Genomic DNA, 72,089 nt, shown 5'->3' with positions numbered 1-72,089 from the left:
TTCCTTGCTAACCCGTGTCACTAAATGTCTTTCTCACATCTCTAACTGGATGTCCTCTCACTACCTCAAGCTAAATCTCTCCAAAACTGAACTCCTTATTTTTCCCCCTTCTTCTAAACTCTCCACCCCCAATTTCTCAATAACTGTCGACAACTCCATCATTACCCCTACCCCGCATACCCGATGTCTCGGGGTCACATTTGACTCAGATCTTTCTTTCACTCCTCACATTCAGTCATTGGCTAAAGCCTGCACCTTCCACCTTAAAAACATCTCTAAAATTAGATACTTCCTTACACAAGACACAACTAAGATTTTAATCCACTTTCTCATTCTTTCCTGCCTTGATTACTGCAACTCTGTCCTCTCTGGTCTCCCCACCTGCTGCCTAGCTCCTTTACAATCCATAATGAATGCCTCTGCCAGACTCATCTTCCTTACACGTCGCTCTTCATCTGCTGCACTTCTCTGCCAATCCCTTCACTGGCTTCCTCTTGCCTCTAGGATCAAACACAACATTCTCATTCTGACATACAAAGCCCTCAACTGCACTGCTCCCCCCTATATCTCAGACTCCCGTCCCCTTCACTCTGCTCACGACCTCCTACTCTCCTCCTCTCTTGTCACTTCATCACACTCCCGTTTACAGGACTTCTCCAGACTGGCTCCCATCTTGTGGAACTCTCTGCCTCGCTCCACAAGACTCTCTTCTTGTTTTAAAAAGCTTCAAGTGCTGTCTAAAGACTCTACTGTTCAGGGATGCATACAACCTATGCTGAACCCCCTTAGCATGTAACCCCCTTAGCATGTAAGCCTAAGAGTCCAGCTGTTTGTAGATCATCTTCTTAAGAGCTGACTACAACAGTGCAACTCTTGGCAGGGCCCTCTACCCATTTGATCCCTAAAATTGTTTTGTTGTACTCCACATTTGTTTAAAGCACAGCAGAATTTGTTGGCGCTCTACAAATAACCGATAATAATAATAATAATATTATGTCAGAATTCGGTTATTTCGACATATGGAGGTCGCTACATACGACAGACAGAGACTACACTCATTACTCCCACCCGCACAAAACTTACTCCAGGTTAGACCACATATTCTGTCTGGCAGAAACCCTAGACTCAATATCCCATTCTAACATCTCTCTTTGTTCGTGGTCAGACCATGACTTAGTCCTTACTGACTTACGGCCTACTGACCATCACCCGACTAAAAATTCATGGTGCTCACCCCGACACATTCTATCAGATATTCCCTTCAGGGAAGAATTACGCAGAGATATAATGGAACTTATCCAACAAAATGACAATGGACAAACCACAGACGACATCCACTGGGGTGCTATTAAAGCGGTGATTAGAGGATACATCATCCGTAAGCAAGCCCGCCTCAGGAAGCTAGCGGGACTTACTCTTGCCCAGGCACACAGTAAACTTAGATCTTTGGAGACTGTTAATCGGGCCGCTATCACAGATGAAACGTTAACACAGATTTCTGCTATTTGGGCACACATTAATCAACTAGAATTGCGTCGCACCCAGCAAAATCTTACAAGACTTAAGCAATTATTTTATCATAAGGGAAACAAAGCAGACACTACAGGGGCGTATTCATGCAGAGGCCAACAAGGCCGGTGCCTAGAACGACAGATTTGAGGGGGCGGCACTGGCACTATGTTGGCAAGGTTCGCACGGTTAATGGTTATTTATTATTTTATTAAAAAAGATTAAAACAATAATAATTCGCAGTTCTGCGGTCACGTGACCTGGCTTTTGCCGACATCATGTGACTTTTACTAATTCCGCCAGCCTCACACACCGCACTGGAGGGACTGGGAGCAACACACACATGCACACACGTGATCACTGAGCAGCAGGCATGCAGGCATTGGACTCCCCATGACCCCAGCAGCAGCGGTACCCGGGCCGTAAGTAACAGTGAGTGATAGATCAGATGAAATCATGTGACTGACTGTGAGACTAGACACGCAGCAGACAGAGTCGCCTTGGATTACTAGAGATGTGACACGAACACCGGACATAGCTGAGAGGAGAACCTGTGAGTTTGCAGACACAGACAGACGCCAACGGTAACGACTCACGACGCACTGCCTGCATTTTAAAAATTGAATAAAGGTACTATTTTTGTTTCCATGGTGGAGGTGGGGTGAGTGTGACAGCCAGGTGGGTCATTGCGCCGCTTTTGTGGACTATCATCATGGCTAATATGTACTACAGTCGTCTTACTACTAGTTACTTTACTTACATTACAGTACACTTAGTTACTTACTACTTTATCTTCTACTTTGAATGTTTCAAAAATGTGAGCCTGGGGTGGGCAGTGGGCTCACTGCCTGTTGGTGAGTGAGAGTGTGGTGGTGAGATTTTCATTTTGACCATGGAAGGGGGGCAGGCCAGGGCAGAATCCGGGCACACATCCACGTGACATGAGGCATCAATCATATCATAAATAATGTATAATGGTAATGGATAAATGGAATAATATGGGTTGTGGGGCCTGGGGCCTGGCTATTACAGTACAGTACTTAGTATTGTATACTACTTCTACTTTGATTTTTTTTTTAAATTTAGCCTGGGGCGGGCAGTGGGCACTGCCTGGTGGTGACAGTGAGAGTGTGGTGGTGAGATTTTCATTTTGACCATGGAAGGGGGGCGTGGCAGAATCCAGGCACACATCGACATGAGGCATCATAAATAATGAATAAGGGAATAATATGGGCTGTGGGGCCTGGGACCTGGGCAGTCAGTCATAGCATAGAGTGGAAGGGAAAGTTAAATAATTTTATTTTTTTCTTACTTGCCTGCTTAAATATTATATATTAATAATTGCATAATCAAATCTTCAATTCTCTGCTAGTGGCTCCTTCTTTAGAGCCTGTCCTGCTTTATGTAAAGATTCCCAGAATACCATTGCTATCCCTGATGATCTGATTCTGATCCCATCCCTCATTACTTTTTTCCAAACAGCCCTGTATGAGTGTATTTATGTGTATGGATGGTACTTTCAAGGATTGGTTGATGATCTAGAATATGCTCCAGCTCCCTGCTTAAATATTATCTATTAATAATTGCAACTATCAAATCTGCAATTATGTGCTAGTGGCTGCTTCTTTAGAGCCTGCTTTATTTAAAGATTCCCAGAATCCCATGCCAATACCATTGCTATCCCTGATGATCTGATCCCATCATCCCATCCCTCCTTACTTTGTTCCAAACAGTGTGTGTGTACACATGTGCTAATTCAACCTACCTGAGACTGTATGCAAGATTTTATACAATCACTGGCTGGGGAAAATGTAATTTTAAAACGCAGCAGCAAAAAAAAAAAAGGCACAACTCCCTAACCAAAAAAAAGATATGGCCAAAAATGACCTAAATCGGGGGGGATCCTGTGTGCCTAGGGCAGCAGGATTCTATGTGCCTAGGGCAGCACACAACCTAAAGACGCCCCTTTTGACACTATGTTAGCTAACAAATTGCGTCATCGTAATAATATATCCTGAATCCATCAAATCCAATATAACAATAACATACTTAGATTACCCTCATTGATAGGGGAATGCTTTGCAGATTATTACTCAAAACTATACAACATTGAAAGAAATGAAATTAAACACCCTACCTCAACACAGCATATCATACAATTCCTTAGCTCCCTAAACCTCCCGACACTTACACCAGAAAAACAGGACTCACTTACTAGTCCGTTCACTTTGCTGGAACTCAAACATGTAATTAAACACCTGAAACCCTTTAAGACCCCTGGGCCAGATGGATTCCCCGCAATTAATCCGGCTGCTTCTGTCATATAATGTCATACTCCTCATGTATCAGTTCAGGTGATGGGAGCTGATGTGCAGAGGTGTGATGTTCTGGGGCTAAAATTGTGTGCTGTTTGCGTGAGTCTTTCCTTTTTGGCATAATGAAACTGGTACAAGGATTTTAGGAATAAAGGTAAAGGGTTTATTGATCAGATTCATTAGCAATGCAGATAGATGCAGACTAGATGAAAGGCAAAGTCTCTGTGCAGACAAGTATACAAGGTAACTTAGTTCAGACAGTCACAAAGCAGGTAAAAATGTAAACAGGCTGTAGTCAGGTAACTGTAATAGCAGGCAGGATATATAGATATATATAGATATGCTGTAGACAGGAAACTCTGCAGTAGCAGGCAGGATACATAGATATGCTGTAGATAGGAAACTCTGTAGTAGCAGGCAGGATACATAGATATGCTGTAGATAGGAAACTCTGCAGTAGCAGGCAGGATACGTATATATTATGTTGGCAAGTAATTCTGTAATAAGAGGCTGGATACATAGAGATGCTGTAGACAGGAAACTCTGCAGTAGCAGGCAGGATACATAGAGATGCTGTAGACAGGTAACTCTGTAATAACAGGCAGGATACGTAGATAAGCTGTAGGCAGGTAACTCTGTAATAACAGGCAGTAAATGCAGATATGCTGTAGACAGGTAACTCTGTAGTAACAGGCAGTAAATGCAGATATGCTGTAGACAAGTAATTATGTAACAGCAGACAGGATGTATGGATAAGCTGTAGACTGGTAATTCTGTAGTAACACGTACAAGTAAGCAAAAGTATCTGGGACAGTCCACAGGAAATATCAGTGAACCAGCCAAAGTCAGATGCCAGGGAATCAGTCCTGAAACAAAACACAGTGCCAAGGGAAAATCCAGAAGAGTAGTCTCAAAATGAAGCAGTAGTCAGGCACTGGGAAGTCCATCAAATCTGCATGCAAACAGGAAACTGGAACAGAAACAGAGAACAACACTCATGTGTCAAGGCCCAGAACTAAGAGTAAACCTGGCTAATACAGAAGACTGCTGATTAGATGATTTACTACAGCTGGTAGGCAGGTGGAGCCAGAGAGAAAAGGTTGCAACTAACAGTCGGCTAGATTACAAGTGTTGCGGTATGACTATTACGCTGGAATAGCCAGTAACGCATATTACGAGTTGCAGGGATATAGCTATACTGCAAGCATTTTAGCCTGTAATGCAACGTCCATTCCGCACTCAAAGAAATGATGTTTGAGTGCTGGATTTTCATAGTGCCTGTATTACAGGTTGTGTGGTCCGGCTAAAATGCTTGTGTTATAGCCTATACCGACACGATTTATCTAAGCAGTAGTTATGAATTTTGTGTAACAAAAATGTTTCACAAAACTCAGAACTAAAATGTTACAAAGTACACACCCATAAACTACCTATTAACCCCTAAACCACCGCAATCCTGCATCACAAACACTATATTCAATTTATAAACCCCTAATCTGCCGCCCACCCACATTGCAACTATTAAATAAACCTATTAACCCCTAATCCACCACTTTCCGACATCACTGACACTAATGACAGTTATTAACCCCTATTCCGCCGCCCCCGACATCGTGACACCTAAATAAACCTATTAACCCCTAAACCGTCGGCCCCCCACATCCCCAACACTACAATAAAGTATTAACCCTTAAACCTCCAGGCTCCCACATCGTAACTACTAAACTAAACCTATTAACCCCTAAACTGCTGGCCCCCCACATAGCAAAACACTAAATTAAACTATTAACCCCTTACCTAACACCCCCCTAACATTAAATTAAAATTACAATATAACTATCTTTAAAAAAAAAAAACTTACCTGTGAAATAAAAAGAACTAAGTTTAAACTATAAATTAACCTAATATACCTATTCTAATAAAATTAAAAAAAAAACTTCTAATTAAAAACCTAAATTTAAAATGAAAAAAAAAAAAAAAACTAACACTACGAAATTTTAAAAAAAAAAATCTAACATTACAAAAAAGATAAACACTAAATTACGAAAAACAAAAAACTGTAAGATTACAGAAAATAATAAATGAAATTATCAAAAATAAAAACAATTACACCTAATCTAATAGCCCTAGAAAAATAAAAAATCCCCCCAAAATAAAAACACCCCTTAACCAACAATAAACTACCAATAGTCCTCAAAATGACCTTCGGTAGGGCATTGCCCTAAGTTAAACAGCTCTTTTACCTTAAAAAAATTACTAAGTCCCCACTAAAAGTAAGCCCCCCACCCAACCAACACCCCAAAATAAAAAAACCTAACTCTAAAAAATCCTAAGCTACCTAAATGGGTATTTGTAGGGGCATTGCCCTTAAAAGGGCATTCAGCTCTTTTACAAGTGCCCATGCCTAATCCAAAAAAACAACACCCAAACATTTAAAAAAAAAATTAACACTAACCCAATAAAATCTACTCACAGTTGTGAGCAGAGCTATCCTGGAGGGCGATGACATCCTGTGCGGAGCGGTCTCTCGATTACCGCCGTACACTGACATTGAATGCAAGGTACCCATTTCAAAATGGCGTATCTTGCATTCCTATTGGCTGATTTGATTCTTCAAATTCAAATCAGCCAATAGGATGAGAGCTTCTTTAATCCTATTAACTGTTCAACTAGGCCAATAGGATGACAGCAACTTATTGGCTGATTTGAACAGCCAATAGGATTTAAGAAGCTCTCATCCTATTGGCTGAATTGAGTTTGAAGAATCAAATCAGCCAATAGGAATGCAAGGTACGCCATTTTGAAAAGGCTACCTTGCATTCAACGTCAGTGTACGGAGGTGACCGTATGTCCCCTCCAGGATAGCTCTGCGCCACCGGCATGAAGATAGAAGGCTTCCCCGAGATGGATGAAGGTGTCGCCGCCTAGATGAAGACTTCTCACCGTCTGGGTGAAGATGGATGTCCGGACTTCAGCAACTGTGGGTAGATTTTATGGGGTTAGTGTTAGGTTTTTTTTGGGGGGGTTTAGATTAGGGATGTAAAAGAGCTAAATGCTCTTTTAAGGGCAATGCCCATACAAAAGCCCATCAGGGGCAATGGGTAGTTTAGGATTTTTTAGAGTTAGGTTTTTTTTTATTTGGGGGGGTTGGTTGGGTGAGGGGGTTTACTTTTAGGGGGAACTTAGTCATTTTTTAAGGTAAAAGAGCTGTTTAACTTAGGGTAATGCCCTACAAAAGGCCCTTGTAAGGGCTATTGGTAGTTTATTGTAGGTTAGGGGTTGTTTTTATTTTGGGGGGGCTTTTTTATAGGGCTATTAGATTAGGTGTAATTGTTTTTATTTTTGATAATTTCGTTTATTATTTTCAGAGTTTTTTATTTTTCGAAATTTAGTGTTTATTATTTTTTTTCATAGTGTTAGGTTTTTTTACATTTTTAATTTAGGTTTTTAATTGGTATTTTTTATTTTATTAGAATAGTTATGTTAGGTTAATTTATAGTTTAAACTTTTTATTTTTTTAAAGATAGTTATACTGTAATTTTAATTTAAAGTTAGGGGGGGTGTTAGGTTTAGGGGTTAATAGTTTAATTTAGTGTTTTGCAATGTGGGGGCCGGCAGTTTAGGGGTTAATAGGTTTAGTTTAGTAGTTATGATGTGGGGGCTGGAGGTTTAAGGGTTAATACTTTATTATAGTGTTGGCGATGTGGGGGACCGGCAGTTTAAGGGTTAATAGGTTTATTTAGGTGTCGGCGATATCGGGGAGGGCGGAATAGTGGTTAATAACTTGTATTAGTGTATGCAATGTCGGGGAGCAGCGGAAATGGGGTTAATAACTTTTATTAGTGTCAGCGATGCCAGGGGCGGTGGATTAGGGGTGTTTAGACTTGAGGTTTTTGTTAGGGTGTTAGGCTTAAACTTAACTTTCTTTTCCCCATACACATTAATAGGGTTGCATTACGGCTATCTCCATTCTGCAGATGTTAGTTTTTTTTCTAACACTCTCTCCACATTGATGTCTATGGGGGAAAGCGTGCACGAGCACGTCAAGCCAGCCCTTGGCTTTTGTGCTTAATGCACCATATCGCACAGCACAAGGAGGTTCTTAAGTAACTTGCAATGGCAGTGCTATGGCGAGTGCAATAACGCTATTTTTTTGGCGTTATTTTTGCACCCTGTTTAGCGCAAAACTCGGAATCTAGGTGAGTGTCCCTAAATCCTCAGCCTGGGAACAAGCGTGGTGAACAAATAGGGAGCAGGCTGGGAAACAATTGTAGCAGACATAGAACCAGGTCACAGGCTCAAGTTTAGGCTGGATCATGACAGTACCCCCTCCTCAAGGACAACCTCTGGGCGGACTTATCATTCTCGTTTACCTCCAGAACTTTGATGCGTACCAGATTGCCATCAGAGCCATAGGTACAATCAGGGGGTATTCTATTTTTTGTAATACTGGGCATAAGAAACACTCCATGAGTTAGATTGATAGATGCTTGAGTGTTTGCCTTGGCATCTTGTTGTAAAAACAAGATCATGTTTGAAATTCATTGCTTCACCTGTCTTTGTCAACTTTGTTTTACTATGTGTTTATGCAATTAACATCTACAATTGCATTAAAGGGAAACTAATGGCAAAATTAAACTTAATGATAGCATGCAGTTTTAAGAGAATTTTCAGTTTACTTCCATTATCAAATTGTGCACACTTTATTTTTATATGCACACTTTTTGAGGCACCAGCTACTACTGAATATGTGCGAAAATTCACAGTATATATGTATATGGGTCTGTGATTGGCTGATGGTCATACTCTAGAGCTTAAATCCAGCTCAGAGATTTATTGACGTTGTTATTAACCCAATGGCATCACAGGATCAGTTTCTTAAACAATTTATTTTAAAAAGTATGCACTGAAACAATGTATTCACTTAAAAGTAAATTAAAAAGAAAGTAACAGCTTTATAGTCATTCGGGTTTTAGCACAGGTAAATGAGATCAAGGGAACAAAAACAGACAACCAGTGTCCTTTATGTATACAGTTCTGTTCTCCGTTTTTCCTTGTCCTGGTATTTTACCTCACCCTTCTCTGTGACAAGCCGCAATCCTCTTGTCATGGAGAAGGGTGAGGTAAAATACCAGGACAAGGAAAAACGGAGAACAGAACTGTATACATAAAGGACACTGGTTGTCTGTTTTTGTTCCCTTGATCTCATTTACCTGTGCTAAAACCCGGAGTGACAATAAAGCCTTGTTACTTTCTTTTTAATTTGCTTTAAAGTGAATACATTGTTTCAGTGTATACTTTTTATAATAAATTGTTTAAGAAACTGATGTTGTAATGCTATTGGGTTAATAACAACGTCAGTAAATCTCTGAGCTGGATTTAAGCTCTAGAGTATGACAACAATTTGAAGACTGCTTTTTGAACTCTCTTGCTCTTGAACCCCATATTGGATTTGTTGTCTTTTTGGAGTTTGCTTCCTTTGCTATAAGTATTTTAATGTAGAACTTCTGAAACAATATTAAGCATGATTTCATGTAAATATTTGTAATTGTAAAAAAAGGTGCATATTTGTTTAGTCATAGAAAAATAGTCTCTTTGGATAGAATGAGAGGTGTCTCAGAAACCTCATAGATACAAGCAAGGAGCTGGTTATCGATGGGTTAGGGGGCATTACATGTGGTTAAGATTTTTTTATCTATATTAAACACAAAAAATGCAAAATTCATTAAGACTCTATTGGTCAGGAGAAAAGCTAGTTAAAGTATTATCTTATCTTGCCAACATGCCTCTTCCATTTACTTTACCTCAGCCTTCTCTTATAATAGCTTTCCCATGCTTTGAAATCCTTTCTAATCTACTGCTGATCATGTGAACCTATATTTACTAATGAAAGAACCTCTATATGTATACAACTTGTGTAACTTATTCACTAAAGCTTAAAAGGATCTAGTACACCTTAGCTAACGAATACTGGAAATAAAACCGGAGTTTTAAAAGTTTGACTCTCTGGAAAACCTTTTCCTTTAGAGAATAGGGGTTATTATTTTTCATCATCTTTAAAAGCACTCTCATTCTCTATCAACCACTCCAGGAAAGTGTTGTACTATTCTTAAGAACATTGAAAAAGAACTTCTTAAAAAAAGTGCTCAAGTGCTTGAAGAATACCTATCTTATACTTACTTATTTCTTTTCAAGTTTGGGTAATATCCTTATTAGATTGTAAATTGCATGTGTATTATACAATATACAACTGAAGTTGGGTCTATGACATATATTAAGCATTAATTGATGTAGTTGTTAAGTTACATAAAATCAGCATGCAATTAGCACTTGCATTAATTGAAAGCACTTGCATGGTACTTAGACATGAAACACCAAGAGACACCATCTCAGTACAGATAAAAGTGTATCTATGAAAAGCTATTAAGGCAAATTGAAAGCTCACTGACCTATCACAATCAGCAGAAACATAGAGGTAACTATAGTCTTCATCTGAAACACAGGAGGACAGTACATGTTAAATGTTAACAAACTTCACTGTCTGCAAAATATTAGTGGTAAGAACATAGAAAAGTCTAGCTAAGCAACAGGACATGCTGTTGGATAATCTAATCTGTCGAGTCTGTCTGAAATACGGAACACACATTTTGTCATTTCTTTCAAGCACCTACTTGTTTCAGTTGTTTGCATTATTTTTGCAATACAAGTATTTGGAAAGGTTTTATATAGTACATCATGGATATCCTGTAAGGTGCTAAATTAAAAGTTTACAGTGTCTTATTACAAGTTTAACATTATATAGAGTATATATTACATTTATCAGTCAAAAAAGTTATCTTTTATATCTCATTGTTCATTTCATTTAATCTATAACACTAAAATCATTATTTTTCTCAAAAGACAAATCAAATGAAACAGATGCTGTGTACTAGCAAACTTTGTGACAATATGTTTCAGCTAAATTTTATCTAAATGAGAGCAAAACATTCCCTAATGCAAAATGAGCCTCAAAAAGATCCAATAAAAATGTAAATATTTAAAAACTCTTTGGTCAATTAATGTTAAAGAGCTACTGTAATGGATGCAATTCTAAATAATGCCTTAAGTTAATGAATAACTGTAGCAACATGTGCAAAAGGAAAAATGGCAACTCATCGGCATCAAAAGATTAAACCCTTAATGACAAGCAACATACCCTGTATGTCTCTGGTCTTTTAATGGCTTGTTTTTTGATAGTGTGGTCTAGGCGCCAGCAGAGAGACTGGGTTTTTTCAGTAGGCCTGCAGGAGGGAGATTATAATAGTGAGTTCTTGCCGGGGAGACCCGTGCTATTATGGGCAAAAAAACTGTAACAACCAGTGATGTACAGAGTACGTTGTGGTCATTAAAGGGTTAAAGTAGGTGCTTACATGAAAGTTCCAAAATTTGTCCTCTCCTTACCCCCCACAATTACCCATAATACTGATTATCACAAGCTTTTCAAATGCATTCACGGCACAACTATGCCCTTTTTACTTTGTGTTGGACAGTTCAACAACAGTTTTCCAATTTATTAGAAAACAATTCTCCAATCTTTTTTCACAGAGGTGTTTAGACTCAACAGCTTTGACCTCTTTAAAATCTTAGCTGGTTCTCAGTAATATTCCCTGTTTAACAAACAATATCCTTAAATTGACCATCTGCTCGGAACTATGTAAGTGCACGTGAAGACTGCGGAATCTGCCTATTTCACCAACGTATAGCCAAGTAAGTAAATGTCCACAGCACAACTTTTATGTGTAACTCACAACTTTATTCCATGATAAGAAATAGCGATGTTTCGGGAATTACACCCTTATTCATGCATGAATAAGGGAGTAATTCCTGAAACGTCGCAATTTTTTCTCATGGAATACAGTTGTGAGTTACACATAAAAGTTGTGCGGTGGACATTTACTTACTTGTTTAACAAACAGCAAACCAATTTCCTGGTCTGGCACGCATTTTCACCAACATTAGGCAGAATACTGTTGTCCCAATATGTAACAAGCTGGAATCAATGGCTGACAGGCCTCATTTACCAAAATACTATTACAACGCACTACAATATTAAGCACACAGTAACTAAGTAGGAGACTGGGGTAAGAGAGTGAAAACCAAACATGATAACTAAACTCTTCTTCAAATGGTTTAATCCATTACCTACAATGCAAAGAAACTATTTAATATAAAAAAACAAACTAAGGTGAAGTGTGTAAAATCTAAGTATAATGAGCATACCTTAAAATACGTTTGATTAGATATTCCAGACAAATGCAAAAATGCACAGAGTACTGAAGTGCAGCTCACACAAAATGGAGGACATTTGTAGCAGGGAAGCACAGCAAGCATTCTGAACTCCGATGCAGCAATCACAGGGCAATGACATCAGGAACAGAGCAGGCAGAAAGAACATAGTCAAACAGTCTAGAGTTAAAACCAGCTGAAATAAATACAGCACCGAATCAGTAACAAAAGCTTATTCCGAAACAGGCCAAAATCAGTAAAAATAACAAAAATACAATCACTAGGAAGCACAAAACAGGTCAGGGAGGCCAAAGTCAAAATCAGTAGGTAACGGAAGTTAAGGACTGCTTAGCTCCTTCTAGGCCTCCATAAAGGATATGTACACCTTAATCCAGAAGGTACAGCAAAAACCTTTTCACCAAAGACCTGTCAGGACATCATGGTTTTGCTTGAAGATCTGTGAAAACCCTCTTGAAACACCTAGCATACATCCATTTCTTATAGTTTGTCATGCACTTACAGAGAAATAAATCTGCACAAAGTAAATGTTCTAATAGGTAATCATGTGTAATTATTGCATTTTTTGCTTATAACTATGTGCTAAACCCCTGCAGAGTGCAGCAATGCAATACTTGGATGTTGCTGAGCACATCTGGCAAACCAATGACAAGAGACATATGTGTGTAGCCACACATCACCAGCAAGCTCTCAGTAGCTGTTGAGTAACTCACTGCTTCTCCTGAGGTATGCTTTTCAAAAAAGGATACCAAAAGAATAAATTGCTTTTATACTGTTTACTAATTTGAGCAATTTCATTAAGTTAAACAACAGCTCTTCAATAGGATTAAAATAGCTTAGAAAAAGAATAAAAATACATAGACTTTCACACAATAGCCCTGATTACAAGTGGAACGCTAATACTAGTGCAATATCAATACTGCTGCATTGTAAAATAGAAATACCAGAGGGATTTAGAGCAGCCGACATCTCTTTAGTGCACTCTATACTTTCAATAAAGATTGCAACATTGCACTAAAAGCCAAGATAGCGCTTGAAAAATAAATAAAAAAATAAAATATGCAATATGATTTTTACTAAATTTTAATATGCTTTTATGTTTTTGTAATAGAAATACTTGAAATTCCTATGTTCATTTAGAAGAAAATGTTCTTTTTATTTTAAAATATATATATATATATATATATATATATATATATATATACATTATATATTCATATAGATAGATAGCTATAGATATATATTTCACACAAAATATAAATATATACTGTATATATATATATATATATATATATATATGGCTGATTCGATCGGCCAATCAGATTGAGCTTGCATTCTATTGGCTGTTCCGATCAGCCAATAGAATGCGAGCTCAATCTGATTGGCTGATTGGATCAGCCAATCGGATTGATCTTGATTCTGATTGGCTGATTCCATCAGCCAATCAGAATATTCCTACCTTAATTCCGATTGGCTGATAGAATCCTATCAGCCAATCGGAATTCGAGGGACGCCATCTTGGATGATGTCCCTTAAAGGAACCGTCATTCGGCTAGTAGACGTCGGGAGAAGAGGATGTTCCGCGTCGGAGGTCTGCAAGATGGATCCGGAAGAAAGAAGATTGAAGATGCCGTTGATAGAAGACTTCATCCAGATCATGGACCTCTTCAGCTCCCGCTTGGATGAAGACTTCAGCCGGATCATGGACCTCTTCAGCTCCCGCTTGGATGAAGACTTCAGCCGGATCATGGACCTCTTCAGCCGCTTGGGCTTGGATCAGGACATCGGAGGAGCTCTTCAGGACGGATCGGTGAACCTGGTAGGGTGAAGACAAGGTAGGAAGATCTTCAGGGGCTTAGTGTTAGGTTTATTTAAGGGGGGTTTGGGTTAGATTAGGGGTATGTGGGTGGTGGGTTGTAATGTTGGGGGGGGTATTGTATGTTTTTTTTTACAGGCAAAAGAGCTGAATTTCTTGGGGCATGCCCCGCAAAGGGCCCTGTTCAGGGCTGGTAAGGTAAAAGAGCTTTTAAATGTAGTAATTTAGAATAGGGTAGGGCATTTTGTTATTTTGGGGGTCTTTGTTATTTTATTAGGGGGCTTAGAGTAGGTGTAATTAGTTTAAAATTGTTGTAATATTTTTCTTATGTTTGTAAATATTTTTTTATTTTTTGTAACTTAGTTCTTTTTTATTTTTTGTACTTTAGTTAGTTTATTTCATTGTAGTTATTTGTAGGAATTGTATTTAATTTATTTATTGATAGTGTAGTGTTAGGTTTAATTGTAGGTAATTGTAGGTATTTTATTTAATTAATTTAATGATAGTATAGTGTTAGGTTTAATTGTAACTTAGGTTAGGATTTATTTTACAGGTTAATTTTGTTATTATTTTAACTAGGTAACTATTAAATAGTTCTTAACTATTTAATAGCTATTGTACCTGGTTAAAATAATTACAAAGTTGCCTGTAAAATAAATATTAATCCTAAAATAGCTACAATGTAATTATAATTTATATTGTAGCTATATTAGGATTTATTTTACAAGTAAGTATTTAGCTTTAAATAGGAATAATTTATTTAATAAGAGTTAATTAATTTCGTTAGATAAAAATTATATTTAACTTAGGGGGGTGTTAGTGTTAGGGTTAGACTTAGCTTTAGGGGTTAATACATTTATTATAGTAGCGGTGAGCTCCGGTCGGCAGATTAGGGGTTAATGTTTGAAGTTAGGTGTCGGCGATGTTAGGGAGGGCAGATTAGGAGTTAATACTATTTATTATAGGGTTAGTGAGGCGGATTAGGGGTTAATAACTTTATAATAGTATATAGGATATTTTCACCCCCTGAGAGGACTCAAAGATTTCCATCGTGTATCTAACCTGTGAAAAAGCCTTTGGAGGACGCTCTGGACGAACACCTTTATTTGGGAGTCTATTTCAATAGTATCAGCTTCTGTATAAGAAGCATTTTTTTATACTTTATGTTTCATGTTATTTGATGTTTCAACTATATGTAATCTTTGTATTCATTTGCCTAAATTAATTTTAAAGTAGTTAGGACTGGTCATTAAATTTGGTATATATTAGTTTATGAGTGTATGAATTTATGTGCATTTATGTTTTTTTGAGAGCTTATTAATTAAATGAATTTATATATATATATATATATATATATATATATATATATAGTATAATTCTTTGAATCTCCTATTTTGTGGTTTTATTTCATGCTTATAATATTAATAAATTGATTAATTTATGAGCTTGGATGATTCTTGGGGTTGAGATATACACAATTTAAGGTTATATACAATTTAAGGATGTACATCCAATTCAATTTTTAATACCATTGGTAGCTAAGATAAATTACCTCTCATCTCACACTGCAAACTTTAGCATTCTTTTTTTTTGCGCACCTATAAGCTACTTAATTGTATTACACAAGATGGTCCAATACCAAAGTGGATATCTGGCTGCAATGACACAGTAATATTCCCCAGGGTTCACAGTCACTGTAACTCAAAGTGATAGCTATATAAATACTCCAAAACAAAAACCTGCCGTTAAAGTGTTATAATGAGTATTGTCCCCATGGAAAGCACAAGTCCATTTTCTCAGCGCAAGTGGAGGTAATTCACATTCAAACGATATGAGTAGAAAAGACAGAGGATATAAGCCTCTACACTCACCCCACTGATAGTCAGCTTCACTTGTAAGTTTCACTCTAGACGTGATGGCAGCTTCCAGGTAACAGGTTTCGTCATCCCGGTGAACCGCAGCTCCTGTGCGGAATTATACACTAGACGTGCCTTCCTCTAAACGCCACCCTAGTCTTCTGAGCGTCTGACGTCATCATCGGAACATGCCGAGAGGGGGTGTGTGAGGCTTATCCAATCAGATCGCTCCGGCGCCGGTCAAATCTTCAGCTATCACAAGGGGGAACACTAAACGGCAGGTAAAGAACCAATAGGAGTAGAGGCTCTGTGGGCTCTTGAGAGTGAACGGACTCCTTGTAGTCCGTAAATATAAGCAAAAGAAAGAGATTCAAGAGTTCCAATTTTAGAAGAATCAAATGGCTTTATTAAGGATAAAATCCAAAAGTATACCAGCACGGTAACAGAGAGACAGCTGGCCCTACTAGTTTCGGCGGTGTGCCGTAATCTAAGACCTGCTGTGTATTTACAAGTGGGTGTTTAAAAGTAACTCTCTACACAATCATTGGCTACAGAGGGTTTGGAAATACCACTCCCCCTTAACCCTTGCCTGGGTGAAAACAAATGGAGGAAATTATCAACATAGATGTAGACAAATGTAATCTAATACATAAGTTGAAATACATACATTAATAAGAGTCAAATTAATTAGAAGAGGGGGGGAGAGAAAGTTTTAACATTAATAATCTACAACTAGAGCTGCGTGTCATATTAGAAAATAACAACAGTTTTGTTACCAGAAATGGATTAAATATATACAAATATGTACAATAGTATGAATAAATCAATAGCAAGCAAAATAAACAAGTTGAAAATTGAGGAATACAATTGATGAATATACAATCCATTCAGCAAGACAAAAACACATTATGACATATGTGACTACAGAGCCTGGTTATGTTAGAAGACCAATACAAAAGATGCAATCTAATGAAGACAAATCCTCAAATGTAGTGGTACATAATGGGGTACTAGAGATAAACCATTGAAATTATAAGCATAAGAGAGTCAAAATTAGGACTTCTCAAATATGAATATCTAGGTACCCTCATATTTACCAATACAGGAACAATCAAAATACAATGCATAAACAATATATATTATTTTTATTTGTATTTAATCAAATCTAATAACCAGAAAGCCCTAACAGTAAAGATATGTACACATGAGATTGAACCTAAAACAACATAATATGGTGTTGTATTAATCTCGATTATAAAAAAGGTTTTTATTATTAGGAATTCGGTTTCTCCAAAAAAATTTTGAATAGCTTTAATATTCTGAATGTTGTTTACCAATGTAGATGATAATTATACAGTAAATGAAAATGCAACAGTACTATATTATATTCAGCACCAGTGATTGATCAGATCAAATTCCGAATTGAAGCCATTAGGGACCTGAGTGCGTAGTCTGAAAATCCAGAATGCTTCCTGGCGTGCTAAAATGGCATCTTTGTCCCCACCTCTTGGTGGTCTCCTAATGGCCTCAATTGCTCGCCACTTGAAAGATCTGACATCTCCATGATGAATTTCAATAAAATGTCTAGCTAATTCTGAACATGTCTTTTCGTTCCTAATATAGCCCAAATGTTCCCGTACTCTAGTACGGATATCTCGAGACGTCATGCCCACATACTGTAGTTTGTGACAAACACATTCAATAACATAGACTACATAATTAGTTGAGCATTTTATGCAACCCTTTGTTTCATATGTGTGGTTGGTAACACAAGAGTAGAAGTTTCTACCTTCTGTGATAAAATCACAGGCCTTACATCTTGAGACCCCACACTTATAGGTCCCATTTACAGAGAGCCAAGTAGTGGGCCTGGTTTTCTGTGTTATTTGACTTGGAGATAGGATGTTTCCTAATGTGACATTTCTGGAATAAACACATTTGAATCCTCTCTCCACTACCGTTTTTAGTTGTTTGTCCCCATATAACATGGGAAAGTATTTCTTGAGAATTCTACAAATCTCGTAGAATTCCGTTGAATACTTAGTGATGAAGAGTGTACAATTTTTGGTTTTATGATCAGACTTGGTAAGTATGCTTTTATGAAGGACATCACCTCTTTTAGTTTTGGTTACTTCATCCAAGACATTATCAACCAAAGATTGATTGTACCCTCTTTCAAGCAACCTATTTTTTATCTCCTGGCTCTCCTTTTTGTAATCAGATTCTCTATTGCAGATCCTTTTAGCCCTAAGTAGCTGCCCTTTTGTGATACCCTTAAAAACATGTTTAGGGTGGGCGCTTTTGTGATGTAAAAGGGGTTTCCTGCAATAGGTTTTCGATACAAATTGGATATAATGGTGCCAGTGTCAGTATCTCCCCTTAGGTTAACATCCAAGAAATGGATCTCTGATTTCTGCCTTTTACATCACAAAAGCGCCCACCCTAAACATGTTTTTAAGGGTATCACAAAAGGGCAGCTACTTAGGGCTAAAAGGATCTGCAATAGAGAATCTGATTACAAAAAGGAGAGCCAGGAGATAAAAAATAGGTTGCTTGAAAGAGGGTACAATCAATCTTTGGTTGATAATGTCTTGGATGAAGTAACCAAAACTAAAAGAGGTGATGTCCTTCATAAAAGCATACTTACCAAGTCTGATCATAAAACCAAAAATTGTACACTCTTCATCACTAAGTATTCAACGGAATTCTACGAGATTTGTAGAATTCTCAAGAAATACTTTCCCATGTTATATGGGGACAAACAACTAAAAACGGTAGTGGAGAGAGGATTCAAATGTGTTTATTCCAGAAATGTCACATTAGGAAACATCCTATCTCCAAGTCAAATAACACAGAAAACCAGGCCCACTACTTGGCTCTCTGTAAATGGGACCTATAAGTGTGGGGTCTCAAGATGTAAGGCCTGTGATTTTATCACAGAAGGTAGAAACTTCTACTCTTGTGTTACCAACCACACATATGAAACAAAGGGTTGCATAAAATGCTCAACTAATTATGTAGTCTATGTTATTGAATGTGTTTGTCACAAACTACAGTATGTGGGCATGACGTCTCGAGATATCCGTACTAGAGTACGGGAACATTTGGGCTATATTAGGAACGAAAAGACATGTTCAGAATTAGCTAGACATTTTATTGAAATTCATCATGGAGATGTCAGATCTTTCAAGTGGCAAGCAATTGAGGCCATTAGGAGACCACCAAGAGGTGGGGACAAAGATGCCATTTTAGCACGCCAGGAAGCATTCTGGATTTTCAGACTACGCACTCAGGTCCCTAATGGCTTCAATTCGGAATTTGATCTGATCAATCACTGGTGCTGAATATAATATAGCACTGTTGCTTTTTCATTTACTGTATAATTAACATCTACATTGGTAAACAACATTCAGAATATTTAAGCCATTCAAATTTTTTTTTTGGAGAAACCGAATTCCTAATAATAAAAACCTTTTTTATAATCGAGATTAATACAACATCATATTATGTTGTTTTAGGTTCAATCTCATGTGTACATATCTTTACTGTTAGGGCTTTCTGGTTATTAGATTTGATTAAATACAAATAAAAATAATATATATTGTTTATGCATTGTATTTTGATTGTTCCTGTATTGGTAAATATGAGGGTACCTAGATATTCATATTTGAGAAGTCCTAATTTTGACTCTCTTATGCTTATAATTTCAATGGTTTATCTCTAGTACCCCATTATGTACCACTACATTTGAGGATTTGTCTTCATTAGATTGCATCTTTTGTATTGGTCTTCTAACATAACCAGGCTCTGTAGTCACATATGTCATAATGTGTTTTTGTCTTGCTGAATGGATTGTATATTCATCAATTGTATTCCTCAATTTTCAACTTGTTTATTTTGCTTGCTATTGATTTATTCATACTATTGTACATATTTTTATATATTTAATCCATTTCTGGTAACAAAACTGTTGTTATTTTCTAATATGACACGCAGCTCTAGTTGTAGATTATTAATGTTAAAACTTTCTCTCCCCCCCTCTTCTAATTAATTTGACTCTTATTAATGTATGTATTTCAACTTATGTATTAGATTACATTTGTCTACATCTATGTTGATAATTTCCTCCATTTGTTTTCACCCAGGCAAGGGTTAAGGGGGAGTGGTATTTCCAAACCCTCTGTAGCCAATGATTGTGTAGAGAGTTACTTTTAAACACTCACTTGTAAATACACAGCAGGTCTTAGATTACGGCACACCGCCGAAACTAGTAGGGCCAGCTGTCTCTCTGTTACCGTGCTGGTATACTTTTGGATTTTATCCTTAATAAAGCCATTTGATTCTTCTAAAATTGGAACTCTTGAATCTCTTTCTTTTGGATATCTGGCTATAATTTAGAAATAATTAACATGGTATGGAAGTGCTAAAGACCAAATTAATGTACATGGGGGACTACAAAATCTATTCATAGGACTAATGCGATATGTAGATGCCTATGATATAAATAAAGATCTATTGGCAAAGATAGATAGCCAGAAAGATCTAGAGAGAGAGAGTTCATAAAGGAACAGGAGTGATGGATTATAGCAGAAACTAGAAACAAAAAGTCCAAGGAATAACCAAATATGGGGTACTTTAGTTAAAGGCTGCTAAATCTATATTAAGATTGAGCCCAGAGGGGTGTAAGCTCTTAAGAACATGGATCCAATAGGTCTCCTTCTGTCTTAACCTAAAGAATCGATTATAAAGATGTGAAGGGGGAATGAACTCTATCGGAGTGATAGAGTAACAGTTCTTCTTACCAGGATGTTTAAGATTACAATGTCTTGGGACACTGTGATTTTTATAGTTATTTTTGATGTTACGTTGATGTTCAGACCATTTGCTGCTTAGTCTTCTACATGTGCGTCAAATGTATTGTACCCCACAAAAACATGTGAGGAGATATACAACATATTTAGAAGAACACGATATGTGGCCTATGATAGAATAATGTCGGCCAGTCACATTAGATTTAAACGTTTTGTTCTTATGTGAGATATCAGTACATAATTTACATCTCCTATTGTAACATTTATAGCTACCAGAAGAACTTACTAATGGCATACTCTTCACATTAGAAGAAACAACATACCAGTTATTTTTACAATCTTGCTGGGGGCTAAGATTGTTTTTAGAGTAGGTGCTCTTTTATAAACAACCTTTGGTGCATTTCCTATTAAGTTGCCTAAAATCGGATCTTTAGTCAGGATACCCCAATGTTTAGTGATAGCAGTCTTTATCATTTGATGATTACTAGTAAATTGAGAGATAAAGAGAGGAGATTTCAGTATCAGTTCTAATTCAGTAATTGTTTCTTTGTTTTTTTTTTGTGATTACTAAAATATTTATTCCTATCATCAGATCTAGCTCTATAATAGCTCTTATTGATGGTGTTTAAAGGGTATTTCTTTTCTAAGAAATGATCTTTAAGAATAGAGCTTTGTATTTCAGAATCCGCAATGGTGCTGCAGTTGTGACATACCCGCTTAAACTGCCCATAGGGGTCATTGCGTTTCCAAGGCAGGTAGTGATTGCTGGTGAAATCAAGATAACTGTTACAGTCAACTGATTTAAAATGAGTCATGGTGATAACTTTACCATTCTTAAACTCAAGATTGAGATCAAGAAAGGTGATCTTTCTATGGTCAATAGTACTAGTAAAACATAAATCCCCATCATTTTTATTGAGATACTTTACAAAAAGATTGACAGAGGTGACATCACCTTTACAAATAAAAATCAAATCATCAATATACTGACCAGAGAGTAACAGGTTCGCCCCATATGCTGAATCATATATGTACCTTTCTTCAAAAAAGCCCATAAACAGATTCACATAACTAGGGGCGAACCTGGTACCCATCGCAGTCCCCTTAATCTGTAAATAAAATTCATCTTGAAATAAAAAATAATTGTGTTTTTAAATAAATCAGACTAAAGATAACAAGATATCGCATTGGTTAGGAGGAAGGTAGCGATCCTGTTCAAGATAGTGTGCTATTGCTATAAGACCTAAATGATGTTGAATATTAGAATAGAGAGCTTGGACATCACAAGTTATCAAAAGACAATCTGGTGTAATAAGATGTTGTTCAAGTTTCTCAATTAGATCAGATGAATCACTTATAGGATTCTAAACCAAGAACGTATTTTTGTAGGAAATGATCTACATATGTGGACACATTGTCTGTAAGGCTACCTATTCCAGCTATAATTGGTCAACCGGGGGGATAGGTTGGATTTTTATTAAGTTTGGGCAGATGATAGTAGAAGGCCACATTTGGTTCGATAGGGACTAGAAAATCTTTCTCTTTTTTAAGGATTATACCCTCTTTGAAAGCCTCATCAATAAGATCATTGAGCTTGATCTTATATGAGGCAGTGGGATCATGTTTAAGACGGGTGTAATAAGATACATCTTGGAGTATTTTTCTGCCTTCTAGAAGGTAGTCCTACAGATGTTGTAGGACAATCCCACCGCCCTTATCGGCTTGACTAATGACAAGAGATTTGTTATTCTTCAAATCGAATAAGGCTTTCCTCTCATTGGGAAAAAAAAATATTTTTGAAGGACCTATTGTTCTTAGGAATAAGTTCAAATTCATCAATAACCAACTGCTTAAAGATCTCAATATGAGCATTATTGGTTAATGGAGTAAAATTAGATTTATTTTTTAAATTGGTATGGATATAGCCTTCATGAAGTTGTTCAGCTAAGGAGTCTGATTCAAAGACTAGAACATCATGTCCATTAAGTTTATCATCCATATTATCAGTAAAGATGGGGCATCTAGTATCATCTTTTATACGTTTTTCTGCAAAATATTTTTGCATTGATAATTTCTGTGTAAAACTATTGAGATCTACGAATAGAGAAAACATATTGTGCCCTTTAGTAGGCCTAAAAGATAGTCCTTTGCCCAGGACTCAGACCTCATCATCTGTTAAAATGTGTGAGGACAGGTTAAGATGCCTTTGTTTAATGCCTGTAATCTTGCCTTTTTGACGGCTGTTCTTCGTCCTCTACATCCTTGTGACCGTAAGGTATTTTTCCTTTTTGGGGAGTTGTCATGGAGGTAACAGGTTCTAGATAGCTTGATATGGTTTTTGTTTCCAAGCTGGTGGACGTGGACCTGACTGAACAGAAATCTGATGGGCATTTGATGGCCCTGGATTAGAGTTTAGTGGTGGATTACTATCGTGATGTTGTGATCCAACATCATTAGATTGTACAGATCTATGGTTAGTATGATGATGATTACTAGAATCAAAGCGTTCACATTGTGAATGGTCTCTATTGCTATTCCCAGAACCCCTATAATGATGATAGTTGCCTGGAGACATATTGTATCCTAACCAGTTATTGCTTCTGGGAGGCAAATTATGTTGGTTATTCCTATTAAAGGAGACATGCCTCTGTTTGGCAGTGGTTTGGCCCTGATTCTGGGAACGGCCAGCGCCCTCCTCACCTCTGTTGTGATATAAAAAATCAATATTCGGGCCATCAAATCTTAGAGAATCAAAATCGTCTAAAATAAGGATTTGGTTGGTTCCTCTGATAAGGGGAATTAGAGGAATAATCAGAGTGAGGGTACTGTTTAGGATGGTGATTACAGTTGTTATTATTTTTATTTGTATTTCTATGTTTATTTTTATTATTATTATTTTTGTGATAGCTTACTGTAGACCATTCACCATTCTGTTCCTCAATTTCTACGGATTATTGAATTGCATTAGTATTCATTCTATGGTCATCAGTAGGTACGTAGCTATCTTTTTTATTACTGTTTTTATTGTTCTTATTTTTGTTATAGGTGTTTGCGTTTGCTGTCGGTCGGCGCTCCTGGATTGGCTACCGCAGGTCATCTGACCTGACGTTGGACGCTCCAGTCTTAGCTGGGAGTCGTATGTACAAATATTTTTAAAGAGCAATATTTGAAACTACTATTTTAATTATTTTTTTTCTACTAATTTAGTTATATAAACTATATCATATATAGGAAAAATATACACATATATATACAAATATTGAGGTTTTTAACAAGTTACATTGCAGAGAATAATTATAGTGAAACAAATATAGAGTGGTAATGATGTCGTATCAAGTGCACAACCCTGTATGGCAACAAGAGGTTAGAAACCATGGGAGCTCCAGTGAACAAAAGTTAAATGCTTCAATTCAAAAGGAGAAATAAGAAAAGATGGTAAATAGGGAGAAGGGAAGAAATTAAAGTGGTAAGTTAGGGTTTGATCTTCCAGGGGAGAAAAAATGGGGGAGGGGGGAGAGAAAGCATGGAAGTTTGTTCTCTCTTTCTATAATTCCTTGGTTATGAAGGGTTTATGAGTTGTGTCCCTGAGGTTTAGTTTGCTTAAGAAAATCATCCCAGTAAAATTAAACTGTGCAGCTCATTCGTTATTTAACTAATTTTCTTTTTATGTAAAACAGCACATTTTCTTATTTGTGGCCATGCTCACTCATGTGAGCAGTAACATTAGGACAGTACTTCAACTGTCTTATTGGCTGTTCATAACCCATCTATATATCCATTCATAACCCCTTCCACTTCTCCATTTACACAAGTATATTTTACAACCCTATTTGAACACCTTTAAGGTGAAGGTCAATTTTCATGTGAAAGTGCCCGGTTTTTAAAAAAACTATTAAAAACAGGGGCACTTTCATTCATGAAAATTGACATAGCACCGTATTTTAAAAATACTTACCTTGTTCTTCTGAAACGCCGGATCGCCGTTCTGAAACAATGCCCCGTCTGCTTCTTCCTGGTTTACTTACCCAGCAATGACGAAACCGGCTTCCTCCAATATGCCATAATCGTCATTGCTGACATATGAAGAGGCTTGCAACGGGCTGGTGAAGCACTGGAGCGGCTTCAAGAAGAAAAAGTAAGTATATTTAAAAAAAACGGCTGAAATGTCAATTTTCATGAATGAAAGTGCCCTTGTTTTTAATAGTTTTTTTAAAAACTGGGCACTTTAACATGAAAATTGACCTTCACTTTAACAATCCATACATAATCTTACAAAAATAAAGCCTTTTGTATTTTTCACAAACCCCTACATACACACTTTCAACACACTTTTATATCTTCATTCAAAAACTTTTCATACTGTATAAACATTCAAACACACATACCTTTCATATCAGCATTTATGCACCTCTCATATATGCATTCACACACAGACCCACACAGCACACATGCACCATTCTTTCTCACCATACACAAAGTTAAATAATTCCCTCTCTTATTTTTTTCATTAATACACATTCACACAATCACATATTGGATGGGTAGGAAAATAGATTTTAGGATTGAAGAGGCACTATAAGGAGGAAGAAGGATAGGATAGATTAGGGAAGGACAGGATCAAAAAGAATAAGAAGGAGTGAGTGAGTAGCAAAGCAACCACAGCATCAAGTGCAATAATGGCATGCCTTTTGTTACATGATGAAGCAATGTTAGGTGTTGGGAATCTGGTAGTAGAGGTCACTAGAAACTTGTATTTATTTTCACGTAAGGGGACAGAGGGAACACTCTCCTTAGTGTTATTTCCCTTAGGCATGACAGAAATCACAGTGTAGGCAAGTTTATTATACAGGAATAATAGTCAGCAACAAGTCATGAGACTTGAGAATATTGTACTCAACACAGGGCTTGGAAGCTGTAGAGTTCAATGCAGGACACAGGGCTTGGAATCTGTAGAGCTGAACACAGGACACATGGCTTGGATGCTGTAGAGCAGAACACATGACACAGGGCTTGAAGCTTTAGAGAAGAACACATGACACATGGCTCGGACTTGGAAGCTGTATAGCTAAGCACAAGACACAGGGCTTGAAACTTTAGAGCTGAACACAGGACACAGGGATTGGAAGCTGTGGAGCTTAACACAGGAATTGGAATCTGTGGAGTTGAACATAGGACTTGGAAGCTGTGGAGTTGGACACAGGACACAGGGCTTGGAAGCTGTAGGTATGAACACACAGTACACAGGGCTTGAAATCTGGGAATCTGAACACAGGGCTTGTAATCTGTGAAGCTGAACACAGGACATGGAATCTATGGAGCTTAACAAAGGACACAGGACTTGGAATCTGTGGAGATTAACTCAAAACTTGGAAACTGTAGAGTTGAACACAAGGCACAGGACTTGGAATCTGTAGAGCTGAACACAGGAGTTGGAATCTGTTGAGCTGAATCTGTATAGCTGAACACAAGACTTGAAATCTTCAGATTTTAATCAATCCTGGGCATGGGCCAGACATTTACATACAACAGACATGAAATGTTTTCAATAGACTATGTGATGAATATTGTCACAAAAAAGAATTGTCTTTTTTGCCTATTTGACACAGCATTGTGCTGTTCCCTGGACACAGTCCGGTGCAGCATCAGTAGCAAGATGACTGTACATCATGTGATAAATTCATAGGGTAATACCAGTGCCATTATTAAGGCATAGGCGCATGAACAAATGATGGGTATGTGACACCTAGTGTGTGAGTTCACAGTGTGGCCTTGGTTGGTAACAGGATGCACCATCTTCAGGCATGACTTCACAAAGCCCTAGAGTACACTTCCGGTCATACAAAACAGTATTGCTACTAGGTCAATATTTGCACTAACAGTACAGGGCAAGGATGGCCATATGTTGCCCTGGTTAGTTACAGCAAACACCAGCTTCAGGGATTACTTCATATAGCCCTAAAGTCAACTCCTGGTCATAGATACAAGTATCATTACTAGGTCACTATTTGCTATTTTTTATTTAAACTACAAAAAGCTTAAACTTTTGCAGAGTGTGTGAGCATGAAATGAAAATGTCTTGATCCATACAAAAACAGAAAAGTAATGTTTTGATATAAACTTTGCACAACAAATAGGTAATAAGTAAGGAAGGTAAATAATAATACTGTCTTATGTGAGTGTTGCAACTAACATCAGGATCTCAACCCTTGTCTTCAACCTTGGTCTTTCACACAAACTGGGTACACTCTTCTCAGAAGATGAACGGTCAGGGGTCACTTGGCATAGGAATCTGGCAGTAACATACTTTGTACCACTGAATAGCTCAAGGGAGTTTATGCCCAGTATCCCCTCAGAGGAAAAAAAGGCCAAATAGTGTAAACCTTATAACTTCAGGTATAATACTAAATGGAAAATACTCACAAGAGTAAAATATAATGAATAACTTTCATTCCAAGTAGCTCAGTACTATCATGTCTTTCTCAAAAGCAATAATTTATTTAATAGCTCTTTTACATGAATAATTGTTCTTGAAAAACATAGTTACATTAGGTCCTGGCAATTTGTAGCTCCTCTTAGCAATCAAAGAAGTTGTCAATTTTGTTGACTAGGTAAGTAAATAGGGGAATTACTCAACCCAGACTTGCAGTGACTTAGCTTAGGTTTTCAGTGACAGCTTTGAATGATTGAGGACTGTCACTACCTGACCAATTGTTATCCATTCCTCTCTACCGAAAGATCATGTTACGCCAATTTTCTGCTCAAACATGCCCTCTGCTGTTGAAGGGTCAGCTCCAGCATCTCCAAAGTAGTGTTCCATTGTGCTGCCACAGCTTGAAAAAGACAAACTATGGCAGACCTATCCTCTTTGTTCCTTTCTGTGTATCTGTCTAGCCTTTAACCTGCAAAAGTAATTGGTCAGCAATCTTAAAACACTGCTGATTGTTGTTAACTAGCCTGCCAAGAGTTTCATTTGTAAAGAGGTGCTTACCAGTGGATGGAACATATGTGGCACTCAATGCATGCCAACAAATTCCCCATCAATAAAGGCTTTGATTATATTGGCAGCTCCCTCGGTCATCACAAAGCTCATTCCAAAAACTGAGTGTTTTTATTATGCTTTGGATTCCAGTGAACATCTAGATTATTATTATATTTTCTAGTAAGCGTTTTACAGCTATGCTGCATAACTTTCAAGTGCTTCAACATTTGGGTATCATGTCCCTTTAAGCACTAGAACCACTTAGCTTAAATCAATAGTGTTCCTATTCTTGCACTTATTTTACACGTTAAAAGTAACAAGTTTTCACTTGAGTGAAAACCACAGGCTCAGTAAATACCTCCTCCCATTGACTTCTATGGGGAGTGTCACAAAAGCCTTTTGTGCACGAGGCCAAGAGTGCTAAAGCAGAAGGTATGTAATAAATACTTGAAATAGTGGTGTTCTTCACTTTCTATTAGAATTTCTAAGTATTTCTATTCTAAAAACAAAAAAATTAGTAGATGGATATGTTATATGAGAGGGTGTTTGATTTGGAAGGAATCAAATGTGCATTTACAGTATGTATACTGTGTGTATACAGGTATGTGCGTATATATATATATATATATATATATATATATATAGAGATAGATATATATACAGGGAGTGCAGAATTATTAGGCAAGTTGTATTTTTGAGGATTAATTTTATTATTGAACAACAACCATGTTCTCAATGAACCCAAAAAACTCATTAATATCAAAGCTGAATAGTTTTGGAAGTAGTTTTTAGTTTGTTTTTAGTTATAGCTATTTTAGGGGGATATCTGTGTGTGCAGGTGACTATTACCGTGCATAATTATTAGGCAACTTAACAAAAAACAAATATATACCCATTTCAATTATTTATTTTTACCAGTGAAACCAATATAACATCTCAACATTCACAAATATACATTTCTGACATTCAAAAACAAAACAAAAACAAATCAGTGACCAATATAGCCACCTTTCTTTGCAAGGACACTCAAAAGCCTGCCATCCATGGATTCTGTCAGTGTTTTGATCTGTTCACCATCAACATTGCGTGCAGCAGCAACCACAGCCTCCCAGACACTGTTCAGAGAGGTGTACTGTTTTCCCTCCTTGTAAATCTCACATTTGATGATGGACCACAGGTTCTCAATGGGGTTCAGATCAGGTGAACAAGGAGGCCATGTCATTATATTTTCTTCTTTTATACCCTTTCTTGCCAGCCACGCTGTGGAGTACTTGGACGCATGTGATGGAGCATTGTCCTGCATGAAAATCATGTTTTTCTTGAAGGATGCAGACTTCTTCCTGTACCACTGCTTGAAGAAGGTGTCTTCCAGAAACTGGCAGTAGGACTGGGAGTTGAGCTTGACTCCATCCTCAACCCAAAAAGGCCCCACAAGCTCATCTTTGATGATACCAGCCCAAACCTGTACTCCACCTCCACCTTGCTGGCGTCTGAGTCGGACTGGAGCTCTCTGCCCTTTACCAATCCAGCCACGAGCCCATCCATCTGGCCCATCAAGACTCACTCTCATTTCATCAGTCCATAAAACCTTAGAAAAATCAGTCTTGAGATATTTCTTGGCCCAGTCTTGACGTTTCAGCTTGTGTGTCTTGTTCAGTGGTGGTCGTCTTTCAGCCTTTCTTACCTTGGCCATGTCTCTGAGTATTGCACACCTTGTGCTTTTGGGCACTCCAGTGATGTTGCAGCTCTGAAATATGGCCAAACTGGTGGCAAGTGGCATCTTGGCAGCTGCACGCTTGACTTTTCTCAGTTCATGGGCAGTTATTTTGCGCCTTGGTTTTTCCACACGCTTCTTGCGACCCTGTTGACTATTTTGAATGAAACGCTTGATTGTTCGATGATCATGCTTCAGAAGCTTTGCAATTTTAAGAGTGCTGCATCCCTCTGCAAAATATCTCACTATTTTTGACTTTTCTGAGCCTGTCAAGTCCTTCTTTTGACCCATTTTGCCAAAGGAAAGGAAGTTGCCTAATAATTATGCACACCTGATATAGGGTGTTGATGTCATTAGACCACACCCCTTCTCATTACAGAGATGCACATCACCTAATATGCTTAATTGGTAGTAGGCTTTCGAGCCTATACAGCTTGGAGTAAGACAACATGCATAAAGAGGATGATGTGGTCAAAATACTAATTTGCCTAATAATTCTGCACTCCCTGTATATATATATATATATATATATATACGCTTTTATTGAAGTGTAGGGCCTGCTAAGCATTCTCTGGTATTTCTGCTTTGCCATGGACATCTATCAGCTTTTAACAACGTGGTCCAACGATATTGATAGTGTACCCTGTGCTATCAATAGCTCTTTACTTGGAATCTGGCCTAGATTATTAACAGGGGTCAAGTCCTACAAAAAAGTGTGGGAACTCACCAAGACTTTCACCCCACAAACAATATTTTTTATTAATAATTTGTGTTTATATGTACCAATGAAAGGTTGAATGGTTGCCTTTGGGACTGAGACTCCTCCTCCGTCACAGAGTCTCACCCACTTAAGGTGCAATAGTCATTTTTCTGCAGAGGGGAACTAAATTACCCAAAACAAGCCACACAGAAATGTAAGGACCATGTGTTCCACACAGTGCAGGTTGATAACACAGCAGGACCACTGACATGCTTGCATTTAGTGTATTGTAGGAAGTGTTACTGCTCATTACTAGAGGATCTCACTGTCCCTCTTACCAGGCTGTGATCCAGCTCCTCCCACCAGCAGTAGCAATGTTTACTGAAACGTTTCTGTTCTCTGTTCAGAGGGAACTTAGTTCCACCTGCAAAAATAGTGCAGGAACTCTGTTCCCATGCATTCCCGCTCGACTTGACCCCTGATTATTACCATTAGCTTTTAAAAAACTAATGGTAATAATAATACTAGTATATTAAAATAAATTATATAAATCTTTCTTTAAAATTATACTTTTGTGTGTGCAATGTGTTATGTCCCCACACAGAATATATTAGTCTCACCATACACAAAGTTAAATAATTCCCTCTCTTATTTTTTTCATTAATACACATTCACACAATCACATAGTGGATGGGTAGGAAAATAGATTTTAGGATTGAAGAGGCACTATAAGGAGGAAAAAGGATAGGATAGAATAGGGAAGGACAGGATCAAAAAGAATAAGAAGGAGTGAGTGAGTAGCAAAGCAACCACAGCATCAAGTGCAATAATGGCATGCCTTTTGTTACATGATGAAGCAATGTTAGGTGTTGGGAGCCTGGTAGTAGAGGTCACTAGAAACTTGTATTTATTTTCATGTAAGGGGACAGAGGGAACACTCTCCTTAGTGTTATTTCCCTTAGGCATGACAGAAATCACAGTGTAGGCAAGTTTATTATACAGGAACAATAGTCAGCAACAAGTCATGAGACTTGAGAATATTGTACTCAACACAGGGCTTGGGAGCTGTAGAGTTCAATGCAGGACACAGGGCTTGGAAGCTGTAGAGCTGAACACAGGACACATGGCTTGGATGCTGTAGAGCAGAACACATGACACAGGGCTTGAAGCTTTAGAGAAGAACACATGACACATGGCTTGGACTTGGAAGCTGTATAGCTAAACACAAGACACAGGGCTTGAAACTTTAGAGCTGAACACAGGACACAGGGATTGGAAGCTGTGGAGCTTAACACAGGAATTGGAATCTGTGGAGTTGAACATAGGACTTGGAAGCTGTGGAGTTGGACACAGGACACAGGGCTTGGAAGCTGTAATTATGAACACACAGTACACAGGGCTTGAAATCTGGGAATCTGAACACAGGGCTTGTAATCTGTGAAGCTGAACACAGGACATGGAATCTATGGAGCTTAACAAAGGACACAGGACTTGGAATCTGTGGAGATTAACTCAAAACTTGGAAACTGTAGAGTTGAACACAAGGCACAGGACTTGGAATCTGTAGAGCTGAACACAGGAGTTGGAATCTGTTGAGCTGAATCTGTATAGCTGAACACAAGACTTGAAATCTTCAGATTTTAATCAATCCTGGGCATGGGCCAGACATTTACATACAACAGACATGAAATGTTTTCAATAGACTATGTGATGAATATTGTCACAAAAAAGAATTGTCTTTTTTGCCTATTTGACACAGCATTGTGCTGTTCCCTGGACACAGTCCGGTGCAGCATCAGTAGCAAGATGACTGTACATCATGTGATAAATTCATAGGGTAATACCAGTGCCATTATTAAGGCATAGGCGCATGGACAAATGATGGGTATGTGACACCTAGTGTGTGAGTTCACAGTGTAGCCTTGGTTGGTAACAGGATGCACCATCTTCAGGCATGACTTCACAAAGCCCTAGAGTACACTTCCGGTCATACAAAACAGTATTGCTACTAGGTCAATATTTGCACTAACAGTACAGGGCAAGGATGGCCATATGTTGCCCTGGTTAGTTACAGCAAACACCAGCTTCAGGGATTACTTCATATAGCCCTAAAGTCAACTCCTGGTCATAGATACAAGTATCATTACTAGGTCACTATTTGCTATTTTTTATTTAAACTACAAAAAGCTTAAACTTTTGCAGAGTGTGTGAGCATGAAATGAAAATGTCTTGATCCATACAAAAACAGAAAAGTAATGTTTTGATATAAACTTTGCACAACAAATAGGTAATAAGTAAGGAAGGTAAACAATAATACTGTCTTATGTGAGTGTTGCAACTAACATCAGGATCTCAACCCTTGTCTTCAACCTTGGTCTTTCACACAAACTGGGTACACTCTTCTCAGAAGATGAACGGTCAGGGGTCACTTGGCATAGGAATCTGGCAGTAACATACTTTGTACCACTGAATAGCTCAAGGGAGTTTATGCCCAGTATCCCCTCAGAGGAAAAAAAGGCCAAATAGTGTAAACCTTATAACTTCAGGTATAATACTAAATGGAAAATACTCACAAGAGTAAAATATAATGAATAACTTTCATTCCAAGTAGCTCAGTACTATCATGTCTTTCTCAAAAGCAATAATTTCTTTAATAGCTCTTTTACATGAATAATTGTTCTTGAAAAAGATAGTTACATTAGGTCCTGGCAATTTGTAGCTCCTCTTAGCAATCAAAGAAGTTGTCAATTTTGTTGACTAGGTAAGTAAATAGGGGAATTACTCAACCCAGACTTGCAGTGACTTAGCTTAGGTTTTCAGTGACAGCTTTGAATGGTTGAGGACTGTCACTACCTGACCAATTGTCATCCATTCCTCTCTACCGAAAGATCATGTTATGCCAATTTTCTGCTCAAACATGCCCTCTGCTGTTGAAGGGTCAGCTCCAGCATCTCCAAAGTAGTGTTCCATTGTGCTGCCACAGCTTGAAAAAGACAAACTATGGCAGACCTATCCTCTTTGTTCCTTTCTGTGTATCTGTCTAGCCTTTAACCTGCAAAAGTAATTGGCCAGCAATCTTAAAACACTGCTGATTGTTGTTAACTAGCCTGCCAAGAGTTTCATTTGTAAAGAGGTGCTTACCAGTGGATGGAACATATGTGGCACTCAATGCATGCCAACAAATTCCCCATCAATAAAGGCTTTGATTATATTGGCAGCTCCCTCGGTCATCACAAAGCTCATTCCAAAAACTGAGTGTTTTTATTATGCTTTGGATTCCAGTGAACATCTAGATTATTATTATATTTTCTAGTAAGCGTTTTACAGCTATGCTGCATAACTTTCAAGTGCTTCAACATTTGGGTATCATGTCCCTTTAAGCACTAGCACCACTTAGCTTAAATCAATAGTGTTCCTATTCTTGCACTTATTTTACACGTTAAAAGTAACAAGTTTTCACTTGAGTGAAAACCACAGGCTCAGTAAATACCTCCTCCCATTGACTTCTATGGGAAGTGTCACAAAAGCCTTTTGTGCACGAGGCCAAGAGTGCTAAAGCAGAAGGTATGTAATAAATACTTGAAATAGTGGTGTTCTTCACTTTCTATTAGAATTTCTAAGTATTTCTATTCTAAAAACAAAAAAATTAGTAGATGGATATGTTATATGAGAGGGTGTTTGATTTGGAAGGAATCAAATGTGCATTTACAGTATGTATACTGTGTGTATACAGGTATGTGCGTATATATATATATATATATATATATATATATATATATATATATATATATATACAGGGAGTGCAGAATTATTAGGCATGTTGTATTTTTGAGGATTAATTTTATTATTGAACAACAACCATGTTCTCAATGAACCCAAAAAAACTCATTAATATCAAAGCTGAATAGTTTTGGAAGTAGTTTTTAGTTTGTTTTTAGTTATAGCTATTTTAGGGGGATATCTGTGTGTGCAGGTGACTATTACCGTGCATAATTATTAGGCAACTTAACAAAAAACAAATATATACCCATTTCAATTATTTATTTTTACCAGTGAAACCAATATAACATCTCAACATTCACAAATATACATTTCTGACATTCAAAAACAAAACAAAAACAAATCAGTGACCAATATAGCCACCTTTCTTTGCAAGGACACTCAAAAGCCTGCCATCCATGGATTCTGTCAGTGTTTTGATCTGTTCACCATCAACATTGCGTGCAGCAGCAACCACAGCCTCCCAGACACTGTTCAGAGAGGTGTACTGTTTTCCCTCCTTGTAAATCTCACATTTGATGATGGACCACAGGTTCTCAATGGGGTTCAGATCAGGTGAACAAGGAGGCCATGTCATTATATTTTCTTCTTTTATACCCTTTCTTGCCAGCCACGCTGTGGAGTACTTGGACGCATGTGATGGAGCATTGTCCTGCATGAAAATCATGTTTTTCTTGAAGGATGCAGACTTCTTCCTGTACCACTGCTTGAAGAAGGTGTCTTCCAGAAACTGGCAGTAGGACTGGGAGTTGAGCTTGACTCCATCCTCAACCCAAAAAGGCCCCACAAGCTCATCTTAGATGATACCAGCCCAAACCAGTACTCCACCTCCACCTTGCTGGCGGCTGAGTCGGACTGGAGCTCTCTGCCCTTTACCAATCCAGCCACGGGCCCATCCATCTGGCCCATCAAGACTCACTCTCATTTCATCAGTCCATAAAACCTTAGAAAAATCAGTCTTGAGATATTTCTTGGCCCAGTCTTGACGTTTCAGCTTGTGTGTCTTGTTCAGTGGTGGTCGTCTTTCAGCCTTTCTTACCTTGGCCATGTCTCTGAGTATTGCACACCTTGTGCTTTTGGGCACTCCAGTGATGTTGCAGCTCTGAAATATGGCCAAACTGGTGGCAAGTGGCATCTTGGCAGCTGCACGGTTTCATTTTTATCAGTTCATGGGCAGTTATTTTGCGCCTTGGTTTTTCCACACGCTTCTTGCGACCCTGTTGACTATTTTGAATGAAACGCTTGATTGTTCGATGATCATGCTTCAGAAGCTTTGCAATTTTAAGAGTGCTGCATCCCTCTGCAAAATATCTCACTATTTTTTACTTTTCTGAGCCTGTCAAGTCCTTCTTTTGACCCATTTTGCCAAAGGAAAGGAAGTTGCATAATAATTATGCACACCTGATATAGGGTGTTGATGTCATTAGACCACACCCCTTCTCATTACAGAGATGCACATCACCTAATATGCTTAATTGGTAGTAGGCTTTCGAGCCTATACAGCTTGGAGTAAGACAACATGCATAAAGAGGATGATGTGGTCAAAATACTCATTTGCCTAATAATTCTGCACTCCCTGTATATATATATATATATACGCTTTTATTGAAGTGTAGGGCCTGCTAAGCATTCTCTGGTATTTCTGCTTTGCCATGGACATCTATCAGCTTTTAACAACGTGGTCCAACGATATTGATAGTGTACCCTGTGCTATCAATAGCTCTTTACTTGGAATCTGGCCTAGATTATTAACAGGGGTCAAGTCCTACAAAAAAGTGTGGGAACTCACCAAGACTTTCACCCCACAAACAATATTTTTTATTAATAATTTGTGTTTATATGTACCAATGAAAGGTTGAATGGTTGCCTTTGGGACTGAGACTCCTCCTCCGTCACAGAGTCTCACCCACTTAAGGTGCAATAGTCATTTTTCTGCAGAGGGGAACTAAATTACCCCAACAAGCCACACAGAAATGTAAGGACCATGTGTTCCACACAGTGCAGGTTGATAACACAGCAGAACCACTGACATGTTTGCATTTAGTGTATTGTAGGAAGTGTTACTGCTCATTACTAGAGGATCTCACTGTCCCTCTTACCAGGCTGTGATCCAGCTCCTCCCACCAGCAGTAGCAATGTTTACTGAAACGTTTCTGTTCTCTGTCCAGCGGGAACTTAGTTCCACCTGCAAAAATAGTGCAGGAACTCTGTTCCCATGCATTCCCGCTCGACTTGACCCCTGATTATTACCATTAGCTTTTAAAAAACTAATGGTAATAATAATACTAGTATATTAAAATAAATTATATAAATCTTTCTTTAAAATTATACTTTTGTGTGTGCAATGTGTTATGTCCCCACACAGAATATATTAGTCTCACCATACACAAAGTTAAATAATTCCCTCTCTTATTTTTTTCATTAATAACACATTCACACAATCACATAGTGGATGGGTAGGAAAATAGATTTTAGGATTGAAGAGGCACTATAAGGAGGAAGAAGGATAGGATAGAATAGGGAAGGACAGGATCAAAAAGAATAAGAAGGAGTGAGTGAGTAGCAAAGCAACCACAGCATCAAGTGCAATAATGGCATGCCTTTTGTTACATGATGAAGCAATGTTAGGTGTTGGGAGCCTGGTAGTAGAGGTCACTAGAAACTTGTATTTATTTTCACGTAAGGGGACAGAGGGAACACTCTCCTTAGTGTTATTTCCCTTAGGCATGACAGAAATCACAGTGTAGGCAAGTTTATTATACAGGAACAATAGTCAGCAACAAGTCATGAGACTTGAGAATATTGTACTCAACACAGGGCTTGGAAGCTGTAGAGTTCAATGCAGGACACAGGGCTTGGAAGCTGTAGAGCTGAACACAGGACACATGGCTTGGATGCTGTAGAGCAGAACACATGACACAGAACATGGAATCTATGGAGCTTAACAAAGGACACAGGACTTGGAATCTGTGGAGATTAACTCAAAACTTGGAAACTGTAGAGTTGAACACAAGGCACAGGACTTGGAATCTGTAGAGCTGAACACAGGAGTTGGAATCTGTTGAGCTGAATCTGTATAGCTGAACACAAGACTTGAAATCTTCAGATTTTAATCAATCCTGGGCATGGGCCAGACATTTACATACAACAGACATGAAATGTTTTCAATAGACTATGTGATGAATATTGTCACAAAAAAGAATTGTCTTTTTTGCCTATTTGACACAGCATTGTGCTGTTCCCTGGACACAGTCCGGTGCAGCATCAGTAGCAAGATGACTGTACATCATGTGATAAATTCATAGGGTAATACCAGTGCCATTATTAAGGCATAGGCGCATGGACAAATGATGGGTATGTGACACCTAGTGTGTGAGTTCACAGTGTAGCCTTGGTTGGTAACAGGATGCACCATCTTCAGGCATGACTTCACAAAGCCCTAGAGTACACTTCCGGTCATACAAAACAGTATTGCTACTAGGTCAATATTTGCACTAACAGTACAGGGCAAGGATGGCCATATGTTGCCCTGGTTAGTTACAGCAAACACCAGCTTCAGGGATTACTTCATATAGCCCTAAAGTCAACTCCTGGTCATAGATACAAGTATCATTACTAGGTCACTATTTGCTATTTTTTATTTAAACTACAAAAAGCTTAAACTTTTGCAGAGTGTGTGAGCATGAAATGAAAATGTCTTGATCCATACAAAAACAGAAAAGTAATGTTTTGATATAAACTTTGCACAACAAATAGGTAATAAGTAAGGAAGGTAAACAATAATACTGTCTTATGTGAGTGTTGCAACTAACATCAGGATCTCAACCCTTGTCTTCAACCTTGGTCTTTCACACAAACTGGGTACACTCTTCTCAGAAGATGAACGGTCAGGGGTCACTTGGCATAGGAATCTGGCAGTAACATACTTTGTACCACTGAATAGCTCAAGGGAGTTTATGCCCAGTATCCCCTCAGAGGAAAAAAAGGCCAAATAGTGTAAACCTTATAACTTCAGGTATAATACTAAATGGAAAATACTCACAAGAGTAAAATATAATGAATAACTTTCATTCCAAGTAGCTCAGTACTATCATGTCTTTCTCAAAAGCAATAATTTCTTTAATAGCTCTTTTACATGAATAATTGTTCTTGAAAAAGATAGTTACATTAGGTCCTGGCAATTTGTAGCTCCTCTTAGCAATCAAAGAAGTTGTCAATTTTGTCGACTAGGTAAGTAAATAGGGGAATTACTCAACCCAGACTTGCAGTGACTTAGCTTAGGTTTTCAGTGACAGCTTTGAATGATTGAGGACTGTCACTACCTGACCAATTGTCATCCATTCCTCTCTACCGAAAGATCATGTTACGCCAATTTTCTGCTCAAACATGCCCTCTGCTGTTGAAGGGTCAGCTCCAGCATCTCCAAAGTAGTGTTCCATTGTGCTGCCACAGCTTGAAAAAGACAAACTATGGCAGACCTATCCTCTTTGTTCCTTTCTGTGTATCTGTCTAGCCTTTAACCTGCAAAAGTAATTGGCCAGCAATCTTAAAACACTGCTGATTGTTGTTAACTAGCCTGCCAAGAGTTTCATTTGTAAAGAGGTGCTTACCAGTGGATGGAACATATGTGGCACTCAATGCATGCCAACAAATTCCCCATCAATAAAGGCTTTGATTATATTGGCAGCTCCCTCGGTCATCACAAAGCTCATTCCAAAAACTGAGTGTTTTTATTATGCTTTGGATTCCAGTGAACATCTAGATTATTATTATATTTTCTAGTAAGCATTTTACAGCTATGCTGCATAACTTTCAAGTGCTTCAACATTTGGGTATCATGTCCCTTTAAGCACTAGCACCACTTAGCTTAAATCAATAGTGTTCCTATTCTTGCACTTATTTTACACGTTAAAAGTAACAAGTTTTCACTTGAGTGAAAACCACAGGCTCAGTAAATACCTCCTCCCATTGACTTCTATGGGGAGTGTCACAAAAGCCTTTTGTGCACGAGGCCAAGAGTGCTAAAGCAGAAGGTATGTAAGAAATACTTGAAATAGTGGTGTTCTTCACTTTCTATTAGAATTTCTAAGTATTTCTATTCTAAAAACAAAAAAATTAGTAGATGGATATGTTATATGAGAGGGTGTTTGATTTGGAAGGAATCAAATGTGCATTTACAGTATGTATACTGTGTGTATACAGGTATGTGCGTATATATATATATATATATATATATATATATATATATATATATATACAGGGAGTGCAGAATTATTAGGCAAGTTGTATTTTTGAGGATTAATTTTATTATTGAACAACAACCATGTTCTCAATGAACCCAAAAAACTCATTAATATCAAAGCTGAATAGTTTTGGAAGTAGTTTTTAGTTTGTTTTTAGTTATAGCTATTTTAGGGGGATATCTGTGTGTGCAGGTGACTATTACCATGCATAATTATTAGGCAACTTAACAAAAAACAAATATATACCCATTTCAATTATTTATTTTTACCAGTGAAACCAATATAACATCTCAACATTCACAAATATACATTTCTGACATTCAAAAACAAAACAAAAACAAATCTGTGACCAATATAGCCACCTTTCTTTGCAAGGACACTCAAAAGCCTGCCATCCATGAATTCTGTCAGTGTTTTGATCTGTTCACCATCAACATTGCGTGCAGCAGCAACCACAGCCTCCCAGACACTGTTCAGAGAGGTGTACTGTTTTCCCTCCTTGTAAATCTTAAATCTCACATTTGATGATGGACCACAGGTTCTCAATGGGGTTCAGATCAGGTGAACAAGGAGGCCATGTCATTATATTTTCTTCTTTTATACCCTTTCTTGCCAGCCACGCTGTGGAGTACTTGGACGCGTGTGATGGAGCATTGTCCTGCATGAAAATCATGTTTTTCTTGAAGGATGCAGACTTCTTCCTGTACCACTGCTTGAAGAAGGTGTCTTCCAGAAACTGGCAGTAGGACTGGGAGTTGAGCTTGACTCCATCCTCAACCCAAAAAGGCCCCACAAGCTCATCTTTGATGATACCAGCCCAAACCAGTACTCCACCTCCACCTTGCTGGCGTGTGAGTCGGACTGGAGCTCTCTGCCCTTTACCAATCCAGCCACGGGCCCATCCATCTGGCCCATCAAGTCTCACTCTCATTTTATCAGTCCATAAAACCTTAGAAAAATCAGTCTTGAGATATTTCTTGGCCCAGTCTTGACGTTTCAGCTTGTGTGTCTTGTTCAGTGGTTCAGCCTTTCTTACCTTGGCCATGTCTCTGAGTATTGCACACCTTGTGCTTTTGGGCACTCCAGTGATGTTGCAGCTCTGAAATATGGCCAAACTGGTGGCAAGTGGCATCTTGGCAGCTGCACGCTTGACTTTTCTCAGTTCATGGGCAGTTATTTTGCGCCTTGGTTTTTCCACACGCTTCTTGCGACCCTGTTGACTATTTTGAATGAAACGCTTGATTGTTCGATGATTATGCTTCAGAAGCTTTGCAATTTTAAGAGTGCTGCATCCCTCTGCAAAATATCTCACTATTTTTGACTTTTCTGAGCCTGTCAAGTCCTTCTTTTGACCCATTTTGCCAAAGGAAAGGAAGTTGCCTAATAATTATGCACACCTGATATAGGGTGTTGATGTCATTAGACCACACCCCTTCTCATTACAGAGATGCACATCACCTAATATGCTTAATTGGTAGTAGGCTTTCGAGCCTATACAGCTTGGAGTAAGACAACATGCATAAAGAGGATGATGTGGTCAAAATACTCATTTGCCTAATAATTCTGCACTCCCTGTATATATATATATATATATACGCTTTTATTGAAGTGTAGGGCCTGCTAAGCATTCTCTGGTATTTCTGCTTTGCCATGGACATCTATCAGCTTTTAACAACGTGGTCCAACGATATTGATAGTGTACCCTGTGCTATCAATAGCTCTTTACTTGGAATCTGGCCTAGATTATTAACAGGGGTCAAGTCCTACAAAAAAGTGTGGGAACTCACCAAGACTTTCACCCCACAAACAATATTTTTTATTAATAATTTGTGTTTATATGTACCAATGAAAGGTTGAATGGTTGCCTTTGGACTGAGACTCCTCCTCCGTCACAGAGTCTCACCCACTTAAGATGCAATAGTCATTTTTCTGCAGAGGGGAACTAAATTACCCCAAACAAGCCACACAGAAATGTAAGGACCATGTGTTCCACACAGTGCAGGTTGATAACACAGCAGGACCACTGACATGCTTGCATTTAGTGTATTGTAGGAAGTGTTACTGCTCATTACTAGAGGATCTCACTGTCCCTCTTACCAGGCTGTGATCCAGCTCCTCCCACCAGCAGTAGCAATGTTTACTGAAACGTTTCTGTTCTCTGTCCAGAGGGAACTTAGTTCCACCTGCAAAAATAGTGCAGGAACTCTGTTCCCATGCATTCCCGCTCAACTTGACCCCTGATTATTACCATTAGCTTTTAAAAAACTAATGGTAATAATAATACTAGTATATTAAAATAAATTATATAAATCTTTCTTTAAAATTATACTTTTGTGTGTGCAATGTGTTATGTCCCCACACAGAATATATTAGTCTGCTCTACAGCTCTACACTAACGTCTTTTAAAAAGTTTTTTTTTTTTTTTTACAGAAATAGTACTGTAAAAATGTAATAGTAATTTTTATAGAAATTAGTTTTTTTGCTGAACTATTAAGTTTACATTGTCTTTATTTTTAACAGTAATCGGATTTCACTTATAAAAATGTGTTCTGAATGTATATAACATCTTATTTTACAAACTTTTTTCAAAGATTAAAGAGGCAGTCTACTTGATTTTTTTAATTGTTTAAAAAGATAGATATCCGCTTTACTACCCATTCTTCAGGTTTGCATAACAAAAGTTGTTATATTAATATATTTTATAAAGTCTAACGCCTAGATTACGAGTTTTGCGTTAGAGGTTGTGCAGTGCTAACAAGCAGTTTATGCTCACCGCTCACTTGCAGACAGCGCTGGTATTACGGGTTTCTACAAACCCAGCGTTAGCCGCAAAAAAGTGAACATAGAGCAAAATTTAGCTCCACATCTCACCTCAATACCAGCACTGTGTACGTTAGAGGGTGAGCTGGTAAAACGTGCTTGTGCACGATTTCCCCATAGGAATCAATGGGGGAGAGCCGGCTGAAAAAAAACACCTGCAAAAAAGCAGCGTAAAGCTCCTAACCCAGCCCCATTGATTCCTATGGGGTAACAAAAGTTATGTCTACCTAACACCTAACATGAACCATGAGTCTAAACACCCCTAATCTTACACTTATTAACCGCTAATCTGCCGCCCCCGACATCGTCGACACCTGCATTATATTATTAACCCCTAATCTGCCGCTCCGGACACCGTTGCCACCTACATTATACTTATGAACACCTAATCTGCCGCCCTCAACATCGCCGACACCTACATTTTATTTATTAACCCCTACTCTGCCGCCCCCAATGTCGCCGCAACCTACCTACATTTATTAACCCACAATCTGCCGCCCACAATGTCGCCACCACTATAATAAAGTTATTAACCCCTAATCCTAAGTCTAACCCTAACACCCCCTAACTTAAATATAATTTAAATAAATCTAAATAAAATTACTACAATTAACTAAATTATTCCTATTTAAAACTAAATACTTACCTATAAAATAAACCCTAAGCTAACTACAATATAACTAATAGTTACATTGTATCTAGCTTAGCTTTTATTTTTATTTTACAGGTAAGTTTGTATTTATTTTAACTAGGTAGAATAGTTTCAAAATAAAAAAAAGCCCTACCCTACACTAAAAAGGGCCTTCTGCGGGGCATTGCCCCAAAGTAATCAGCTCTTTTATTAATTAAAGGAATGAAGGTTCCTTTAAATGACGTCATCCAAGATGGCGTCCCTTCAATTCCGATTGGCTGATAGAATTCTATCAGCCAATAGGAATTAAGGTAGAAAAAAATCCTTTTGGCTGATGCAATCAGCCAATAGGATTGAACTGGCATTCTATTGGCTGATTGGAACAGCCAATAGAATGACAGCTCAATCCTATTGGCTGATTGGATCAGCCAATAGGATTAAAGTTCAATCCTATTGGCTGATTGCATCAGCCAATAGGATTTTTTCTACCTTAATTCCAAATGGCTGATAGAATTCTATCAGCCAATCGGAATTGAAGGGACGCCATCTTGGATGACGTCATTTAAAGGAACCTTCATTCAGTCGTCGGCCGTCAGATGAAGAGGATGCTCCGCGTCGGATGTCTTGAAGATGGACCCGCTCCTCGCCGGATGAATGAAGATAGAAGATGCCGTCAGGATGAAGACTTCTGCCCGTCTAGAGAACCACTTCTGTCCGGTTGGATTAAGACTTCTGCCCGTCTGGAGGTCCACTTCTGCCCGGTTGGGTGAAGACGTCTCCAGGTAGGGTGATCTTCAAAGGGTTAGTGTTAGGTTTTTTTAAGGGGAGATTGGGTGGGTTTTAGAGTAGGGTTGGTTGTGTGGGTGGTGGGTTTTAATGTTGGGGGGGGATTGTAATTTTTTTTTTACAGGTAAAACAGCTGATTACTTTGGGTCAATGCCCTGCAAAAGGCCCTTTTTAGTGTAGGGTAGGGCTTTTTTATTTTGGGGGGGCTTTTTCATTTTGTTAGGGGGATTAGATTAGGTGTAATTAGTTTAAAAATCTTGTAATTTATTTTATATTTTCTGTAATTTAGTGTTTGTTTTTTTTGTACTTTAGATTAAAAAAATTAGTTGTAATTAATTGTATTTAATTTAGGTAATTAATTTAATTGTAGTGTAGTGTTAGGTGTAATTGTAACTTAGGTTAGGTTTTATTTTACAGGTAAAGTTGTCTTTATTTTAACTAGGTAGTTATTAAATAGTTAATAACTATTTAAAAACTATTCTACCTAGCTAAAATAAATACAAAGTTGCCTGTAAAATAAAAATAAACCCTAAGCTAGCTACAATGTAACTATTAGTTATATTGTAGCTATCTTAGGGTTTATTTTATAGGTAAGTATTCAGTTTTAAATAGGAATAATTTATTGAATTGTAGTAATTTTATTTAGATTTATTTTAATTATATTTAAGTTAGGGGGTGTTAGGGTTTGGGTTAGACTTAGGTTTAGGGGTTAATAACTTTATTATAGTGGCAGCGACATTGTGGGCTGCAGATTAGGGATTAATAAATGTAGGTAGGTGTCGGCGATGTTAGGGACGGCAGATTAGGGGTTAATAATATTTAACTAGTGTTCGCGATGCGGGAGTGCGGCGGTTTAGGGGTTAATATATTTATTTTAGTGTTTGTGATGTGGGGGGCCTCGGTTTAGGGGTTAATAGGTAGTTTATGGGTGTTAGTTTACTTTTTAACACTTTAGTTAAAGGACCAGTCAACACAGTAGATTTGCATAATCAACAAATGCAAGATAACAAGACAATGCAATAGCACTTAGTCTGAACTTCAAATGAGTAGTAGATTTTTTTTTCTGACAATTTTAAAAGCTATGTCTTTTTCCACTCCCCCTGTACCATGTGACAGCCATCAGCCAATCACAAATGCATACACGTACCATGTGACAGTCATCAGCCATTCACAAATGCATACACACTTATTCTTGCACATGCTCAGTAGGAGCTGGTGACTCAAAAAGTTTAAATATAAAAAGACTGTGCACATTTTGTTAATTGAAGTAAATTGGAAAGTTATTTAAAATAGCATGCTCTATCTGAATAATGAAAGTTTAATTTTGATTGAGTGTCCCTTTAAGAGTTTTATGCTACGGCATTGTAGTGTAAAACTCTTAACTATTGACTTTTAAATGCAGTACCAGTCTTGACAGGAGAGGATGTACCGCTCACTTTTTGTCAGAATCGTAATACCGGCGCTATGCATTATTTTTATTTTACAGGTAAGTTTGTATTTATTTTAACTAGGTAGAATAGTTTCAAAATAAAAAAAGCCCTACCCTACACTAAAAAGGGCCTTCTGCGGGGCATTGCCCCAAAGTAATCAGCTCTTTTATTAATTAAAGGAATGAAGGTTCCTTTAAATGACGTCATCCAAGATGGCGTCCCTTCAATTCCAATTGGCTGATAGAATTCTATCAGCCAATAGGAATTAAGGTAGAAAAAAATCCTATTGGCTGATGCAATCAGCCAATAGGATTGAACTGGCATTCTATTGGCTGATTGGAACAGCCAATAGAATGACAGCTCAATCCTATTGGCTGATTGGATCAGCCAATAGGATTAAAGTTCAATCCTATTGGCTGATTGCATCAGCCAATAGGATTTTTTCTACCTTAATTCCAAATGGCTGATAGAATTCTATCAGCCAATCGGAATTGAAGGGACGCCATCTTGGATGACGTCATTTAAAGGAACCTTCATTCAGTCGTCGGCCGTCAGATGAAGAGGATGCTCCGCGTCGGATGTCTTGAAGATGGACCCGCTCCTCGCCGGATGAATGAAGATAGAAGATGCCGTCAGGATGAAGACTTCTGCCCGTCTAGAGAACCACTTCTGTCCGGTTGGATTAAGACTTCTGCCCGTCTGGAGGTCCACTTCTGCCCGGTTGGGTGAAGACGTCTCCAGGTAGGGTGATCTTCAAAGGGTTAGTGTTAGGTTTTTTTAAGGGGAGATTGGGTGGGTTTTAGAGAAGGGTTGGTTGTGTGGGTGGTGGGTTTTAATGTTGGGGGGGGATTGTAATTTTTTTTTTTACAGGTAAAACAGCTGATTACTTTGGGTCAATGCCCTGCAAAAGGCCCTTTTTAGTGTAGGGTAGGGCTTTTTTATTTTGGGGGGGCTTTTTCATTTTGTTAGGGGGATTAGATTAGGTGTAATTAGTTTAAAAATCTTGTAATTTATTTTATATTTTCTGTAATTTAGTGTTTGTTTTTTTTGTACTTTAGATTAAAAAAAATAGTTGTAATTAATTGTATTTAATTTAGGTAATTAATTTAATTGTAGTGTAGTGTTAGGTGTAATTGTAACTTAGGTTAGGTTTTATTTTACAGGTAAAGTTGTCTTTATTTTAACTAGGTAGTTATTAAATAGTTAATAACTATTTAAAAACTATTCTACCTAGCTAAAATAAATACAAAGTTGCCTGTAAAATAAAAATAAACCCTAAGCTAGCTACAATGTAACTATTAGTTATATTGTAGCTATCTTAGGGTTTATTTTATAGGTAAGTATTCAGTTTTAAATAGGAATAATTTATTGAATTGTAGCAATTTTATTTAGATTTATTTTAATTATATTTAAGTTAGGGGGTGTTAGGGTTTGGGTTAGACTTAGGTTTAGGGGTTAATAACTTTATTATAGTGGCAGCGACGTTGTGGGCTGCAGATTAGGGATTAATAAATGTAGGTAGGTGTCGGCGATGTTAGGGACGGCAGATTAGGGGTTAATAATATTTAACTAGTGTTCGCGATGCGGGAGTGCGGCGGTTTAGGGGTTAATATATTTATTTTAGTGTTTGTGATGTGGGGGGCCTCGGTTTAGGGGTTAATAGGTAGTTTATGGGTGTTAGTTTACTTTTTAACACTTTAGTTAAGAGTTTTATGCTACGGCATTGTAGTGTAAAACTCTTAACTACTGACTTTTAAATGCAGTACCAGTCTTGACAGGAGAGGGTGTACCGCTCACTTTTTGTCAGAATCGTAATACCGGCGCTATGCAAGTCCCATTGAAAATATAGGATACGCAATTGACGGATTTGCGGTATTTCCGAGTCTGGCCAAAAAAGTGAGCGGTACACCTGTACCTGCAAGACTCGTAATACCAGCGGGCATTAAAAAGCAGCGTTAGGACCTCTTAACGCTGCTTTTTAGCCCTAACGCACAACTCATAATCTAGGCCTAAGTTTGCCTGTTTCTAAGGCCCTACAGGTTGCCTCTTATCTCAGTGTTTTTATTAGCTTTTAAAATCTTACAAAACACAGCTAGACACTGCTAGTTCATGTGTACCATATAGATAACATTGTGCTCACTCAAATGGAGAATGATAATGGTTATACAAAAACCAGCACTGATAAAATTCTTGCTAAAATGCAGGAGTGTAAAAAGCACTGAGCTAAGGGGCGATCTGCAGGGGCTTATATACAGTTAATCATAGGGGTAAAAAGTACTGTATATTAATATAAAGGCCCCTATTTATCAAGCCGTCAACCTCAAATACGTTGGAATTCTGCAGCGTATTTGTGGCGAGGCTGATTCGCCTTAGTTATCAAGCCCTGCTGCCTGTCAAAAGTAGAATTTTGTGACGTAAGCTTCGATCTGCCGGACTCAGTCCGACACAGATCGATTCTTACGTCACTCCAGATGTTCCGCGCACAAGTTCGGCACAATCTGACTACTTTTGCTAGTTATCAAAAAACTAGCAGGTACGCTCGGCACTTTTCCGGCCCAGCGTACCTGGTTTTCAATCCGCCACCCTGGATGCGGCGGATCCCATAGGAATCAATGGGAGTCTTACCATAGCGAAAGTTCATGTTCACTGCTGCCCGATATCCCATTGATTCCTATGGGAGATGTCTGCACCTAACACCCTAACATCTACCCCGAGTCTAAACACCCCTAATCTGTCCCCCCCTAAACCGCTGCAACTAAATAAAGTTATTACCCCCTAAACCGCCGCTCCCGGAGCCCACCGCCACTCTAATAAACGTATTAACCCCTAAACCACCGCTCCTAGACCCCGCCGCAACTATAATAAATGTATTAACCCCTAAACAGCCGCTCCCGGAGCCCACCGCCACCTACATTATACCTAGTAACCCCTATCCTGCCCCCCCTATACCGCCGCCACCTATAATAAATTTATTAACCCCTAGCCTGCCGATCCCGGAGCCCTCCACAACTAAATAAATTGTTTAACCCCTAAACCGCCGCTCCAGGACCCCGCCGCCACCTATATTAAACTTATTAACCCCTAATCTGCCCCCCCTACACCGTCGCCACCGATAATAAATTTATTAACCCCTATCCTGCCGATCCCGGACACCGCCGCAACTAAATAAATTGTTTAACCCCTAAACCGCCGCTCCCGGACACCGCCGCCACCTATATTAAACTTATTAACCCCTAATCTGCCCCCCTACACCGTCGCCACCTATAAAAAAATTATTAACCCCTATCCTGCCCCCCCTACACCGTCGCCACCTATAATAAATTTATTAACCCCTATCCTGCCCCCCTACACCGTCGCCACCTATAATAAATTTATTAACCCCTAAACCTAAGTCTAACCCTAACACCCCCCTAACTTAAATATTAATTAAATACATCTAAATAAATATTATTCTTATTAACTAAATTAATCCTATTTAAAACTAAATACTTACCTATAAAATAAACCCTAATATAGCTACAATATAACTAATTATATTGTAGCTATTTTAGGATTTATTTTTATTTTACAGGCAAATTTCAATTTATTTTAACTACGTACAATAGCTATTAAATAGTTATTAACTATTTAATAGCTACCTAGTTAAAATAAAGACAAATTTACCTGTAAAATAAATCCTAACCTAAGTTACAATTACACCTAACACTACACTATCATTAACTAAATTATTCCTATTTAAAACTAAATACTTACCTGTAAAATAAACCCTAAGATAGCTACAATGTAATTAATAATTACATTGTAGCTATTTTAGGATTTATATTTATTTTACAGGTAACTTTGTATTTATTTTAGCTAGTTAGAATAGTTATTAAATAGTTATTAACTATTTAATAACTACTTAGCTAAAATAAATACAAAATTACCTGTAAAATAAATCCTAACCTAAGTTACAATTAAACCTAACACTACACGATCATTAAATTAATTAAATAAATTAGCTACAAATAACTACAATTAAATACAATTAAATAAACTAACTAAAGTACAAAAAATAAAAAGTTACAAACATTTAAAAAATATTACAACAATTTTAAGCTACTTACACCTAATCTAAGCCCCCTAATAAAATAACAAAGCCCCCCAAAATAAAAAAAATGCCCTACCCTATTCTAAATTACGAAAGTTGACAGATCTATTACCTTACCAGCCCTTAAAAGGGCCTTTTGCGAGGCATGCCCCAAAGTATTCAGCTCTTTTGCCTGTTAAAAAAAAAATACAAACCCCCCAACATTTAAACCCACCACCCACACACCCCTACTCTAACCCAAACTTAAATAAACACTACCCCCTGAAGATCATCCTACCTTTAGCCGTCTTCAGCCAGCCGACCACCGACGGAACAGAAGAGGAGATCCGCAGCGGCCGAAGTCATCATCCAAGGGGCGCTGAAGAAGTCTTCCATCCGATTGAAGTCATCACCATCCAAGGGGCGCTGAAGAAGTCTTCCATCTGATTGAAGTCATCATCCAAGGGGCGCTGAAAAAGTCTTCCATCCAATTGAAGTCATCATCCAGGTGGCGTCTTCAATCTTCATCCATCCGGAGCGGAGCGGAGCCATCTTCAGACGAGCCGATGCAGAGCCATCTTCTTCCACCGACGACTTCCCGTCGAATGACGGTTCCTTTAAGTGATGTCATTCAAGATGGCGTCCCTCGAATTCCGATTGGCTGATAGGATTCTATCAGCCAATCGGAATTAAGGTAGGAAAAATCTGCCAATCAGATTGAGCTTGCATTCTATTGGTTGTTCCTACCTTAATTCCGATTGGGGGTAGAACAGTGTAGTTTAGTGTGGGTGCTTAGTGACAGCTTATCAATAAAGCTGTAGAAAAGCCGAAGAGCAGCGAGATCAGATGGTGCGCGGCTTTTTGACAGCTTTTTTGATAACTTTGGCGTCAGATCCACGGCGGCGATGGTAGGTGAGCTTAGGCGGGCGTATTGGGCTGGAGAAGGCAGGTAAGTAGACACGTTGATAACTAGGCCTCTATGTGTTGGTTCTGCAAAACTGGGTAATCCTATAATATAAAAGGCCAAGTGTGTTTGTCCGAAGCTGTCAAGCTGTCAGACAAACACACCTGGCCTTTGAGTCCCTAGCTGTCGTCTGATCTGGGCGTGGTCGGGCGTGAGCGGGGGCGTGGCCGGGCGTGAAGGGTCGTGAAGGGGGCGTGGTCAGATGTGAAGGGGCATGGCCGGGTGCGGTCGTGCAATAGAGGGGAGAAAGATAAAGAGGGGAGAGAGATATAGAGAGGGGGAGAGAGAGAGAGGAGGGGAGAGAGAGAGAGGAGGGGGAGAGAGAGGGGGGGAAGAGAGAGGGGGGAAGAGATGGGGGAGAGAGAGAGAGGGGGGGGAGAGAGAGAGGGGAGAGAGAGAGCAAAAGAGAGAGTGCAAAAGAAAGGGGAGGAGAGAGCGTAAAAAGAGAGGGGGAGAGTGAGAGCACAAAAGAGAGGGGGAGAGGAGAGAGCAAAAGAGGGGAGAGAGAGAGCACAAAAGAGTGGGGGAGAGAGCACAAAAGAGAGGGGAGAGAGTAAAAAAATAGAGGGGGAGAGAGTAAAAAAGAGAGAGGGAGAGAGCGCAGAAGAGAGGGGGAGAGAGCGCAAAAGAGAGGGGGGAGAGAGAGTGCAAAAGAGGGGGGAGAGAGCGCAAAAGAGAGGGGGAGAGAGAGCGCAAAAGAGAGGGGGAGAGAGCGCAAAAGAGAGGGGGGAGAGAGAGCACCAAAGAGAGGGGGGAGAGAGAGCGCAAAAGAGGGGGGAGAAAGAGAGAGCAAAAGAGAGGGGGGGGGGAGAGCGCAAAAGAGAGGGGGGAGAGAGAGCGCAAAAGAGAGGGGGAGAGAGAGCGCAAAAGAGAGGGAGGGAGAGAGAGCGCAAAAGAGAGGGGAGAGAGCACAAAAGAGAGGGAAGAGAGAGCACAAAAGAGATGGGGAGAGAGAGAGAGCACAAAATAAAGGGGGAAAGAGAGAGCGCAAAAGAGAGGGGGAGAGAGAGTGCAAAAGGGAGGGGAGAGAGAGAGGGGGGAGAGAGCGCAAAAGAGATGGTGGAGAGAGAGAGCACAAAGAGATGGGGGAGAGAGAGAGTGCAAAAGAGAGGGGAGAGAGAGAGCCCAAAGAGAGGGGGAGAGAGAGAGTGCAAAAGAGAGGGGGAGAGAGAGAATGCAAAAGAGAGGGGGAGAGAGAGCGCAAAAGAGAGGGGGAGAGAGAGCGCAAAAGAGAGGGGGAGAGAGCTCAAAAGAGAGGGGGAGAGAGAGAGCAAAAGAGAGGAGGGAGAGCTCAAAAGAGAGGGGGAAGAGAGAGAGCTCAAAAGAGAGGGGGAAGAGAGAGAGCTCAAAAGAGAGGGGGAAGAGAGAGCGCAAAAGAGAGGGGAAGAGAGAGAGAGCAAAAGAGAGGGGGGAGGGAGAGAGCGCAAGGGGTGGGACCGCTGTACTGCAAAAAGTGGCCTGTGTGAACGGGTTTTAGGACTAGTGGGTAATAAAGGGATTATCTTTTCAAACAACAACAATTTTCAGGTAGACTGTCTCTTTAAATTAGATATCTTAGCTCTCCCTGGTCAATACTCAATAGTGTAACCCCTCCCCTTCATGAAATAAACAGAACAGACCACTCTCAATCTAAATAAATAAGTATGACCTCTGCTCTTAGGCCGTGGACAGAATTAAACCTGATTGAATACGATCGGGTTGATTGACACCCCCTGCTAGCGGCTGATTGGTTGTGAAACTGCAGGGGGCGTAATTGCACCAGCAGTTCACAAGAACTGCTTGTGCAATCATAAATGCCGACAGCGTATGCTGTCAGCATTTATCGATGTGCGCGGACATGATACGCTACTTTGTATCATGTCCGTTCGCACACTCAGACAAAGACACCCACACAGACACTCAGCACTTGTTTACATTGACCTGACAAGTAATGAGGTAGACTACAGTTTTGTCAAAAAAGGAAATTTGCAAGACAAAATATTGAGTTCTGATTATCTTTTTGTCAAGAAAGATTCTAACTTTATGATGTGAACAGCATGCAGTGGCTGAAAGGAAGGGCCCTAAACTGTCTAAACAATAATTTAAAGGTTAAGTGGTGGATTGGTGACTTCCGGAAATGTCTCATTAGTCTCAAAGTCTGTAAAAAGATGTGAATAATCAGTAGTAAGGTCAAAATGTCCTAAAAAGGAACAGACAATGGACACACACAAACTCAAACACAAACTTGCACATACACCCAAGGAAACACCCACCGAGACAGCCTCAGAAAACACACAAATACATACTCACAGACACAAACAAAGGCATACACACACAGAGACACCGACAGAAAACACACAAAGACATACACACACACACCCTCACAAAGACACCCACAGAAAACACACAGATATTTGCACACACCCTCACAGAGACACCCACAGAAAACACACAAAGACATACACACACACAGAGCACAGAGACAGGGGGGGGAGGGAGAGAGCGCAAGGGGTGGGACCGCTGTACTGCAAAAAGAGGCCTGTGTGAACGGGCTTTAGGACTAGTGGGTAATAAAGGGATTATCTTTTCAAACAACAACAATTTTCAGGTAGACTGTCTCTTTAAATTAGATATCTTAGCTCTCCCTGGTCGATACTCAATAGTGTAACCCCTCCCCTTCATGAAATAAACAGAACAGACCACTCTCAATCTAAATAAATAAGTATGACCTCTGCTCTTAGGCCGCGGACAGAATTAAACCTGATTGAATACGATCGGGTTGATTGACACCCCCTGCTAGCGGCTGATTGGTTGTGAAACTGCAGGGGGCGTAATTGCACCAGCAGTTCACAAGAACTGCTGGTGCAATCATAAATGCCGATAGCGTATGCTGTCAGCATTTATCGATGTGCGCGGACATGATACGCTACTTTGTATCATGTCCGTTCGCACACTCAGACAAAGACACCCACACAGACACTCAGCACTTGTTTACATTGACCTGACAAGTAATGAGGTAGACTACAGTTTTGTCAAAAAAGGAAATTTGCAAGACAAAATATTGAGTTCTGATTATCTTTTTGTCAGGAAAGATTCTAACTTTATGATGTGAACAGCATGCAGTGGCTGAAAGGAAGGGCCCTAAACTGTCTAAACAATAATTTAAAAGTTAAGTGGTGGATTGGTGACTTCCGGAAACGTCTCATTAGTCTCAAAGTCTGTAAAAAGATGTGAATAATCAGTAGTAAGGTCAAAATGTCCTAAAAAGGAACAGACAATGGACACACACAAACTCAAACACAAACTTGCACATACACCCAAGGAAACACCCACCGAGACAGCCTCAGAAAACACACAAAGACATACTCACAGACACACACAAAGGCATACACACACAGAGACACCGACAGAAAACACACAAAGACATACACACACACACACACACACACACCCTCACAAAGACACCCACAGAAAACACACAGATATTTGCACACACCCTCACGGAGACACCCACAGAAAACACACAAAGACATACACACACACAGAGCACAGAGACACCCACAGAAAACACACAAAGGCATACATATACACACACCCTCACAGAGACACCCACAGAAAATGCACAAAGACATAGACACACAAACCCTCACAAGGACACCCACAGAAAATACACAGACATATGCACACACCATCACAATGACACCAACATAAAACACAGACATATGCACACACCATCACAGAGACACAAACAGAAAACACACAGATATATGTGCACACACACACACACCCTCACAGAGAATTTACTGCCCAGGGTTGCCTTGATATGTAACTAAACACTCAGAGCAGATTAGATGGTCCAGGGTAGAGCCAGTCAGTATATAGGTGTTGCTGAGCTGTTTCTGGGCATGTTCAGGCATTGCCTGATGGAACATATAACAGAAATAATTAGTGTTAAGAAGGAAAGCAAGACTGAGCTCCCAAGCAAACTATGGTGTGGTTTTTAGATTTGACTATGTAGATGTTTATGAGCTATCCATTCTCTTAAAAATTCCTCTACCGTGTGAATGATATCTGCAATAGTATGTGATATGTTATCAAAAGGGTTACAAACACTGTAAAATGCTGCTAATAAACCAAACGAATTAGGCCTCACATCTAAGTGATGCATTTGCATTCTGTTTATACAGCCAAAACATTTAGCATATGCAATACTTTACAGTCAAAATGTGTGATAGCCGTCCTGAAGAGATAGTAGGAAAACAAGATATCAAAATAAAATTACTCAGTGGCTATAAAACTCCATGCAGTTCTGAGCAGTATAATTAAACCAAATATAGCCCCCTAGCAGACACAGTTAAAAAAAAATAAGCCAAAGCAAGAACAAATTAGTGTTACTGAAAACAGGTTAAAGAAAGGTTTTAAACAAAAAAGGGAGGAAATTGTTTTTTTCATTTACAGCTAAATATGAATTACATAATTCAATGTCAATGTGTCTAAATAAATTGAACCCCAGAAATGATCATTCTTTTTTAAATCAAAATTATGAAGCACCATAGCAAAATATTACAACACTAAACCCATAAAACATTATTTAAAACATCTTCTTTATAGTGTTCCAGAATATAGAATATACACAAAAGAATTAATAAAGGTCAATCATCTATAGAGTTTCACAAACAATAAACAATTACTAATAAAATATGAACATAGCTTCAATTATATATATATTAAATGCCTAATAACTGTCCAAGTATTCTGAGTAGCCATTTAAACCATCATAAATGTTCATTTAAAAATATTTGCACTCTTGAAATCTTTTCTTTGCCTTTTCTGAGAGAGTTGAATGCGCCATTGCACCTGGTGCCTCCCACTGCCCTTGGAATTGACTCTCCTGTTAATGATGTCATGTATGCACTCTTCATTGGTCGTGACATCCCTGAAGCTAATACTAGTGTAATTTACACACACTTTACATTTCAGGAAGTAGCAGAGCCTTCTGCTGTTTCAGAAGAAACAACAGAAAAAATGGAAGCTAAACCATTTTTTAACCTCAAACATATACAGTATGCTTTATAAAATGATTATAAAGTGAATTTTATTTACACCTAATCCTAAAACAGTTTTATACTAATAAAAATAGGAATGTATAAATGTAATAATTAGAGTTACAACTGATTAAGCACAAACTAAGCCATATTGAAGATCATTTGCATACAGAGCTTGTTTGTTATTACTTATGAAAACCATACGAAAGCTAAAAGACTGGCACTCTTAATAGTAAAGTTAAATCCACCCCACAGGCCCATTGTCTAGGGGGGGTCATATTTTGACACTGATTTTTTTTTTTTGTTCCCCAATCCCCACATTAAGTCCTTAGCTAACTTATGTTGCTTCCACCTTACAGATATCTCTAAAAAAATAATTTACTAATTCAAAACATAACTTTCGGCTAGATTTAGAGTTTTGTCGGTAATGACCCGCGTATCTAACGCTGGCTTTTTTCCCCCCGCACCTTTTAAATACCGCTGGTATTTAGAGTTCACAGAAGGGCTGCGTTAGGCTCCAAAAAGGGAGCGTAGAGCATATTTACCGCCACTGCAACTCTCAATACCAGCGGTGCTTACGGACGCGGCCAGTTTAAAAAACGTGCTCGTGCACGATTCCCCCATAGAAAACAATGGGGCAGTTTGAGCTGAAAAAAAACCTAACACCTGCAAAAAAGCAGCGTTCAGCTCCTAACGCAGCCCCATTGTTTCCTATGGGGAAACACTTCCTATGTCTGCACCTAACACCCTAACATGAACCCCGAGTCTAAACACCCCTAACCTTACACTTATTAACCCCTAATCTGTCCTCCCTAACATCGCCGACACCTAACTTCAAGTATTAACCCCTAATCTGCCGACCGGACCTCACCGCTACTCTAATAAATTTATTAACCCCTAAAGCTAAGTCTAACCCTAACACTAACACCCTCCTAAGTTAAATATAATTTTTATCTTACTAAATAAATTAACTCTTATTAAATAAATTATTCCTATTTAAAGCTAAATACTTACCTGTAAAATAAACCCTAATATAGCTACAATATAAATTATAATTCTATTGTAGCTATTTTAGGATTAATATTTATTTTACAGGCAACTTTGTATTTATTTTAGCTAGTTAGAATAGTTATTAAATAGTTAATAACTATTTAATAACTACCTAGCTAAAATAAATATAAAATTACCTGTAAAATAAATCCTAACCTAAGTTACAATTAAACCTAACACTACACTATCATTAAATTAATTAAATAAATTAACTACAAATAACTACAATTAAATACAATTACATAAACTAACTAAAGTACAAAAAATAAAAAAAGCTAAGTTACAAAAAATAAAAAAAATAAGTTACAAACATTTAAAAAATATTACAACAATTTTAAGCTACTTACACCTAATCTAAGCCCCCTAATAAAATAACAAAGCCCCCCAAAATAAAAAAATGCCCTACCCTATTCTAAATTTAAAAAGTTCAAAGCTCTTTTACCTTACCAGCCCTTAAAAGGGCTTTTTGCGGGGCATGCCCCAAAGAAAACTGCTCTTTTGCCTGTAAAAGAAAAATACAACCCCCCCAACATTACAACCCACCACCCGCATACCCCTAATCTAACCCAAACCCCCCTTAAAAAAACCTAACACTACCCCCCTGAAGATCATCCTACCTTGAGTTGTCTTCAGCCAGCCGACCCACCGATGGAACCGAAGAGGAGATCCGGAGCGGCAGAAGTGATCCTCCAAGGGGTGCTGAAGAAGTCTTCCATCTGATGAAGTCATCATCCAGTCGGCGCTGAAGAAGTCTTCCATCCGGGCGATGTCATCTTCCAAGCGGCGCTGAAGAAGTCTTCCATCCGGGCGATGTCATCTTCCAAGCGGGGTCTTCAATCTTCTTCATCAGGATCCATCTTCATTCCCGCCAACGTGGAACATCCTTCTTCCCCGACGGACTACCGACGAATGAAGGCTCCTTTAAGGGACGTCATCCAAGATGGCGTCCCTCGAATTCTGATTGGCTGATAGGATTCTATCAGCCAATCTGAATTAAGGTAGGAAAATTCTGATTGGCTGATGGAATCAGCCAATCAGATTCAAGTTCAATCCGATTGGCTGATCCAATCAGCCAATCAGATTGAGCTCCCCGCTTGGAAGATGACATTGCCCGGATGGAAGACTTCTTCAGCGCCGCTTGGAAGATGACATCGCCCGGATGGAAGACTTCTTCAGCGTCGCCTGGATGATGACTTCTTCGGATGGAAGACTTCTTCAGTGCCCCTTGGAGGATCACTTCTGCCTCTCCGGATCTCCTCTTCGGTTCCATCGGTGGGTCGGCTGGCTGAAGACAACTCAAGGTAGGATGATCTTCAGGGGGTAGTGTTAGGTTTATTTAAGGGGGGTTTGGGTTAAATTAGGGGTATGTGGGTGGTGGGTTGTAATGTTGGGGGGGTATTGTATGTTATTTTTTACAGGCAAAAGAGCTGTTTACTTTGGGGCATGCCCCGCAAAAGGCCCTTTTAAGGGCTGGTAAGGTAAAAGAGCTTTTCTATTTTAATTTTAGAATAGGGTAGGGCATTTTTATATTTTGGGGGGCTTTGTTATTTTATTAGGGGGCTTAGAGTAGGTGTAATTAGCTTAAAATTGTTGTAATATTTTTCTAACGTTTGTAAATTATTTTTTATTTTTTGTAATAGTTCTTTTTTATTTTTTTGTACTTTAGTTAGTTTATTTAATTGTATTTATTTGTAGTTATTTTATGTAATTAATTTATTGATAGTTTAGTGTTAGGTTTAATTGTAACTTAGGTTAGGATTTATTTTACAGGTAATTTTGTAATTATTTTAACTAGGTAGCTATTAAATAGTTCTTAACTATTTAATAGCTATTGTAACTAGTTAAAATAAATACAAAGTTGCCTGTAAAATAAATATTAATCCTAAAATAGCTACAATATAATTATAATTTATATTGTAGCTATATTAGGGATTATTTTACAGGTAAGTATTTAGCTTTAAATAGGAATAATTTATTTAATAAGAGTTAATTTATTTCGTAATATAAAAATTATATTTAACTTAGGAGGGTGTTAGTGTTAGGGTTAGACTTAGCTTTAGGGATTAATAAATTTATTAGAGTAGCGGTGAGGTCCGGTCGGCAGATTAGGGGTTAATACTTGAAGTTAGGTGTCGGCGATGTTAGGGAGGGCAGATTAGGGGTTAATACTATTTATTATAGGGTTATTGAGGCGGGAGTGAGGCGGATTAGGGGTTAATAACTTTATTATAGTAGCGGTGAGGTCCGGTCGGCAGATTAGGGGTTAATAATTGTAGGTAAGGTAGCAGCGACGTTGGGGGCGGCAGATTAGGGGTTAATAAATATAATATAGGGGTCGGCGGTGTTAGGGGCAGCAGATTAGGGGTTCATAGGGATAACGTAGGTGGCGGCGGTGTGCGGTCGGCAGATTAGGGGTTAAAAAAATTTAATAGAGTGGCGGCGATGTGGGGGGACCTCGGTTTAGGGGTACATAGGTAGTTTATGGATGTTAGTGTACTTTAGAGCACAGTAGTTAAGAGCCTTATGAACCGGCGTTAGCCAATAAAGCTCTTAACTCCTGACTTTTTTCTGCGGCTGGAGTTTTGTTGGTAGATTTCTAACGCTCACTTCAGCCAAGACTCTAAATACCAGCGTTAGAAAGATCCCATTGAAAAGATAGGATACGCAATTGGCGTAGGGGGATCTGCAGTATGGAAAAGTCGCGGCTGCAAAGTGAGCGTTAGACCCTTACCTACAAGACTCTAAATACCAGCGGTAGCCCAAAACCAGCGTTAGGAGCCTCTAACGCTGGTTTTGACGGCTAACGCCAAACTCTAAATCTAGCCGATAGATTCTTATCCATTCACGTATCACTTCCCACCTTGTTATGCATTGTTCCACATCTGCTGAACCTCTCTGGCAATAGCTCCATTGGTTTCCCTTAGCTTCAAGAATAAAATTCTAAATTTTGACCCTAACATACAAAGCCCATCACTAACACTGCCCCCATCTATATATCTGCCCTTGTCTGCAAATACTCTTCATCCAACCCCCCCCCCCACTATCCAACAACCTACTTCACGCCTCATCTTTCATTACTTTATCATATAGGACTAGATTACAAGTGGAGTGCTAATTTATCGCTCGCCTGCAAACAGCCAAATTTGCCCGTTTGCGGCGCGCGTGATAAATAACCACCCATTACAAGTGAAGATCAGATCTCTGGTTAGATTTATAAATATGCCCCAAATGCCCTACAAAATACAGTGTAGTGTATTTTATTAAAAAATATTTTTTAATAAAATAACTGCAATAGGCAGTATTTTGGGGTCTAAAGTTGGTGGGAGTGAGACAGCACTGAAAAGGGCCTTTACATTGCGTTTTATGGGAACTTTGTGTTCCCTGTAAATATATATGTATTTTATACACATATTAACACATGAATATATATGTATATAATCATATACATATATATTTATATTTTCTGACATCGCTGCGCTACTTACCCCCTTCGCTGCATCTCTGACGGCATCAGAACTAGGCTCACATTGGAGCCTATGTAAGCGAGCTCTCGTGAGCGCAATGCTTCCTAGCAATGCAAACGCGAGCTCGCATTCGCATTGCGCGTAACTTGTAATACCAGCACACATTAGTGTGTTCTGGTTTTACTCAGTAGAGCGCTAATATCGCTTGTGCGCAAGCAATATTTAGCACTCCTCTTGTAATATGGCCCACACTCTGATGCAAGACTTTTCCAGAACTGCACCTATCTTATGGAATTCCTCGCCTTGTTGAGTCAGACTTGAATCTAGTCACTAAAACTTCATGTGTTCCTCAAAAAGATTACAGTTCAGGGATGCATACAACTTTAATATGCCTCTCCTGTTTTTGTTCCCTCTCCAACAACTTCCCCATGCACAGTGCACTTCTATTAGAATTTAAACTCACAAGTCTAACTGTTCTGTTGATCATCTTATGTAAAGATGGTTTACAGTGACTACCTTTTATGATTTGTTGAAATGTCTTCTGATTATTGTACTCCACAACTATATACTCAAAGGGATAATGTTTATTGCTTAAAAAGATAGATAAGACCTTTACTACTTATTCCCCAACTTTGCATAACAACACTGTTATTTTAATATACTTTATAACATCTAAGTTTGCCTGTCTCAAAGGCTGCCCCTTATTTCTTTGCTTTTTATATCTCTGACTTCAGTCAGGTAGTGCTAGTTCATGTGTGCAATATATAACATTGAGCTCACTCCCATGGAGAAATGATAATGGTTATACAAGAACCAGCACTGATTGACTAAAATGCAAGATTGTAAAAAGCATCAAAATAAAGGGCAGGCTGCATGGCTTTAAATACATGTAATCATAGAGGTAAAAAGTACCTCCATGGTATAACATAGACTGTAGTGCCATGCTCTATCCCTCTTATTGGCTAAAGCGCATACTTGTTGATGGAGAGTCGATAAGGCAGTTCACACTCTGTGGGTTATGTGTATCCTCACATCTGTCATTGGATGTAATAGATTCATTGTTCCCACAGTGGAACCTTTGCACAGATCATTCGCTTGAATATGGACATCGTTGGCTATTGCCAAACCTTCAAAAAACTCACACAATGTCTGTGCTAGGCTGTGAAAGTGGTCGTGAAGGAGCTGGGTCACATTGGACTCCCATCTATCCAAAGATCTCCAAAAGTGGTCTGGGTTACGGAGGATTCGGTGAGACCACTCCCCACAGATATAGCTCTACAGGCATCCAAAGCAAGCTGCAGAGGAAGATACTCAAGGGATTGTTGAGGTGAGAGGTGGCGCATCTGTCTCTGCACTGTGAGTGGTAGGCAATACAGAGGCCCAGTTTTTTTACTACCCTTAGCGTGCCTTTACTAGAGCATATAAAAAGGCTTCACGTAATAAAAGATCCTTCCTTGCTCCCAGACTACGGTCTATCTTGCAGCCTACACTTGTTCTCACCTGTAGTATACTTAAAGTTCAAACACAGGAAGCCTTATAGTAGCAACCTGCACTTTAGAAGAAATTTGTGGGCACATTACATCTAAGAAGCCCTCCTAACCAAACTAGAGAGCAGATCTGTGGTACTAACCCATTTCCCATCCCTTTCCTATATACTACATCCTTGTGAGCTGAGCCCTTATTCCCCTACCCTTATGTCATACTAAAAGGCTATACCCTGGGAGGGGGGTGCAGGTATTTTAGCTCTGAATCCATAATCGGTAAAGCACCATAAATCTAGTTACCCAGCTGAAACTACATGTGAAGACAACTATCGTCTCTACCTCACTGGCCCCCACATTCTCTAGCACAGGAGGCTTTGCATGAAGATCAAGTTCCTGCTGGGCCATTCTTTATATAAGTGGATATGAACTACACATACCTCATACAGCCTTGCAATGTCACACAACCAGAAAAAGAAACTGATGCCATCTGACTCTCAGAAAAAATCTGTACTAGAACACTACAATTTCACTCCAACAACATGCCTCAGAAGACAAGAACTCAGATTCTAATTCTCTATACCGGACAAATCACTAAGAACCTCTTTATCTCACACAGCTGCTAGCTTAGAAGCTCACCCAGCATTAGTTGAAACCCTTAAAACTTTGCTGGCAGGTCACCATGACTCTCTACCAAAAAGATTTGATAAATCTACTGCAGAATTAAAAAGAGACATTGCCTCTATAGGTGACAGAACAGATGCTTTGGAGAGGAAGCAGGAGGATCTAATTGTTGACCATACTAACTTGCTGTCCTATACAGAATCTCTTGCTAATCAAATGTCAGATATGGAACAGAAGATGGCAGACCTAGAAGATAGGTCATGAAGAAACAACGTCCGAATTAGGGGCATCCCAGAAACGGTTCAACCCCAAGATATAGAACCCTATTTAAAGGAATTTTTCAAAGAAATTGTAGAGGAAGCCTCAGATAGTGATGTTATGATGGATAGGGCCCACAGAATTGCAAGGCCTGGATCCATATCGATGGATAAGCCTAGAGATGTTGTGGTAAGATTACATTACTTTGCCTTCAAGAATAAATTAATAATCACCCCCCTAAGAGGAAAAAGCTTGTCTGAGAAGTTTGAAAATATCCAGATCTTCCCAGATCTCTCTACTCATACACTCTTCCTAAGGAGAACCTTTTCAGAATACACCAAGATCCTTTGATCCCATGGAATAAAATATAGGTGGGGGTTTCCAGTGAAGCTGCTCATTACGAGGGAAGGCCAACTTTACACAGAAATGGAAACTGCTAGACTCTACTGCTGATACTCAGGATCACACACCGACAGGCCCACCAACCTTGCGAGTTAATGCACCAGAGTGGCAACCTTTACCTCACAGAGTACAACAGCAAAGAAGGGGTCCTTTGATGAGCAAACAGAGGCCCCCCCGGATTCCCTTTTGGTTCAGGAACATATAATTTTCCCTACACCAAGGGAGGACTTTTCAATTCTCTTATATAAATATCCTTTGCAAGTTTTGACTGTTTTAATTGCACAGTTACTCATGTTTCTGGTGGTTTTGCACTAATGTTTTGATTTGTTTACTTCCCAGTAATGGCAGGTCCTTCTTAATTTTACAAAATCATCCTGTAAGTTATAAGACCCCTAAGAGACACCCCTATATATCCTCTTTGCTAATTTCTACTAGGCATGTTGGGACCTCATATGTAGAAGCCAGGACAACCCTGGTAACAGGGCTTACTTATTTTGATCTTGTGGTGAAGGAGTGAATTATATGTCACATAAAAGTCCTTAGAACCCCTATGGCTCAAAAACCCTTCTGGTCAAATTACATTTATCCCAGCCAGGGAGGTAAATAATTCTACCCAACTGGGTAACCTGTACCCCCCCCCCCCCATAGTTTAAGTATATACATATTTATCTTTGCGCCACGCTGATCCCCTTGGATAAGGGGCTACAGTGTGGCCTCTGGCAGCACTTTTATGCGCTTGTCACAAACCTGCTATTTCTAACCTTTGTTCTCTTGATGCTTTCATTTGCAGGTTTGGTAATATGTTCTCTTGTTATATATACACAAGTGAAACCTTACCCTTCCCATCCCTCCCTTACCTCTCCTCTTTTCTCTCCCGTCACTTCTTTTTCTGGGTTCTGTATTTTTTCTTCCCTACAGGTATCCACCTTGACAATGACAAACGGAATTCACCCCCAACCATTGAATGGCGCCAATTACCTTAGCCACCCTTAATGTTAAAGGTCTAAACTCTCCTAATAAGAGACGTCTTCTTCTAAGACATCTACAGAAAGCTAAAATTGATATTGCTTACCTTCAAGAGACCCATTGGACTGATTCCCCTCAATATGCTCAGAAATCTAATCTCTACAATATATGTGCACACAGCACATATCCAAAAAAAAGAGAGAAGTAGCGATTCTACACAGGAGGAATATAGCTTACACTCCAATAGTAATTGATACCGATTCAGAAGGTAGATATGTGATTATAGTATGTGAACTAAATAATGTGGTATGTACGTGCCCCTGTATGCCTCAGCTTTGATAAATCTAGCCCTAATATCACTTGGGACCCTCAGGTAGACAAAATACACCCTAGGAAATCTAAACCTGACCCAAAAATAGTAATGGAATCCAAGAGGTTCCAAAACATCATGATACAACACAACTTATTTGACTCCTGGAGATGCCTAAACCCCAATAACCGAGACTATATGTTTTTGTCTCCAAAACCCATAATTCCTACTCCCGGATAGATACCTTTTTTTGTGATTCATGGTCACTAGATAAAATTTCCCGAGCATATATATCGGTGTGCCCATGGTCAGATCATGATATGGTGACAATTAATCTATGCCTTTCCCCTCAGAATGGAGGTAACAGGGACTGGAGACTCGTGGACAATCTAATTAAAAACTCATGGTTAGCCCAGACTGCCACAGACCTACAAGAATTTTTTACTCTTAACGATACTGTACAGATATGTGATGATATACTTTGAGCTTCAATGAAGGCCTTCGTGAGAGGGACTTTCTTGAAGAGAGCAGCACAATTGCGATGTGATAGGGGGGCGACTCTAGCTTAGCTATTCGGAGAACTGAGGACCCTAGAAAGGAAAAACAAAGACAAACCCGTATAGGTGAATTGCGCACAGAAATAAATAAAATGCAAGAATCCAAGACAATATGCTTAGGTACAAGCAATTATTCTATTATCAAGGAAACCGGGCAGATAGACTTTTGGCAATCAAGTTAAGGGCTAGACTTAAATCGTCCTGAATTATAAAACTAAAAATAGCAGACAAAGTAGTATATTCCCCAAAAGAGATCGGTGAGGCGTTTAAGACCAATTACAACACATTATACAATATAGCAGATCGAGAAGATATAGAGCTAGCTGACCGACCATTTATCTCTAAGTTTTTGGAGTCCCTAAAAATCCCCAAATTAGATCATGACCAAGTTGAGCATTTAACTGAACTATTACCACTTCAGAAATTAAATCAGTGTTCAAGCAGCTAAAACTTTATAAGACCCCAGGTCCAGATGGATTCTCACCCCTGTTCTATAAAACTTATAGTAACATTCTATCCCCCTTCTTACAGAGGCTCTTTGCCAGAGCTTTTGATACCGGATCGTTTCTCCCAGAGTTCCTAGAGGCCAATATTCTCACAATGCCAAAAGAAGGTAAAGATCCCTAGTTGTGCCCCAGTTACCATCCCATATCACTCCTAAACATAGATGTTAAACTGTTTGCCACAATTTTAGCTTTTAGGCTTCGTACATTATTACCTGACATTATCCATAGGGACCAAGTGGGTTTTACTATTCATAGACAAGGGTCAGATAGTACAAGAAGGCTCTTAAATATATTCACAGAGACACATAGCTTAGGCCTTCCACTATTGACCCTATCGTTTGATGCTGAGAAAGCATTCAATAGGGTCCGGTGGGAATATATGAATGAAGTCATGGGTCACATGGGCAACCCAAAAGATTTTCAAACAGCGACTGGAGCTCTATACTCTAACCCTACAGCCAGAGTGAGATGATTAGGTTTCTGCTCTGATTCGTTCCCCCTTAGTAACGGGACTTGGCAGGGGTGCCCCCACTCTTGTTCACTATAGCTATTGAGCCTCTGGCTATTGCGATCAGACAGAATTCAGATATTAAGGGTCTATATCTTCATGGTACACTGCAGAAATTGAGCCTGTTTGCGGATGACCTAACGGTCTTCCTAATGGACCAAACTAAATCCTTACCCAATCTCTTAGACCTTTTTAAATTCTTCTGTACTTTATTTTTCCACAAACTAAATGTGGATAAGATGGAAGCCTACCCACTAAATCTCCCTGAAATCCAAATCAGAGCCCCTACCCAAAAAGAGTAATTGAGCAGAACTATACCCAAATTTTACAAATTTTAAAACATGACCTTGCACTTCCCAGATACAGAGAGATATCATGGATGGGGGGAATCTCTGCTTTTAAGATGTTGCTTCTGAAGCTCACCTACCTATTTCGCTGTCTGCCCCTAAGAGTCCCGAAAGCACTAATAGATCAATTCCAATCACTTTTGAACACATATGTTTGGGTTAATACCAAACCCCCAGATTTCCCGCAATATCCTCCAGGCACCAATTGATAGGGGGGGGGACTAGGGTTGCCCAACCTGAAATTTTATTATGATGCAGCAATGTTAACACACATATCTAATTGGCGGGGGTCTGGGGAATGGCCCAGATGGTATGAGAAAGAACAAGCATCGTTCCCAGGTGCTAATTATCTCCAGTATCTCCCATGGCTCCCTTAACATTGTTTTAGTGAAACTTTCGATTACCAACGTTGTTTTAATCGATTGTTTAAAGGCATGGTACAGTCTAAGACACCACCCCAGGTGGCCCTCCACCCCTCTCCAATTCCAAGTGTCAGTGGCCTAGTTTAAGGACTCCCAGACTCTAATCCTAATCTATAGGAAAATCCTAACCTTAAAGTCATAGATCTTTATGACAGGTCTAATTGGCTCTCACATGCTGAAATTAACCTAAAATGTAGTATTCCCCAGAAACTCGTATTTGAAACAATGTGCTTCTGCTCTATTATACACAGCTGGGGATTCACCTCCTCAGCTCCTAGACTTTGTGAGAAGTAAGATGGAAGGCGGGATTGCAAGGACAGAGAACTATGACAGAACATTGCCGATCCTTACTAGATACCCTGTCTCTGCGCAAGACACACAACATCTTAGCATGGGAAAGAGACTTCGGACATACTATAGAACCTAAGAGATGGTCAATTGCTTTTGAAATAACTAGGTCTGCAATACATTGTATTACACTGTTTGAGCTTTATTACAAACTATTGACTAAATGGCACTGGGTGCCTACTAGACTGTGTATACTCTCCAACACTAACTCAGACTTGTGCTGGAGGGGATGTGGAAATAGGGGTGATGATATCCACGTATGGTGGGACTACCCATGTATACAAGCTCTGTGGGGGGATATATTGGACTTATGTTTGAAGCTGGGACTTCCAGCAGTTAGGAGCCCTGGGGCATGCCTTCTACACCTAGAACTCCCCAAAATTACCAAACCAAAAAAACACCTATTTGCCTATATCATGATAGCAACTAAACTATACTAAGCGAGACATTAGAAGCAGCAAGTTGTCCCCTCGACAAACAAAGTTTTAGAAATAGTTGATTATATTAGGGGTATGGAGGAAGCGGTATCAATAAATAGAGGCACCTTAGACCTCTATTCAAATACCTGGGAACCCTGGAACTTCTTACATACTAAACCGAAAACTCAGCTGTAAACTCCCTTCACTCACATACCATGTACCCCTGAGAGGTTTCTTTTTCTCATCTTTTTTTATCTCTCCCTTCTCTTCCCTTCCAGCTCTTGCCTTTCCCCCTTCCTTCCCTTCCCCTCCCCCTAATGTCTCCTATTTTCCTTCCAGTCAATATACAGTTCTGATATCACTGCAAATGTCTTATCATGTGAAATGGTTAGATAATGTCTGTTCTTTATATTGTTTCTACTACACTAACTTCCAGTGTAGTTTTTGTGTACAGAGAATGATTGCAGTACATGCTAAGTTATTCATAGTAATGGAACTGAATCTTATATATGCTTCCTTTAAAAGAATAAAAGGCATATATCGCAATGGACTTTTACAGCTGGACAACTGTTTCTTTTGTAATTCTGCTTACTCTGTAAAATAGAAAAATATTTACTAACTTGTCTGGTCTTACGGTTTGCATCTACCAAAGATATATATTGCCTTAAATAAAAATGATTTATTAAAAAAATTGATATTAAGTTATAAATAAATATTATATCCTTGTGAAGAAAAAAATACAACCAGCTTTTTATGTATATGAAGCATTCATAAGTATATGAACCCCCTTTTATTCAAGGTAGAGCCAAGAGCTTCTCAGAAGCGTGTCCTATAGCTTCAGTAGTTGGCTCTTACTTTTAATGGGTAATGCAGGAAGCAATATTAGTGAGCTCATGGCACTCATATTACAAAATACCAATGTAAAACATATTGCTTTTTAAGGACTGAAATAAACAATTATTAATAGTGCAGAATAGAAGTAAACTACTACTTGCAAACTACAAAAACATGAAAAAAACACAATAAAGAGCGCAAAGCCACTCTAAGGGTAAAAGTTGTAATAACAAGAAGAAAGAGCGCAAGTTAAAAATTAAAACGTACAAGATGTCAGAGTAAAATGTGCACTTAGTGAATATCACCAAATACTCCTCCACTATGTGCTGTATGGATCTCCAATAGTCTCAGTCATGATTCGCTGTTTATATCCTTTAATAAACAGTATGCGGTAAATGCTTCTTAGGTTCCAGGATAGCGGGGTGATGGTAGAAGATATTGCAGGAGATATTGTAGCTAGTGTCGGGTAGGACTTGGAAGAAATCCTCAACGCATTTCTCCTGGTTCTGACCAGGTTTTCTCAAGAGGTCATAGTCTAAGCAACCTGATTGCTTATTTTCAAAATAACCAGCTGTCAAAGCTAAATACGTATCAGCATGTGATAGGCTGAATGTCATACAAGATCATTTCTAATAACAATAAGGGTAGATGGCGCTAAAAAGCTATTGGGTAACTAAATAGTGGTATATAGTGAGGGATAATTCTCAAAACTCTCTTCTAAATTTAGACTATATCTAGATAGTCACAATTTTCCAACAAACTGATTCCCACTCTGTAGTTCAATCAAATCTATAACAACTTTTATTATCAGTATTTTTGAACAATTTTGCTCTAATAGACCAACTTGTACAGTAAAATTTCTTCAAGCTTTCATAATGCAAATAAATCTAAAATCATATATATTAACTGACTGTCAGCTTTAAAACATCTTAAAAAACATTTGATAGACACAATATCTCTAAAATTCCTGATACAGTGACTGCTTCGTTTCTATGCAGTTAGAAAACACAGCTCTAATGCTTCAAATATAAAACATATTCACAGTGATAAATGACAGCGGTATCTCTTTAAATTTGTTTTTTTTTTGTTTTGTTTTTTTTGCCTGCAGGCTGTAACGTTTTTTGCAGATAGTACAGTCTTTCCTTTGTATGCTGTTTTCACAGACAATTGATGCAGGTGCTTTTAAGTTGCAAATTACAGTCTCTGCTTTTATTAGCAATTGGTGTGGGTGTATTTCTTTAAAAAACTTTGTGCTCTGAGACGAGGTGATTATACAGTTCAGAGTATAATAAAATATTGGTTCTTGTGATTTATGGGAGGTAGCTCCCTTACGCTTAATCTATTTTAGCCTCTTTGTGTTCAGATGATTTCTCACCTCTTTGGCTGCCGTCTGCAGGAAACTTTAGGTGTATATACACTCTCACCTGCTTTTGGCTTTTCCTTCCGGCTGGTCTTCTCCCACTGAGACACGCTGTGCACTGCGCGTCTCAGTCTGCTGGAAAACTTTGTGTGGTTCTTCACTTGCGCAAGCCTTACTTACCACAATCGGACTCCCATCCACGGAATGAAGATGCAATAGTTGCTCTGCTCTTAAGTACCAAGTACGCAGAGTTTCTCCTTTCAAGTGTCTTTCTGTTACCTCTCACAGCAGCTCGCATACAATCCTTTCTACGCGTTTCACCCTTTCACTCAGGGCTTTTTCAAGATGCTGTATGCTGCTTGTTGCTCTCCTTAAATACACCTCAAACACACCTGTAATTGCTAAGTTCACTCCTCCTTTGACCTGGAAGTATTTCAACAGTTAAAGTGTGATCTTTGTATATAATCATATACCGCTGTCTTTGTGCTTTTTATTTATACCAGGCTGTTAATTATTCATTCTAAATTGATATAAGACTCATAAAATAGATAAAAATGTTAACATATTAGTTGTCAACCTAGTTTTGAAGCATATAAAAACTGAATCTCTAAATTAAAGTTTCCTAAAAATTATGATCTATCCAGGTATTGAACCCTTGTCTCCACGGTCTGAGGATGCAGAGTTCCCTCTGAGCTATAATTGCTCTTATACGTATTATGATCTTATATTCATTAAATCTGATTTATTTTTGTTTTGTATACCCTAATGTCTTATAAGGCCTACTGGGATTAGCTTCCTTAATTTATTTGTTCTAATACATAAAAAATATATATAAAAATATTTTTCAGAGAAGATAGATAGTTCTTATTTTGGATTGAACATGGGTCTCCTCCTTCCTAGGTTTACATGGCTACCTCCATACCATAAACTCCTTCTTATTCTCTCTCTCTCTTTTCTAGGTGTCCTTATCTTATATGATTTTCTTCCTTTTTATTTTTGCTTCCTTCTAACTATAGAGACTTCTCCTCTAATATTTTATTTTGTTCTTTTGTTATCCCTAAGTTGATGAAATAAGCTGATGTCTGTTTGAGAGTGGGGAGACTTTTTATTTGTTCAAACTTCTTTTACATTAAAAATGGGCTTATGTCTAACTCAGAATTTAGACCATTGGGATATAAGGTGTCAAAATTGTAAATTATCTCTGCTTCTTTTTTGAGTAGGAGATTTTCAAAGTTCCCTCCTCTCCAGCTCCCTTTTACTTTACATAGACCCCAAAATTGTAGATCATTTACGTTATTTTTATGGACTGTCCTAAAGTGCTGATACAAATGGGTTTCTAATTTTCCTTTCTCAATATGCCAGAGGTGCTCCGGTATTCTGTCTCGTAACATTCTTGATGTTTCACCTATGTAGACTAGATTACAGGAGCACTGTAGCATATATATTACGCCTTTGGTGCTGCACCTTATTGCATCCTTGATTTTAAAATCAATTTTTGTTCCAGGCACGATAATATTTTTCTTTTTCGTGCTATGTTTGCATGACTTGCAGGAGATACATGGATAAAATCCACTTACCTCTCTTCCCCATAAATCTTTCTCTTTACTTTTTACATTTGTCCTCTTATACTCACTAGGTGCAAGTAATGATTTTAAATTTTTTGCCCTTTTATAAACTATTTTCGGATAAGGAGGTAATTTGTCCCCTACTATAGGATCATTTATGATTATGTGCCAATGTTTTCTCAAAATGTTTCTTATTGTATGATGATCGTCATTATATTGTGTAATAAAAGCCACATCAAAATCTTCCTTCTTACCCCTATTCCTGGTTTTATATGTGAGTAAAGAGTTCCTATCTGTATCCCTTGCTCTCGTAACCGCTTTTTTCACAATATCTTTCTTATAGCCCCTTTCATTAAATTTTTCTTCTAATTTTTCAATTTGTGTCTCAAAATCACTCAACTTTGTGCAGTTTTTTCTGATTCGCAGACATTGCCCCACTGGCAAGAAGAAAAATTTAATGAAAGGGGCTATAAGAAAGATATTGTGAAAAAAGCGGTTACGAGAGCAAGGGATACAGATAGGAACTCTTTACTCACATATAAAACCAGGAATAGGGGTAAGAAGGAAGATTTTGATGTGGCTTTTATTACACAATATAATGACGATCATCATACAATAAGAAAAATTTTGAGAAAACATTGACACATAATCAAAAATGATCCTATAGTAGGGGACAAATTACCTCCTTATCCGAAAATAGTTTATAAAAGGGCAAAAAAATTAAAATCATTACTTGCACCTAGTGAGTAGAAGAGGAGAAATGTAAAAAGTAAAGAGAAAGATTTATGGGGAAGAGAGGTAAGTGGATCTTATCCATGTATCTCCTGCAAGTCGTGCAAACATAGCACGAAAAAGAAAAATATTATCGTGCCTGGAACAAAAATTGATTTTAAAATCAAGGATACAATAAGGTGCAGCACCAAAGGCGTAATATATATGCTACAGTGCTCCTGTAATCTAGTCTACATAGGTGAAACATCAAGAATGTTACGAGACAGAATACCGGAGCACCTCTGGCATATTGAGAAAGGAAAATTAGAAACCCATTTGTATCAGCACTTTAGGACAGTCCATAAAAATAACGTAAATGATCTACAATTTTGGGGTCTATGTAAAGTAAAAGGGAGCTGGAGAGGAGGGAACTTTGAAAATCTCCTACTCAAAAAAGAAGCAGAGATAATTTACAATTTTGACACCTTATATCCCAATGGTCTAAATTCTGAGTTAGACATAAGCCCATTTTTAATGTAAAAGAAGTTTGAACAAATAAAAAGTCTCCCCACTCTCAAACAGACATCAGCTTATTTCATCAACTTAGGGATAACAAAAGAACAAAATAAAATATTAGAGGAGAAGTCTCTATAGTTAGAAGGAAGCAAAAATAAAAAGGAAGAAAATCATATAAGATAAGGACACCTAGAAAAGAGAGAGAGAGAATACAAAGGAGTTTATGGTATGGAGGTAGCCATGTAAACCTAGGAAGGAGGAGACCTGTGTTCAATCCCAAATAAGAACTATCTATCGTCTCTGAAAAATATTTTTTTATTTATGTTTTAGAACAAATAAATTAAGGAAGCTAATCCCAGTAGGCCTAATAAGACATTAGGGTATACAAAACCAAAATAAATCAGATTTAATGAATATAAGATCATAATAAGTATAAGAGCAATTATAGCTCAGAGGGAACTCTGCATCCTCAGACCGTGGAGACAAGGGTTCAATACCCGTATAGATCATAATTTTTAGGAAACTTTAATTTAGAGATTCAGTTTTTATATGCTTCAAAACTAGGTTGACAACTAATATGTTAACATTTTTATCTATTTTATGAGTCTTATATCAATTTAGAATGAATAATTAACAGCCTGGTATAAATAAAAAGCACAAAGACAGCGGTATATGATTATATACAAAGATCACACTTTAACTGTTGAAATA

The sequence above is a fragment of the Bombina bombina genome, chromosome 1, assembly GCF_027579735.1.
Source record: "Bombina bombina isolate aBomBom1 chromosome 1, aBomBom1.pri, whole genome shotgun sequence".
NCBI classification, from domain to species: domain Eukaryota; kingdom Metazoa; phylum Chordata; class Amphibia; order Anura; family Bombinatoridae; genus Bombina; species Bombina bombina.
The sequence above is the reverse complement of the archived record's forward strand: the minus strand, read 5'-3'. Positions refer to the sequence as shown.